This window comes from Rhinoderma darwinii, chromosome 2 (assembly GCF_050947455.1).
Source record: "Rhinoderma darwinii isolate aRhiDar2 chromosome 2, aRhiDar2.hap1, whole genome shotgun sequence".
Lineage (NCBI taxonomy): Eukaryota > Metazoa > Chordata > Amphibia > Anura > Rhinodermatidae > Rhinoderma > Rhinoderma darwinii.
Genome location: NC_134688.1, coordinates 460987840 through 461059928, shown reverse-complemented (window position 1 = coordinate 461059928; position 72089 = coordinate 460987840). Strand labels below are relative to the sequence as shown.

The following is a 72089-nucleotide window of genomic DNA, read 5'->3' as shown; positions in this document are numbered from 1 at the left end:
ACTCTATATAATATTACATATAACCTTATATGTGGCTTTCATTTTCTGAAACCTTTAATTCCTTACACCACCAGAGGGCGCAGTGTAGAGGAGTGCCGCTGTCTCCTCTGGCTGCACTATCCTGTCTCTGCCTTGGGAGGGCGCTCTTCATGCAGTTATCACATGTTTATTGGGGAGGGGGCTGATAATAGAGGACAGAGAAGTCTAGAATCTATTTTCTTTTTGGAAGATGTTTTAGAAAATGTAACCACACGATGATTTCTCGCCTCAGCAGATTTGTGGATATGAAGATCATGAATAGAAAACATCAGACATTCTGTGTGGACACAAATCAAGAGCTCAGAAATGCTTTGGACACCTGGAATTTGGTGGAAGAAGACGTCTTAGGAGCCTGTGTCCCTTATTTCATCCAGGAGAAGGCGGCTGAAGATCTCTTCACTTATACGGATGTGTTTCAGAAAGCCATTCTGAGTAACCTGTTACCATCTGAATACAACGCCGCCATGTGCCGCTTCTTCATCAGAGTCATCCAGTACAGAAGAGACGCGGCACACTACCTGAAGGAATATATGATCAATGTGCTATGTGAGCACTTGAAGGTGGAGTACATGAAGGGACAATACTATTCCTACGCAATGACTAAGAAGGTTATCGTCTGGCTGAGCATCCTCCATCTCGAAGCGGTGGTCGGGGAACTGAGATATAACATCGTTTATGAGGATTTCAATGCTGCCATTGTCGACACTTTGACAGAAGTGACATCTCTATGTGCTGCAGTCATCATGCCACACATCTTGGACATGCTGCCAGTGCTGAGCCGAGTGGTCAAAGACGCTCCTGACCAACTATCTAAGGAGACGTTGTGCTATGCTATAAGGCGTTTATGCGGTAGCATCCAAGAATATTTTGGGAAGGGTGGCAGCTGCAAAGTGCAACTTATGAAGACCATAAGCAACATGAAGGCCAACATTTCCACCTGGTTGCCTGATGTCGATGCTGAGCTTCAAGATTCCACCAAAGTTGCCCTGGAATTCTTTACTGTACCCGAATCATCGGAGAACCAGCCAACTGAGCCAGTTAATGACGAGTTACAGACCCTTCCTCACGCCGAGCTCCTAGAAAAATACAGGGAGCAAGTTGCGGCGGAGAATAAGGAACTGGAAGATACCGAGAAGCAGCGTATTGAGATGAACACGCTTGTGACATCTCTGGTATCTGGCAGGAAAATAACAAAAGATTTTCTCCAGTTTCTACTCAATGCCCTGAAGAATGCGGACCCAAAGGCCAAAATGACAGCAGCTATGTTCTTCAATGAGGCTTTGAAGCATCCAAGACTTATAAAGCAGAAATACCAAGAGTGCGCAATCCAACATCTGCTGAAGATCATAGAAGAGGACGATAACATCTTGTGCAGCATCGCCATGGAGGCACTGGGGAATGCCACCACCGGAGCTACAAGACTGGTGGAGAGCTACAAGAATAAGATCATGGCCCACATGGAGTTTAGACTGTCAAAAACCAGCAACACCAAGATCATCATGGCGGCACTGAGGGCGCTGTCCTCCATTATCAGACGCCTGAAGCTTTCTGTCCTCAGTAGACAATTCATTAAAATATCCCGGGAGCATATGGACTATCCGGACGGAGAAGTCCAGATTGCGGCCATTAATCTGTTAAGAGATCTGACAGAGAGCTGCCGCCTTCCGCTATTTGGATATTTTACAGATAAAGTCAGGAGCTTTATACCAACTTTACTCCTGAAATTACATAGTGACAACCAGGAGATCGTAGCAGCCAGTACTTCATCTCTGCAGAGCTGCCTCTCCTACATAAAAGGAGCCAACTTGATTCAGGGATTTTTCCGGACGGAAATCTCTCCAAACATCAATGACCTGAAATCCATCTACAGCTGTCTGGCTCATAACTATCCAAAATTGATGAAGACCCTGCTCCTCCAGACCCCAAGCTATCTGGTCAACTCAGAGGACAAGGAGGCCGTAGTCAGACGTGTTGAATTTCTTAAAGATGCCATCAACCATAATGTCATGAAAGACCTGGACTTATATAGTCTCAGCCTAGCTCTGGCCACACTGCACTGTGAAGGCTTCTCATGTAATATCAGAAAAGCCACTGAAAGGGTCGTCTCCATCCTAGCCACCAAGTGGTTTTACATCGGCAATGCCAACAAATAAAATGCATTTATCAGGGATGAACCGCTGAGGACAGAGACATCAAGGTTGTAGATCACTTCCTCATGCACTATCCAATGGGTGTGAACATCAATATCAGCGGTCAAGACCTGAACATCAATATTAACATCTAGGGGGCAGAGCTAGCAGTCTGACTTGCGAACGAGTCTCAGGCCTACATCGAGGAGTGTGAACAAGGCGCGGATTCACCGGCCGGTGGAGTCCAGCGATGCCAGTTATTCGTCAACATTAGATGACGGAGACCAAGGACTTAGCTGGCGAGACAAACTATACAGTCAGTGTACGGGCAAGCACGGTGGTGCAGTTTGGGGAATATCCCCGTCATCATATAATAGAGACGGTGTATAATGACAACTCCACATATAATATACAGATGTAATAAAAGTCTACTCTGTTTTATATTGAAATGAATGGAGTGTGCAGCCTGCAAGTGACTGAAGATAATAAAAACTATAGAGCACTCATTATTTTTTATTGTAGACTAGATACTTAAATTTTTTACACTGAAATTCTTATCCTAAAAGGTTTTTAAGCGGATCACAAATGGTACAAAAGGTACACCTTAATATAATTTATCTTTATATTGGGGAATGTCAGGCCTAATAATTCCACTGGCCATCTAAGTATGAACAACAATGAAGAATAATGATGCTGGGATCCTGTTACTGCCGGGTGATGCCTAATAGGCCAGAATTAATGACGGAACTGACTATAATACAACTGAAATGACTTGATAATGATTCTGTTTCTGAACAGAAGAGAGAAGTCAATGCTTGAATGAAAATGATTGAAAACAGGCAATTTCTTTTCTTTCTAATGTGAAAATTCCTAGTGTCGTAGTTCACACACTTCAGTACATTGTAGTGACATGTATTACTGATTTGTGAAAAAAAAAGTGTATAACGATTGTTATGCTTTAAATTGATTTGCTATGAAACTGACCCTATGGTCTAATATCCTTTGGTAGGTTTGGTTTTAAAGAAAGTGAAGTCCTAGGTAGTTTGACATTTTTAGACTGTTTATATAATACCGCCATATACTGGTAAGATAATACTGCCATATACAACCCACATAATACCACCATATAGTGGTCAAATAATAAGCAATATCCAAATAATAGCCCCTAAAGAGCCCACATAATACTGCCATATAGTTCCCAGATAATACTTCAACTCAATTTCCATATAATACCACTAAACAGCGCTTAAAGGGGTATTCCCAACTTAGACATTTATGGAGTATCCACAGAAATGGCCAAAAACTGTATAATAGATGCGGGTCCCAGCTCTGGGACTCGCACCTGTATCAAGAACGGGGGTCACCGGACCCCCGTTTTGCCTGGTCGGGCTGCCGCTGGCTGCAGATACCAGGCTGGGACTAGTGAAGAGGGGGCCGTTGCCCCCTGTCTGCTAGTTTCCGTCTGGAGTCTGTGGTCAGTGGGCGCCTCACCAGTTGGGAATAACTCTTTAGACGGCCATTGAAGAATATGGGTCAGTTTTTGACGGATCCGTTGCCAAGCAACAGCAGGGCGTGCCAAAGTTCCCAGCATTCAACAGACAAGACGGATGTGGAGAAATTGATCAGCCTGGTGCATGACCACCCAGAACTATGGGACACGCGGTCAGGACCGCTATAAAAAGGATGCAGCGGGGGAGGAACTTGGAAAGGAGCTTTTGCAGCACAGTTGGGAGCAGGGAACAAGTTACAGCGTCAGAAAATAAGTAAGTAAATACACACATTGCACTTTGCTGTAATTGGTTATTTATGACCTGTTTTGCTATTATGCCATTAATGTTTGCTTGTTTGTGGTCAAACTTTACGCACACACGAAAATGTATTGTTGAAATGAGCCGCTGTGCATGTGCGACGCTGCGGCCATTTCAATGATTACCGTCTCATTGATGTAGTTGCGGTATACAGTATGCGCAGATCCAAGTGTGTCACAGGGTAAGCAGGAGACCTCGCACAATCGCCACGGCCCCTTCAGCTGATCATACATATGGCCTGCTTTATGTCTAGTGCAATAATAACGTAATTTTTTTTTTTATTTAACCCCTTTAGGACGCAGCCTGATTTGGCCTTGTGGACGCAGCAGATTTTTTCAAATCTGACATGTGTCACTTTATGTGGTAATAACTTGGGAATGCTTTTACCTAACCAAGCGATTCTGAGATTGTTTTCTCGTGATATATTGTACTTTACGTTAGTGGATAAATTTGGTTTATAAATTCAATATTTATTAGTGAAAAACACCCAAATTTTGGGAAAATGTGCAAAAATGTGCAAAAATGTGCATTTTCATGAATGTAAATTTATCTGCTTGTAAAACAGATGGTAATACCACACAAAATAGTCACTAGTTAACATTTCCCATATGTCTACTTTATGTTTGCATCATTTTTTGAACATCCTTTTATTTTTCTAGCACGTTAAAAGGTTTAGAACTTTAGCAGCAATTTCTCACATTTTAAAGAAAATTTCAAAAGGCTATTTTTACAGGTACCAGTTTAGTCCTGAAGTGGTTTTGAGGGCCTTATATATTAGAATCCCCTAATAAATCACCCCTATTTTAAAAACTGCTCCCCTCAAAGTATTCAAAACAGCATTCAGAAAGTTTCTTAACCCTTTAGGCGTTTCACAGGAAATAAAGCAAATTAGAGGGGAAATTTACAAATTCCATTTTTTTTTAGTCTTTATTAAACACAGAAGATTTTACCAGAGAAACGCAATCAATATTTATTGGCCAGATTCTGCAGTTTTTAGAAATATCCCACATGTGGCCCTAGTGTGATAATGGACCGAAACACCGAACTCCGAAGCAAAAGAGCACCTACAGGATTTTGGGGTCTGCTTCTTTTTAGATTATATTTTAGGCACCATGTCAGGTGTGAAGAGGTCTTGTGGTGCCAAAACAGTGAAACCCCCCCAAAATTGACGCCATTTTGGAAACTACACCCCTCAAGGAATTTATCTAGTGGTATAGTTAGCATTTTGACCCCACAGGTATTTTGCTATCTTTATTGGAGTTAGCCTGTGAAAATGGAAATCTTCTTTTTTTTTCTTAAAAAACATAGAAATTTGTCATATTTACAGGAATAAAGAAGAAAATGCAGCCCAACATTTTTAAAGCATCTTCTCCCAATTACGGAAATATCCCATATGTGGTAATAAACTGCTGTTTGGACCCACAGCAGGCCTCAGAAGGGAAGGAGCGTCATTTGGATTTTGGAGCGCAGATTTTGCTGGATTGGTTTCAGTGCCATGTCGTGTTTGCAATGCACTGGAGGTACCAAAACAGTGGAAACACCTTAAAAGTGACCCCATTTGGAAAATTACACCCCTCAAGGAATTTTTCTAGGCGTATAGTTAGCATTTTGACCCCACAGAATTTAGTGGAAATGGACCGTGAAAAATAATATATACATTTTTGTCCACTATAAAGTTGAGTTTTTTCATTTTCACGAGGGATAAAGGAGAGAAAGCCGCCCAACATTTGTAACGCAATCTCTCTTGAGTACGACAATACCCGACATGTGGTAATAGTTTTTTTTTTAATTAGAAATTAATTAACCTTTGCAGAACTGATCTTTTTTACTTTTCAATCTTAGTTTTTCACTCCCGCCTTCCAAACGCCATATCTTTTTTATTTTTCCATCAATAGAGCGGTGTGAGGGCTTATTTTTTGTGGGAGGAGTTGTAGTTTCTATTGACGCTATTTAAAGTACCATATAATGTACTGGAAAACAGAAAATAAAATTCTTTGCGGGGTGAAATTGTGATTCCTCCATTGTTCCTCCGTGCGGTAATAAAGACAACTTAACTTTATTCTGCGGGTCAATACGGTTACGGTGATACCAAATGTGTATAGTTTTTTTTATATTTTACTACTTTTTCAAAGAAAAATCTATTTGTAAAAAAAATAAATAAAATTGTTTTGTATCAACACATTCTGAGAGCCATAACTTTCTTATATTTTTGTCGATTGAGCGGTCTCAGGGCTTATTTTTGTGGGACGAGCTGTAGTTTTTTATTGGTACCATTTTTTTGGTACATTCAGGTTTTTTTTCACTTTTTATTACATTTTATTTAGAGCTAAGGTGACCTAAAAACAGTGATTTTGGCGTTTTAAATTCTTTATTTCTTACTGCGTTCATCACGCGCTATAAATTTAATTTTACTTTATTCTGTGGGTCGGTGTGATTACGGCGATTCCATATGTATATATTTTTTTTATGTTTTGCAGCGTTTGCACAATAAAATGACTTGTTTATAAAATAAGACATTTTTTGTGTCCCCAGATTCTGAGAGCCATAACTTTTTTATTTTTCTGTCAAAAAAGCTGTGTAAGGGCATGACCAGACGTGGCAGAATTGCTCTGGAATTCCGCTGCGGACAGTCCGCTGCGGAAATCCGCAGCGTTCACGTTTCTCCATTGCTTTCCACAGCTTTTTAGTTAGGTTCGTTTACACGTTGCGGAAATCTCCACTGCGGATCATAGGCGGCGGTGCGGAATTTGGTGTCCGCAGCATACACTGGCTGTTGCGGACGTGTAGCGGACTTGTTGCGGACTAATTGCAGTGACAGTGACTTCCGATCACAATATAGATCAACGTGTTAAAAAAATAGAAGTTTCTTCTTACCGAGAACTCCCTGCTTCTTCCTCCAGTCCGGCCTCCAGGGATGACGTTTCAGTCCAAGTGACGGCTGCAGCCAATCACAGGCCAATCACAGGCCAATCACAGACTGCAGCGGTCACATGGACTGCCGCGTCATCCAGGGAGGTCGGGCTGGATGTTGAAAGAGGGACGCGTCACCAAGACAACGGCCGGGTAAGTATGAATTTCTTTTACTTTTACTAGGGAAAGGGCTGCCCCTTCTCTTTATCCTGCACTGATAGAGAGAAGGGAAGCCTTCTTCACCTGAATACGCAACGGCTAGTCCGCATCAAATGAATGCCCATTTTAGGCAAAGCCGCAACAGAATCTGCAAAGCAGATTATGTGCGGCATTGATGCGGACAGTGGCGGAAGAAATACATCACGTCTGGTCATGCCCTAAGGCTTGGTTCACACAGATTTTTTTGCAGGAGGAAAATCAAACCCAAATGGAATTTTGAGGCAGATTTTCCTCTGGCTGTACGCCGATCTTCCATTGTGCGCCGCGGGCATAAAATGCAGCGAAATACGCTTTCTCTGCTCCCATTGATGTCAATGAGAGGTCAGAGGCGTAAACGCCCGAAGATAGGGTATGTCCCTTCTTTTTTCCGCGAGCTGGTTTCTCCGCTCGCGGGAAAAAAACGCCTCCGCCTCTCATTGAAATCAATGGGAGACATTTTCGGCTGTTTTTTGGCGTGTTTTGCGGCGCTGTTTTCACGTAAAAAAACTCGTCAAAAAGCTCAGTGTGAACCCAGCCTAAGGTCTTGTTTTTTGCGGGATGGGTTGTAGCTTTTATTGGTACTATTTTGGGGTACATGCAACTTTTTGATCACAGTTTATTCTATATTTTGAGAGGGGTGGTGACCAAAAACATAGCGATTCTGGCATTGTTTGTCGTTTCGTTTTTTCGGTGTTCACAGTGCGGGAAAATAACATTATAGTTTATAGCTTGGGTCGTTACAAACGCGGTGCTATCAAATATGTGTACTGTTTTTTAAAGTTTAAATTGTTTTTTCCTATAATAAAATTATTATTATAAGGAAAAAAAACAACTTTTATTTTTACACTTTTGTAAAACATTTTTATTAACTTTTTTTACTTTTTACACTTTCTTTTTTACCTGCAGCTCTGATCGCTGCTAGAATACATTATACTACCTAGTAGTGTAATGTATTCCAACTGTCACTGTGACGTCACAGTCACTCTGACTGTAAGTCTACGAGGACCAGCCAAAGGCTGGTCCTTATCGGCTTCCATACATGGCAGACCCGCAGGTCATTGTCTGGCCTCCGGATGCTACCACAACCCCCGCAATCGATTGCCGCATTTAAGGGGTTATTTGCCAATATCAGCGGCAATGAGCCGCTGATCGAAAAAAGCTGAGTGTCAGCTGTCGTGGACAGCTGACCTCCCGGTTCCCGATGCCCATGGTCACCGACAGAGTACATCGGGAACGACACAGTGACTTCCTGTCACTCTGACATGAAGCCTATCAGGAGGCTGGTCCTGATAGCCTTCCATACATGGCAGACACGGAGGCCATTGTTTGGCCTCCAGTCGCCATTCTAGTCATCGGCAAGCCTCGTGATTTCATTGCGAGGTCTGCCGATGTGCTAGAAATCCCTAAAATGCGGCAATTGCATAAGATTTCCACATTTAAAGAGGCTCTGTCACCAGATTCTTAAATCCCTATCTCGTATTGCATGTGATCGGCGCTGCAATGTAGATAACAGTAACGTGTGTTTTTTTGAAAAACTTTCATTTTTGGCCAAGTTATGAGCTATTTTATATATATTCAAATGAGGTTTTAAATGGACAACTGGGCGTGGTTTTTTTTGTATGTCCAACTGGGCGTGTATTGTGTTTTTAACTGGGCGTGTATTGTGTTTTTAACTGGGCGTGTATTGTGTTTTTAACTGGGCGTGTTTACTTGTTTCACTAACTGGGTGTTGTGAATAGAAGTGTATGATGCAGACGAATCAGTGACCAATCAGCATCATGCACTCCTCTCTATTCATTTACACAGCAGCATCACGTTCTTATTAGAACGATGTTCAGCCACATACACAAGTGTCCTGATAATGAATACACATGACCTCCAGCCTGGACGTCATGTGTATTCAGAATCCTGACTCTTCTGAATCTTTTCTGTGAGATTCCAGCAAGCCACGCGTAATCTCACGAGATTACGAGGTAAACGAGATTTCTTTTCCCTTGCTGAAAATCTCACAGAAAAGATTCAGAAGCCTCATTTGCATATATATAAAATAGCTCATAACTTGGCCAAAAATGAACGTTTTAAAAAAAACAAAAAACGTTACTGTTATCTACATTGCAGCGCCGATCACACGCAATAGGAGATAGGGATTTGAGAATCTGGTGACAGAGCCTCTTTAACGGGTTGTTTGCAAAAATCAGCGGCAATGAGCCCCAGATCGGCAACTGTGGAGTGTCAGCTGTCGCGGTTCTAGGAAATTGAATATTCCTAGAACCACAGTTTTGGCTCCTCTAGGTTGCTCTTCTGAACTTAATTTTTGAGAAATCAAATTGTTTCTTTAGGGCATGACCACACGTGGCGGATTTCCTCCGCAACTGTCCGCATAAATGCCGCACAGAATCTGCGTTGCAGATTCTGCTGCGGATCTGCACAAAATGTGCAGTAAATTGATGCGGACGAGCTGCTGCGGACTGCGGTAAAAGTACTTCCCTTCTCCCTATTCAGTGCAGGATAGAGAGAAGGGACAGCACTTTCCCTTGTGAAAGTCAAAGAAATTCATACTTACCGGCCGTTGTCTTGGTGACGCGTCCCTCCTTCGGCATCCAGCCCGATCTCCCTGGATGACGCGGTAGTCCATGTGACCGCTGCAGCCTGTTATTAGCCTGTGATTGGCTGCAGCCGTCACTTACACTGAAACGTCATCCTGGGAGGCCGGACTGGAGACAGAAGCAGGGAGTTCTCGGTAAGTATGAACTTCTTTTTTTTTTACAGATACATGTATATTGGGATCGGTAGTCACTATCCAGGGTGCAGAAACAGTTACTGCCGATCGCTTAACTCTTTCAGCACCCTGGACAGTGACTATTTACTGACGTCTCCTAGCAACGCTCCCGTCATTACGGGAGCCCCATTGACTTCCTCAGTCTGGCTGTAGACCTAGAAATACATAGGTCCAGCCAGAATGAAGAAATGTCAAGTTAAAAAAGCAAGACGCATCCGCAGCACACATAACATGTGCATGACAGCTGCGGACTTCATTGCGGAAATTAGAATCTCCATTGAAGTCAATGGAGAAATTCCGCCATGAGTCCGCCACTGCTCCGCAACAGACAGAGCATGCTGCGGACACCAAATTCCGCTCCGCAGCCTATGCTCCGCAGCGGAATTTTACGCCTCGTCTAAACGAACACTGCTAAATTAAAGTGTAAGTCAATGGACAAACGGCTCCGCTGCGGATTAACGCTGCGGAGTGTCCGCAGCGGAATTTAAGTGAAATTCCGCCACGTGTGAACCCAGCCTAATGTTCTCTTTTAAGCAAAAGTAATAATTGCAAGAAATTGGACGGCTGGTAAATCCCCAATTGTTAAGGATTGGTTGAAGTTGGTTAAGACAATGAAAGAATATGAGGAAATAAGAGCAGACAAGAAAAATTGTATAAAGAAGTGGGAGGAAATATTGGGGATATGGAGTTGATTGGTGTTTTATAGGAAAGCAATTCACTGGAAGGAAGTGGAAATATTATAGAAAACTAAGATGTAACTTTTATTGTATAGATAATAAAATATAGTGGCATCCAAGTGCAATGTGATTACATATAACGTGATTTAAAGCTCAGTGCAATGTATGACTCTAGTTCACACAGTATCTTGATGTATTTGTAACCAAAGGATAATAAATGCAATAATATTGGTCAACCAAGACCCCGCTGTATTGAATTCTACTGCATAAATATAAATAAATCAAGTATTTTTTATTTGCATTCTTTTAACCCCTTCCCGCCGGAGCCCTTTTCTAGATTTTCATTTTCGTTTTTTCCTCCCCACTTTCCAAAAGCCATAACTTTTTTATTTTTCCGTTGATATAGTCCTATGAGGGCTTGATTTTTGCGGGACGAGTTGTAGTTTTTCGTAGCAGCATTTATTGTGCCATATAATGTACTAGGAAACTGAAAAAAATTTATTTGTGGGGAAGAAAATGAAATAAACAGCGATTCCTCCATTGTTTTTTGCGCTTCGTTTTTACTGTTCACTGTGCAATTAAAACAACATGTTAACTTTATTCTGCGGGTCAATACGATTACGGCGATACAAATATACAAATATATATATCGTTTTTTCTATGTTTTACTACTTTTACAAGTAAAAACCAAAGTGTAAAATATAACATTTATTTTGTGTCGCCAAATTCTGAGAGCCATAACTTTTTAATTTTGCCGACAATTAAGTGGTATGAGGACTTATTTTTTGCGGGATAAGCTGTAGTTTTTAATGATACCATTTTAAGGTACATACGATTTTTTTTTACGGCGTACACCATGTGTGTTAAATAATGATATATTGTAATAGTTCAGACTTTTACGGATGCGGCGATACCAATTATGTTTATTTAGTTATTTTTTATACTATGCTGTAGGGGGAAAATGGGTAAAGGGCGGTTTTTTGAACTTTTAATTAAAAAAAACCTTTATTTTACAAATTTTTACTTTTTTTATTAGTCCCCCTAGGGGACTTCAACCAGCTATCGTTAGATTGCTTGCACTATATACTGCAATACTAATGTATTGCAGTATATCGTGATTTTGACAGGCAACTATTAAGCCCTGCCTGAGGCAGGGCTTCATAGGAGCACAAAGATGGCGGACCTGGGGGCCTTCATTAGGCCCCCAGGCAGCCATAGCAACCATCGCCACCCCGCATATATACAGCCGACACCCGCATCGTATAGAGCAGGTTCACTCCGTGAGCCCGTTCCATACTTCCCCTACCCGACTTTGGCGTATGGATACGTCAAATGTCGGGAAGGGGTTAAAGCACTAAGTTATGCTGTGCTAACTGCTAATTTTAACCACAGTGATTATATGAGACCCCCAACTCATTCCTTAGATATTAAATGAGTGTGGGTAGATCAATTGATAACAAGTAGAAGTGAATGATAATGAAGACCTGGCTACAATCCAAGCCCTAAAACCCAAACTGATAATTGCTGGATAATCTCATTCATTTGCTACAATATACACACTGTGGTGCTATTTGTATCGATTTGTAAAGAACTCAACGCGTTTCCCCCTACGCTTCAAGAGCGAGGAATCGTCAGGAGTATTGTGCGATAATAAGATTGTAGCAGTGAAGACTGCTATCGTGATATATTAGCAGGTGAGGAGTTAGAACTGCTGAGCATGAGTCCTGATGGCGGACCTGTGCTCTCAGATTCAGTTAAGCAATGGCTTGCGGCGCCGAGAACACCAGCTATAAGGAGACTAGGCTCCACCCTTCGTGCAACCCACATCATTACATCATCCAATCTTTTGATTGGACAGGAGAGTAGTGGGTGTGTATAACGTGTCATGAGGATGAGGGGGTGTCCGTTGTCATTGCAGCATGACGCTGCTAGGCTGGAAACAAAGATCCCAGCAAAACAATTGGCTTGATGTTGTAGCAGGTATGACAGACAGCTCTATACACTGTCCAAAATGTGCGCACATCTTAAAGAACGGTTATTTATTGCTATTTTTGTTGTTTTACTATTTGAAAGTACAATCCAAGATAGGACAGAGTGGTTATCAGACTTAGAACTGCTCATAGTTCATCATTAACGTTGGCAAACTACAATAAAGATTGCAATGCCCTGTTCAAACGGAGCTTTCTTTTCATATTTCGCCAGGAAAACCTCGGCAAAAACCGCGGAAAAAAACTGACGAAATTGGGTGCGCACCCATTAATTTCAATGGGAGGTGGAGGCGTCCTTCTCCCGCGAGCGGTAAAAAAATGCTTGCGGGAGAAGAAGCGACATGCCCTATCTTAAGGCGTTTTCGTCCCAAATACCCATTGACTTTCTGACGTACCTTACGGCAAAAAACGCTTGCGGTTTTTCTTTGCCTGTTGAGGGATTTGTAAAAAACAAAAAACAAAAAAAACAAACAAAAAGAAACGCCTCTAAAAATACGGCAAAAATCACGGCAAAAAATGCGTCAAAAACAGGCCTGCGTGGGGGCGTGGCTTGGCTGTCGACTTGAATGGCCGCGTGAAGAAAGAGCTCCTACACCGCACAGCAAAATAAAGCGACTACCGCCTCACAAACGGTGCAGCTACTAACCTAGTTTAGCTGCTGGGAAAGAGAGGAGTGTACACCAGACATGACGAGATGTCGGAAGATTACAGCGAGACCAGCAAAGCTCACAGACTTCTTCTCCCCCCGACATGCAGAGGAGACACAAGATGGAGGGGACACGTGCTCTCAGACCGGATCCTTCACATCTGAGCCGCCGCCACACTCCTACTAAAATCGTGGGACATACCAGTTCGCCTGCAACCTCAGAAATCCAATCATGCCCCTCAGCGGATTCGAGATGAATGGCAAAGGGTAGACCACCGAAAACACCGAAAGCACAAAGAAGACAACAGTGGGTCGAGTTCTTCTACTTCCCACATGAGATTCCTGCTTGTCGTAGTCGAAACGGAAGTACCTCCCTCACTAAAGCTATTCTTTCCTGAGGATAAGCTTTTACAGGTGTAGTTGCAGTCATCTTGACCTGATATCAAGCTGACTATTTTTTCCCCCAAGTTCATGGACAGCTGTATTTGTCCATGGTTTGTGATAGATCCATGTGGAATCTATTGTTTTTTGTTTGTACTTTTCTTATATCTTTGTGCTAGCAGTAGATATATTAATTGTGAATATGAACAGGAGAAAGGGTTTGAGATACTTACCTTAGATGCAGCTAATGATTGTGATGTTGTTTATTCCTTGTACATAGGGTCAGTCTCCACAATTTCATGTCCTTTCAATGACAATTAAAATAGCTTCACTCAATGTCAACGGCCTGAACAGCCCACACAAGAGAGCGCACATGTGGCAAGAATCTAAGGATATAGCTTGTGACATCCTATGTGCTCAGGAAACACACATACTGCAGATAGATGCAAACCGAATTAAGCATCATCAATTTCCTTATATATTCCAATCCCACTATACGTCTAAGTCGAGAGGAGTCTTAATAGCGATAAAAAACTCAGTAGCTTTTCAACAACTACAAGTCCATAATGATCCAAACGGCAGATACATTATTTTAATCTGTACGATTAATAACATCACATACACAGTGGTAAATATTTACGCTCCCAGCCGCCACCAAATTCGCTTTTTTCACAATATAATTAGAATAGTTAACAAATTTAGACAGGGAAGGGTAATCATTTGTGGGGACTTTAATGCCATAGTCGATGCATCTTTAGATACTACGCACCCTAGTCGCCAGCCCCAACCCCAGCTTGGTCCTTTAGTGGCGAAACAAGAACTGTATGATGTCTGGAGGGCTCAACATAGTACAGAACGGGATTACTCTTTCTACTCCCCAACTCATAATAGCTATTCCCGCATAGACTTATTTTTGGTGGACAAGGAACTGCTCTTTGCTACTAAAAATTCTTCTATAGAGAATATAAAATGGTCGGATCATGCGGCGATAACTTTGACTCTGGAAGAAAGCAATATATCTAACCCTACGTATCTGTGGAGATGCAACCCTTTTTTATTATCTCATACAGAACACAAACTAACTATTGCCAATGATCTCCGAGAATACTTTCAACAGAATGATAATGCCCAAATAAATGACTTCACCCTTTGGAATGCCCATAAAGCCTTTATCAGAGGCACTCTCATTCGCTTAGGTCATATACTAAAAAAACAGAAGATGGCTTTAATTGCCTCTCTTACGGCAGAAATAGGCTCACTGGAAACTCTGAACAAAATTAAGCAGACGCCACAAAATGCGGAAAAATTGACACTCTACGACAACACCTAAGATGTAGCTTACTCTCAGAATATGGGAAGAATCTTAAAAAAACCAAAGCAAGATATTACTCGCAGAATAATAAGGCGGGAAAAATGTTAGCGAGTAGATTAAAAACACAACATCAGAAATCCAAGATCCCATTTTTACTAGATCCGCATACCTAAACAAAAATAACCCATCCCACAGAAATCGCAAACCAATTTCGTACCTTCTACTCATCCTTATATAATCTGGATCAAGATCCCTTCTCCCCTCATCCATCGAAAAAAGATATACAGGCCTTTTTACAAAAAATAGATTTGCCTCAACTCTCAGAAACCCAATTGATGAATTTAAGTGCACCATTCATAGAAAAAGAGATTTCAATGGCGCTAAAAACACTTCCCAATGGCAAGTCCCCTGGCCCAGATGGACTTACGAATATGTATTATAAATCTCTTCAGGGTATACTAATGCCTTATATGCGCAGATTTTTCCAAAAAGCAATGGATACAGGTTCCATGCCAGCAGAGAATCAAGCCGCTTTAATTGTTACCATCCCAAAACCTGACAAACCTACAGATGCCCCTCAAAACTTTCGACCCATTTCCCTACTAAATGTGGACGTAAAAATATATGCAAAAATTCTGGCCATGAGACTTGCCCCCATGCTACCCACACTAATAGGAGAAGATCAAGTGGGATTTGTGAAGGGTAGACAAGCTTCTGACAACACCCGTAGAGTACTAGGAATTCTGCATAACATAGAACAATTGGAGACACCATCGGTTCTGTTAGCGTTAGACGCGGAAAAGGCGTTTGACCGCATACATTGGGAATATGCTTTTGATACATTGGAAAAGATGGGATTTAAAGGAAATATAATAGAAGCGATAAAGGCACTATACTCAAGCCCCTCAGCTAGGGTGTATACTAATGGTGTACTATCTGACACGGTTCAAATTATAAATGGAACCAGACAAGGGTGCCCGCTATCCCCCCTAGTGTTCATATTATCTATGGAATCCTTAGCTCAAACTCTCAGAACACATACCAATATACAGGGTATAAATATTGACAGTAGACCGCATACAATCTCACTCTATGCGGATGATATTATCCTCTCCTTAGCCTCCCCAGAGGACTCACTAGAAGCGGTACTAGAATGCATTCGGTCTTTTGGGCAGATTTCACTATATAAACTAAATACCCAGAAGTCTCAAATATTGCCGCTAAACATTTCGCCATCTGTGTTACATTTCCTAAAACATAAATATCCATTCGACTGGAAAGAAAAAGGCATCACGTATCTAGGTATCACTTTGACGCAATCTCATAAGGCTTTATACCGAGCTAATTATGAACCTCTCCTACAAACATTACAGATTGAAATGACTAGATTACACAAATTTGAAATATCCTGGATAGGCAGGATTGCTGCATTCAAAATGTTACTGCTACCCAAACTGCTGTATCTGTTTAGAACAGTTCCCATAGTGATACCAAAATCTTTTTTTACAACTATCCAGAGAGAGATAATGAAATTTATTTGGGCCTATCAAAAACCTAGAGCTGCAGCACATATTTTGACTAGGGATAGGAAACTAGGGGGACTGGGTGTACCAGATATATATGGATATTATACTTCTACTCTGGTGGCGCTATATCATCCTGGATGGATGAATAAAATCACAACTCACTGGGTACATATAGAATCATCTTATGTTTACCCGGCAAACCTAAAAGCTCTCATGTTTTTGGACTTCTGGCACATAGCCACGCCACCACAAATATCTCCAATCACAAAAGCAGCCCTAAGAAGTTGGTCACACATACAAGAACATTCCATTGATCTTGTGCCTCTTTCGAATGCACAGATACCAATAGAGGTACTAGAATTAGCTATTCCACACTTAAACTTGAACAGTTGGAAATCAAGGAACCTTACCCTAATGTCTCATTTATACTCTAACAATCAGCTAAACTCCTTTGAGAACTTGAGGTTCGCATATCTTCTTCCCAGGGGCGATTTTTATAAATAGTTACAGGTTAGACGCTACATAGCAACCTTAAAAAATCAGCACCCTCTATGCAACATGAAACTTTTTAACTTAATAGTTAAACCTAACAAAATACTTAAGGGGATATACGACACATTATCAGGACACGCTGATTTCCGAAAACCCATAATATCCTGACATGGGAGCGGATGTTGGGGAAATCTTTTGGAGAAGAAGACTGGAGGGGAGCATATAAACAAATTCATAGGTCCTTGCAATGCAGTTCGCACTTAGAAGCAGCTCTTAAAACCCACTTACAATGGTACTATACCCCAGACAAACTACATAAAATGTTTCCAACAGTGCCAGAAACTTGTTGGAGGGGTTGCGGTACCAAAGGCACGCTGTTACATGTACTATGGGAATGTCAAAAAGTACACGAGTACTGGAGAGAAGTATTCGCACTATTAGAATCCTTGTTTGAAATACGAATTTCTAAATCCCCTCAGTTAGCTCTACTGTTCTTACAGATAGAAGAGATCCCTCCAAAATTCAGAACATTGATGTGCAAAATACTGGCGATGGCAAAACTGGTAGTGACCAGACACTGGAAGAGTGAAACATGTCAGAGTTGAAAAATGAGGCTCTGCCAGGAAGGTCAAAAGTGGCCAAAGAGGGAAGGGGTTAAAGCACTAAGTTATATTGTACTAACTGCTATTAATAAACCACAGTGATTATATGAGACCCCAACTCATCCCATAGATATTAAATGAGGGTCATTGCATTGGTAAACTTGCATTGGTAAACTTATGACAAATACAGTAAGACATATTAGGGCCTGCTCACGCAGGCCTGTTTTTCTGTTCAATGATTTTTATAAAAAAATTTCCATACAAAAATTTTTTCATACAAAGAAAAAGAAAACAATAGATGCACGATATACATGTCGCATTCCAGTGTTAACACAAGTGTTAGTGTCCTAGTTTATATGACTGTTTTATATCTTTACATCTGTAGAACTTGTAAACAAATCATCAAAATAACAACGTAACATCGCTAGCAGTATTACTTTCTTCAAGTATATTTTGTACAAATGTTGCTAATCCTTCCGTTACCAATTTGGCGTAAGGGTATGTAGGAGCTATATGTGTTGACATAGGGGGTTGGTTGACCAGCATTCCCAGATGTGCTATTATTCTTTCATATGCAAAGGATGAATTAATTAAAAGTAGGAGTTCTACTTGAGTTGGTACGTGGTAATAACTTCGGAATGCTTTCACCTTATCCAAGCGATTCTGAGATTGTTTTCTCGTGACACATTGGACTTTATGTTACTTGCAAAATTTGTTCGATATTTTCAGTATTTAATTGTGAAAAATTTAGCGAAAAATTGCAAAAAATAAAATTTTTCTCAATTTAAATGTATCTGCTTGTAAGACAGGCAGTTATAATACACACAATTGTTGCCAACTAACATCCCCCATATGTCTACTTTAGATTGGCATAGTTTATTGAACATCCTTTTATTTTTCTGGGACGTTACAAGACTTTGAACTTTAGCAGCAATTTTTCAAATTTTCAAGAAAATTTCAAAAGGCTATTTTTACAGGGGCCAGTTCAGTTGTGAAGTGGCTTTGAGGGCCTTATATATTAGAAACCCCCAAAAAGTCACCCCATTTTAAAAACTTCACCCCTCAACGTATTCAAAACAGCATTTAGAAAATTTCTTAACCCTTTAGATGTTTCACAGGAATTAAAGCAATGTAGAGGTGAAATTTAGAAATGTCATACTTTTTTTGAAGAAATAAATTTTTAATCCAATTTCTTTTATAACACAGAAAGTTTTAACACAGAAATGCAACTCAGTATTTATTGCCCAGGTTCTGCAGTTTTAGGAAATATCCCACATGTGGCCCTAGGCTGCTACTGGGCTGAAGCACCGGCCTCAGAAGCAAAGGAGCAGCTAGTGGCTTTTGGGGCCTTATTATTAGAATATATTTTAGGCACCATGTCAGGTTCGAAGGGCTCTTGCGGTGCCAAAACAGTGGAAATCCCCCAAAAGTGACCCCATTTGGGAAACTACACACCTCAAGGAAATTATCCAGGGGTATAGTGAGCATTTTGACCCTACAGGTTTATTGCAGAAATTATTGGAATTAGGCCGTGAAAATGACAATATTTTTTTTCTCATTTCCACAAGCACTAAAGGAAGAAAAGCACCGCAAAATTTGTAAAGCAATTTCTTACGAGTAAAACAATACCCCATATGTGGTCATAAACGGCTGTCTGGACACACGGTGGGGCTTAGAACGGAAAGAGTGCTATTTGGCTTTTGGAGCTCAAAATTAGCAGGAATGGTTTGTGGAGGCCATGTCACATTTGCAAAGCCCCTGAGGGGATAAAACAGCGGAAACCCCCCACAAGTGACCACATTTTGGTAACTACACCCATTGAGGAAATTATCTAGGGGTATAGTGAGCGTTTTGACCTTACAGGTTATTTTCAGAAACTATTGGAATTACGCCCTGAAAATGACAATCTAAATTTTCTCAAAGAAAATGTAGGTTTAGGTAATTTTTTCTCATTTCCACAAGGACTGAAGGAGAAAAAGCACTGTAAATTTTGTAAAGCAATTTCTCCCCAGTAAAACAATACCCCACATGTGGTCATAAACAACTGTTTGGACACACGGCAAGGCTTAGAAGGGATGGAGCGCCATTTGGCTTTTGGAGTTCAATTTTAGCAGGAATGGTTTGCGGAGGCCATGTCACATTTACAAAGCCCCTGAGGGGACAAAACAGTGGAAACCCCCCACAAGTGACCCCAATTGGAAACTACACCCATCGAGGAAATTATTTAGGGGTATAGTGAGCGTTTTGACCTCACAGGTTTTTTGCAGAAATTATTGGAAGTAGGCCCTGAAAATAAAAATCGACATTTTTTTCAAAGAAAATGTAGGTTTAGCAAATTTTTTCTCATTTCCACAAGGACCGAAGGCAAAAAAGCACTGCAAAATTTGTAAAGCAATTTCTCTTGAGTAAAACAATACCCTACATGTGGTAATAAACGGCTGTTTGGACACACGACAGGGCTTAGAAGGGAAAGAGCGCTATTTGGCTTTTGGAGATCACATTTAGCAGGAATGATTTGCAAAGGCCATTTCGCATTTGCAAAGCCCCTGAGGGGACAAAACAATGAAAACACCCAAAAAGTGACTCCATTTAGGAAACTACACCCCTTGAGAAAACTCATCTAGGGGTGTAGTAAGCATTTTGACCCCACAGATGTTTCATAGAATTTATTAGAATTGGGCAGTGAAAATAAAAACAATCCTTTTTCTTCAATAAGACGTAGCTTTAGCGCAAAATTTTCAATTTTCTCAACAAATAAAGGAAAAAAAGAACACCAACATTTGTAAAGCAATTACTCCCGAGTATGGCAAAACCCCGTATGTGGTCATAAACTGCTGTTTGAGCACACGGCAGGGCTCAGAAGGGAAGGAGCACCATTTTGGAGTGCAGATTTTGCTGCATTATAATAATAATAATAATCTTTATTTATATAGCGCCAACATATTACGCAGCACTTTACAATGTAGAGGGAACATGAAAACAATATCGGACATTACATAGTGACAAAGTTAATTTACAATTCAAACCTGGGGAGTGAGGACCCTGCTCGCAAGAGCTTACAATCTATGAGGACATAAGGGAGACACAAAGTGTAATAGTGTTTGTTCTGTACAATGGTCCGGCCATTTTTATACACATGCGGTGGTAACATAAAGCTGCATGAGCCGGTCACCCGTCAGTATCCGTGTATGACGGACATGAAGAGAAGGAGTGTGAGGGAATCTTATTCTGATGACTAATCTAAATGGAGGGCCATGAAAAGGAGTCAGATTAGGGAATTTTATAGGCCTGTCTAAATAGATGTGTTTTCAGGGCACGTTTAAAACTGTGGATATTGGGAATTAATCTGATTGTCTGGGGTAGCACATTCCAGAGGACGGGTGCAGCACGAGAGAAATCCTGGAGACGGTAGTGGGAGGTTCGGATTATGGAGGATTTTAATCTAAGGTCGTTGGCAGAACGTAGAGCCCGAGTAGGGTGGTAGACAGAGATGAGGGAGGAGATGTAAGGAGGTGCAGCACTGTGGAGAGCTTTGTGGGTGAGAGTAATAAGTTTGAATTTTATTCGGAAGGGGATGGGCAACCAGTGCAGTGACTGGCACAGATTAGAGGCGTTGGTGTAGCGGTTGGTCATAAAGATGAGCCTGGCTGCTGCATTGAGGATAGATTGGAGAGGGGAGAGTTTAGTGAGGGGAAGACCGACTAGTAATGAGTTACAGTAGTCAAGACGAGAGTGAATCAGAGCAACAATGAGAGTTTTGGCAGTTTCCTCCGTAAGAAAAGAGCGGATTCTGGAGATGTTTTTTAGGTGAAAATGACAGGAGCGTGAAAGTGATTGTATGTGAGGAGTAAAGGAAAGATCTGAGTCAAAAATAACCCCGAGACAGCGGGCGTGCTGCTTAGGAGTTATGGTAGTGCCACACACAGAGATAGAGACATCAGGTTTAGGGAGGTTAGTAGATGGTTGGAACACAAGGAGCTCAGTTTTAGAAAGATTCAGTTTCAGATAGAGAGAGGACATGATGTTAGAGACAGCGGACAGACAATCACTGGTGTTCTGTATTAGAGCAGGGGTGATGTCACGGGAAGAGGTATATAATTGGGTGTCATCAGCGTAGAGATGGTACTGGAAGCCAAATCTGCTGATGGTTTGTCCAATAGGAGCTGTGTAGAGAGAAAAGAGGAGTGGACCTAGGACTGATCCCTGAGGAACCCCGATATCAAGGGGAAGAGGAGAAGAAGTGGAACCAGCAAATGACACACTGAATGAGCGGTCAGAGAGATAGGAGGAAAACCAAGAGAGAGCCGCGTCCTTGAGGCCAATAGAGTGGAGCAGGTTAAGTAGGAGTTTGTGGTCTACAGTGTCAAAGGCTGCAGAGAGATCCAAAAGAATCAGGAGAGAGGATTTACCGTCCGATTTAGCCGCCAAGAGATCATTTGAGACTTTAGTAAGGGCAGTTTCTGTGGAGTGTAGAGTGCGGAAACCAGATTGTAAGGGGTCAAGAATGGAGTTAGCAGAGAGATAGCGGATAAGGCGAGAGTAGACCAAGCGTTCCAGGAGTTTGGAGATGAAGGGCAGATTAGAGACTGGTCGGTAGTTGGCAGCGCTGGATGGGTCAAGTGTTGGTTTTTTCAATAATGGGTTTATAATGGCATGTTTAAAAGCGGAGGGAAAGATACCAGAGGAAAGAGAGAGGTTAAATATTTTAGTGAGGTGACTAGTGACAGCTGGGGAGAGGGACTGGAGGAGGTGTGAGGGGACAGGATCACTAGGGCAGGTAGTAGGACGAGAAGAAGAGAGGAGCCTCGAGACTTCTTCTTCAGTTATTGGGTCAAATGCTGAGAGTGAAGAAGAGGGAGTGTGGGGGGGAAGGGGATCTTCAGTTATTGGGTCAAATGCTGAGAGTGAAGAAGAGGGAGTGTGGGGGGGAAGGGGATCTTCAGTTATTGGGTCAAATGCTGAGAGTGAAGAAGAGGGAGTGCGGGGGGGAAGGGGATCGATGTTACTAGGGGACTGGGAGAGAATATCATGCCGGATGTTGTCAATTTTAACTTTAAAATAATTGGCCAGGTCTTCAGCACTGAGATCTGTGATTGGTGTCTGCACTTTAGGACTAAGGAGGGAGTGAAAAGTATCAAAGAGGCGTTTTGGATTATTAGATAGTGTGGAGATGAGAGAAGTGAAGTAGACTTGTTTGGCGCGGTGAAGGGCAGAGTTGTAAGTTTTGAGCATAAATTTGTAATGGAGGAAATCTGCATCAAAATGCGATTTTCTCCACAGTCGTTCGGCACATCTCAAGCACCGCTGAAGAAAGCGGGATTGAGGCGTGTGCCAGGGTTGTCGTCGTCTTTGTCGGGTGGTTCGGAGTGTAGTGGGGGCTGCTTCATCCAATGCATTTTTGAGAGTGTTGTTATAAAGTTTGGCAGCCAGATTGGGACAGGAGAGGGAAGAGATAGGGGACAATGAGGACTGTAGACTGTCTATGAATTTCACAGTGTTAATGGCATGTAGATTTCTGTATGTCTGATACGTAGGGATGACCTGAGGAGGCAGAGAATATTTGATAGTAAAGCAGAGAAGATTGTGGTCAGAAAGCGGGAGAGGAGAGTTAATAAAGTCAGAAACTGAGCAGAGCCGGAAGAAGACCAGGTCAAGTGAATGCCCGTCTTCATGTGTAGGAGAGTTAGTAAGTTGTGACAGACCGAGGGACGAGGTTAAAGATAGAAACTGGGAGGCAGATGAGGAGATTGGGTTATCAATGGGGATGTTGAAGTCACCCATGATGAGAGTGGGTGTTTCAGAGGATAGAAATTGTGGAAGCCAGGCAGCAAAATGGTCCAGGAATTGGCGGGGGGAGCCCGGTGGGCGGTAGACAACTGCCACTCGGAGGGGAAAAGGGTGAAAGAGTCTGAGGGTGTGGACTTCAAAAGAGGGAAATGTGAGTGAGGGGACCGGGGGAATGACCTGGAAAGTGCAGTGTGGGGAAAGAAGTATACCTACTCCTCCACCCTGCCTGTTCTCAGGTCTGGGGGCATGAGAGAACTGGAGACCACCATAAGATAGAGCAGCAGGGGTAGCAGTGTCAGACAGGTGTAGCCATGTTTCTGTAAGAGCCAGAAGGTTGAGAGAGTTAGAAAGGAATAAGTCATGAATAAAGGTGAGTTTGTTGCACACGGACCGAGAGTTCCAGAGAGCACAGTTAAAAGAGACAGGAGAAGACCTACAAGGAATGGCAAGAAGATTTGCAGGGTTTCTATGTGTGGCAGGTAAGTGGTTGAGCTTGGCAGAAGAAAAGGGGGGCCCAGGGTTGGGAGAGATGTCCCCTGCAGCTAATAGCAGGAGAATGGAGAGTGACAGCAGATGGTTCTGTGATTTATGAGAGCGTTTTTTATGTTGGGCAGTGGGATGAGATGGGTTAAGTTGACTGAGGAAAGTGAATAGTGAATGGGAGCTGTACATGGGTGAGGCCAGGATAGAAGGACTGATGCGGACTGTGTTTGGGCAAGTCTTAAATGGGCGATAGGATTGAAAACCAAGAGCAGCTATAATGATGAGAGCGGTGGCAAACATGTTTGTTTACAGATAGTTAGAAATCTAATATTGAGAGCGTGGGCTAGTTTGTCTGGTTTGGTAATGCAGCTTACCTGTCACTGACCCTGTGCAACTGCCATGTATAACTGCCAGGACACTTTGACAGTATGACACTTAGACAGAGATGACTTCTGCCGTCGTGCCCCCCTGGTTTCTGGGCGCCTGTAGGACCAAAACAATGAAACCCCCCCCAGAAGTGACCCCATTTTGGAAACTACACCCCTCAATGCATTCACCCAGGGGTGTAGTGAGCATGTTAACCCTGCAGGTGTTTTGTAGAAATTAGTGTGCACTCGATGTTGCAGAGTGAAAATGGGATTTTTTCCATAGATATGCCAATATGTGGGGCCCAGCATGTGCCACCATAACAAGACAGCTCTCTAATTTTTATGCGGCGTTTCCCGGTTTTGGGGCATGTTGAAACGTGGCGTATTTCTACAGACACTGTCCGCATCAATGCCGCACATAACCTGCGTTGCAGATTCCATTGCGCCTTTGCCTAAAATGTGAAGTAAATTGCTGCGGATTAGTCGTTGCGGATTCAGGTGAAGAGTACATCCTGCTCTCTTTTAAAAAATGTCATCTCAGTCTGGCTATAGACCTCGAAACACATAGGTCCAGCCAGAATGAAGAAATATCCTGTTTGTGAAAGCAATCCGCAACGCAACGCACATAACGTCTGCGGATTTCATTGCGTAATTTTGCAACTCCATTGAAGTCAATGGAGAAATTCCGCCACAAGTACGCATCAAGTTCGCAACAGCCAGTGTATGCTGCATATACCAAATTCCGCACCGCAGCCTATAGTTCGCAGCGGAGTTGTCCGCAACGTCTGCACGAAGATAACTAAAAAGGTTTGGAAACCAATGGACAGACTGTCTGCTGCGGATTTCCGGTGCGGACAGTCCGGCATTTATTAAGGGGTCTAGTGAGAATTTTCACCCCACAGGTCTTTTCCATAAATGAATGCGCTGCGGATGGGCGCAAATTAAAAATTTATATTTTTCCCTAGATATGCCATTTCATTGGCAAATGTGTCATGCCCAGCTTATGCCACTGGAGACACACACCCCAAAAATTGTTAAAAGGGTTCTCCCGGGTATGACGATGCCATATATGTGGAAGGAAACTGCTGTTTGGGCACACTGTAGGGTTCAGAGCGGAGGGAGCACCATTTGGCTTTTGGAGAGCGGATTTTGCTTGGTAGTAAACTTGTTTGAGTATTGCTGGTGTTTCCGTTTATAATGTGGGGGTACATGTAAGCTGTCAGGTGGTATAATAATGGGGTAAAAAAACAATAAAATAATCCATAGATGTGTGTTACGCTGTAAAGCAATCCTTTCTGCACAGGCTGGTGTCGCACTGATATATGGCCTCCTTTCTTATCCCCCTTTTGGTCCACACTCCGCACCTTTGCAGTTTGGGGAATTTTGCTGGGAGAGTGTTGCCCTGGTATAATACGGGCACCATCGCTTCCAGCGGATAAGTTTGGGCCCTCCCCTTCCTGGGTCCCTAATTTTAGGTCCTTGATAAATCGCCTCTTGAAACAGAAGAAATGTTCCCCTCGGGCCGGCACAACTGCATATTTTTTATTTCCTGACTTATTGGAGCCATAAGTAATTTAATTTTTTCATAGACGTAGTGGTATGAAGGCTTTTTATTTGCGGGACGAGCTGTAGTTATTATCGGTACCATTTTGGGGTACATGCGACTTTTTGATCACCTTTTATCCTATTTTTTGACCGGCCAGGTAACCCAATAAAATGCAATTCTAGCATCGTTTTTTTTAGTTTTTTTTATACAGCGTTCACCATAAACCTATAAATTACATGTTATCTTTATTCTGCGGGTCAGTACGATTCCGGCGATACATATTTTATAGCACTTTTTTATGTTTTACAAATTTTTGCCCAATAAAATTACTTTTCTAAAAAGAATGTATTTTTTCTGTCGCCATGTTGTGAGAACCATAACTTTTTAACTTTTTTGTCGACGGAGCTATATGAGGGCTTGTTTTTTGCGAGACGAGCTATAGTTTTTATAGGTACCATTTTTGGATACGTGCGACTTTTTGATCACTCTTTATTCCAATATTTGTAGGGCAAAGTGACCAAAAAACAGAAACTCTGGTATAGTTTTTTACGGTTTTTTTTACGCTGTTCACCGCGTGCAATAAATAATATAATATTTTGATACCTCAGGTCGTAGCGGTCGCGGTGATACCAAATACGTATGGTTTTATATTTTTTTTCAATAATAAAGGACATGATAAGGGAACAGGACAATTGTGTTTTATTTTATTACTTGAAACTTTTAATATGTTTTCAAACTTTTATTTTTTTCACTTTTTTTTCATTTTTTTCTCAAGTCCCACTAGAGGACTTGAAGGTCGAACTGTATTTTTTTTTTCTAATACACCGTGTTCCAAATTATTATGCACATTGGATTTAAGTGTCATAAAAATGTAATTATTAGTTTTTCAATTAAACTCATGGATGGTATTGTGTCTTAGGGATCTTTGGATCATTGTAATCAATCTCAGACACCTGTGATAATTAGTTTGCCAGGTGTGCCCAATCAAAGGAAAACTACTTAAGAAGGACGTTCCACGTTATTAAGCAGGCCACAGGTTTTAACCAATATGGGAAAGAAAAAGGATCTCTCTGCTGCCGAAAAGCGTGAAATAGTGCAATACCTTGGACAAGGTATGAAAACATTGGATATTTCAAGAAAACTTACGCGTGATCATCGTACTGTGAAAAGATTTGTGGCTGATTCAGAGCACAGACGGGTTCGTTCAGATAGAGGCATAATGAGGAAGGTTTCTGCCAGACAAATTAATAGGATTAGGAGAGCAGCTGCTAAAATGCCATTGCAAAGCAGCAAATAGGTATTTGATTGCCTGCTGGTTCTCCGTTGGACGTATTCTATAAAAATGTGTTGAGAGAAGTGAAATGTTTACAATATCCCACTGTCTCTCCCAATCTATCAAATGAGGAACGTAAAGAGCTGAGATGGCTCTGCTCCAACAATAATATTGCCCTGAAGCCAGCAGACAAGGTGGGCAACATTGTACTCCTGTCCAGCAATTATTATAAAGAGGAGGCCCTTCACCAATTGAACGATCGCACAGTATATGAATTGCTTGATAAGGACCCAACCATGACATACCTGGGATCTTTGAGATCATTATTAAGGCGAGGAGTAGAGGGAGGGTTTTTCTCCGATCGATTCACAGAGAAATTGATTATATCCCTACCACATAAGTCATATTGGTATATGATTCCTAAGATACATAAATCCATGACCCATCCACCAGGTCGTCCTATCGTGGCGGGGAGAGGCTCGGTCACTGAGCCCCTCTCCCGCTACTTAGATTGGTTATTACGTCCCTTGTTGTTGAATATCCCTTCGTATCTGAGGGATACTAAGGAATTTCTGTCTAGCATTACTGATTTCGGGTGGCAACCCCATTTCAAATTGGCCACCATTGACGTTGAGAGCCTGTACACACGCATCCCTCAGAATGCTGGTGTGCAGGCTATCAGTTGTCAATTGGCATATACAAAAGGCGATCCCCTTTTTCCAAATATATCTGTGAAGCGTTACAGTTTGTCCTTAACCATAACTCTTTCCAATTTGATGGACAGTGGTACCATCAGATAGCCGGTACGGCGATGGGGACCCCTGTGGCCCCCACCTTTGCGAACTTTTTTCTTGCAGAATTGGAGCGAGTATTAATTTACAATATATCCAATCCCTTTGTTAAACATTTACAAATCTTTTTGCGCTATATCGATGACATATTCATAGTATGGTCAGGGACACAGAATTAATTTGTCCAGTTCATTGAATATCTCAATAACCACACGATGAACATGAATTTTACTTATAAATTTGGAGATCAAGAGATAGAGTTTATGGATGTACATGTGAGCATAATCGAGGGTCAACTATGTACTAAGGGATATAGAAAACCTACTGCAACTAATTAATTGCTAAGGTTTGATAGCTATCATCCTGGTAATGTTATGAACTCCCTCCCGTATGCACAATTTTTGAGACTAAGGAGACTAAATAATCAAGATGACACATTTTTTGAACAATCTGAGGAACTGAGTCAGAGACTAGCTAGTCGGGGATACCCTACATATCTTATTACAAAATCATTAGCTCGCGTTACTGGCCAAAGTCAACGATCATTGTTAAAATCTAGACGTAGGAATGTGATCTCCAAACAAGACAACAAACGTTTTGTGCTGTCGTTTGCTTTTAGCCCAAAGAGTGAAGTAATACGCTCAATTATTCACAATAATTGGCATCTGGTCGAGAATGATCCTTTACTCACGAACGTCTCGACCAGACGCCCAATTGTTTCTTTCCGTCGCAGTCAGAATCTGAGAGACGTACTTGTTAAGGGGAGGTTTTCTTCCCATTCAGGAGATTGGCTAACAGCATCTTTACCGAAAGGGAATTATAGATGTGGCCAATGTAGGTTTTGTGATCTGCTTTTGCGAACAAGGTACCTAAAATTGGGGGGCTGTTCGTTCTACGTAGATGACATGATTACCTGCAAATCGCAATTATTGGTCTATGTGATTTTCTGTCCGTGCAAAAAATTCTATATAGGCAAGACAATATGCCAGATGCAGAAACGCTTTGGTGAACATGTGAGATCCTTAGACACAGGAAAGGGCTGCCCAAGATTCATGCAGCATATGAACGAGTGCCATGGTAACAATTACAAGACACTGCGTTTCGCAGCATTAACTCAGATTAAATTGTCCCCATCGGGGGGAGACAGGCATGGCACCCTATTAAGAAAAGAGGCTGAATTTATTTTAAAAACGGAGGCACTGGGACCGCTGGGTCTGAATGACCGCAACGATCTTAGTTCCTTTTTAATGTAATCATTGTTTCAATTTGTTGAATACATTTCGTACTACATGCACATCGTTAGATTTTAAGTATCTTGTTACCTATTCTCTGTGCACTCATGTGTTCCTTTTTATGTTTTTCCTTTATTGCACTTGTAAGCTCTCATGGGGCGTGTTATAAAAGGAGCAATGAGGAAGTGACATGTCAGCCTTGACAAAGCGCTCTCAGCGTGAAACGGTCGTTGGCATCCTTCACATCATCATTGACCGAGATCTGTTCAAATAAATCCTTTCTATTGCCACTGCAGTGAGTGCCTCGTACATTCCTCCTGTTCATCATCGGTATTTGAAGCCGCTGGTGCCTCTGGAGTCCCGCGAACCTCAAGGAGTTGGATCCTCCAGAGGTTTACAAGTGTGGTTAAAGCTATTATTTGGCCACCCCTAAACAATGCTCACAAGCAGAAACGGTTGCAGTGGGCTCAGAAATACATGAAGACTAGTTTTTAAACTGTGTTGTTTACTGATGAGTGCCGTGCAACCCTGGATGGTCCAGATTGATGGAGTAGTGGATGGTTGGTGATTGGCCACCATGTCCCAACAAGGCTGCGACGTCAGCAAGGAGGTGGCGGAGTCATGTTTTGGGCTGGAATCATGGGGAGAGAGCTGGTAGGCCCTTTTAGGGTCCCTGACGGTGTGAAAATGACCTCTGCAAAGTACGTAGAGTTTATGACTGACCACTTTCTTCCGTGGTACAAAAAGAAGAACCGTGGCTTCCGAAGAAAAATTATCTTCATGCATGACAATGCACCATCTTATGCTGCAAATAATACCTCTGTGTCATTGGCTGCTATGGGCATAAAAGGAGATAAACTCTTGATGTGGTCCCATGTTCTCCTGACCTCAACCCTATTGAGAACCTTTGGAGCATCCTCAAGCAAAATATCAATGAGGGTGGGAGGCAGTTCACATAAAAAAAGAAGCTCTGGGAGGTTATTCTGACATCCTGCAAAGATATTCAAGCAGAAACTGTCCAAATACTCACAAATTCAATGGATGCAAGAATTGTGAAGGTGATATCAGAGAAGGGGTCCTATGTTAACATGTACTTGGCCTGTTAAGTTTTTTTTGATTGAAAAAGCTTTTGATTTCTGTAAATTCAGCAAATTCGCAACCGCTAAGATTCAGCGATCGATGGGGGCTCACAGGCATATAGCCGCTGAGCCAGGGACTGTTGCGGTGTAGGGGTTAAGTGTGCGGTAGTAGTCTCCCTCCCCTCCCCTGTCCATGGGTGTTGGGTAAGTCAGAGGTTAGGAAAGGGGCGTTAAGGGAGGAAAAGGGGTGGGTTTAGGGTAATGGGTTAGGGTATATAGGGGCCGCATAACTAGTGTGCGGCCTCTTTCCTGTTTTTTCCCTCTCTGAAATGGACCGTCAGGAGATGCTACGGGCGCTGAGCGCCACTATCGCCGAAGAAGGGAGTGACTGGCTGCAGTCCCTGCTGCGGGAGACAGCTGTGTCGGCTCCTTCCTCTGTGGCCGGGCGGCGTCGTTCAGCTCGGGCCTCTCGTCCGCCGGTACGGCTCTCTCCTTCCACTTCTGGTGGGATGCGGCCGGTGGCGAGGGCTGCTGGTGCTGTAAGTGTTCCGGCCCCTCCCCCGTCTGTAGTGCTGCCTCCTCCAGCGTCGGTGCTTCCGGTAACGGCGGTGTCGGCGGCCATTGTGGGGGATGTAGTTCCCCCGACACAGGGGACCAGGGGAGCCACGAGTGTGGTGGGCCTTAGGCCCCGCCCACTGAATGGGAGGGGATCAGTGGGGCAGGCCCTAGCCTCGGCCTCCATTTTAGCAGCGGCGGCTGCTTCGCTTGCTGGGAGCGTTCCACTGCTCCTGGCTTCAGAGGGGAGAGAGGTGGGAGGGTTTGAAGGGGAGGGTGGGCAGTGGCAGGAGGATTCGGGGGTTGAGGGCTCCTACGACGGCTCGGAACTCTTTTTCACGGGCCGGTCTTTTGGGTGGGTGGCCCGTCAGGCGGCGGCCCCTCCCGCTGATGTGCTGCCGTTTCTGCTTGGGCCTTCGGCGGTGGTCACAGGTTCGGCATCGCGGATCGCTTCAGCGTGGCAGTAGCGGTCCCATAACAGGCATGGGGCTAGTAGGTCTGGATCAGGGCGGCGTTATGTGTCCGGTCGCAGTCGGTTGCGGAGACATCAGCAGTGTCATTCTCGGCGGTCTTCGTCTGACTCATTGTCGTCCAACGTCTCCCGGGGTAGTTGGAGGGCGGACCGGAGCAGTAGCAGGAGTTGTCGTGCTGCGTCTGACCGGGGGACTCAAAGTCGCCGTTCATCGGTTGGAGTAGCAGGGGTCGCGGTCCCTACACCAGAGTGGCCACGCCGGCTGAAGTTGTTCCGTCCGTGCCTGGAGGTGCGTCTGCTGCTGGACAGGGTGAGTATGCCTGTCTTCGGGCTTGGAATGCTGATAACATGTCTGCCACTGATTTATTGTCTGCTGTGCAATCTCTGGTAGCGGGGGCCGTCTCTCTGCCCGTGGGACCGTGGTCGCAGGCCGCGGTTGCGAGGTCCACGGTGGAGGTGTCCACTTCTATGGCCACTCCTTCGGTCCCTGCTTTCAGAGATTCTTATTTTTGTAAAGTGTCTCACTTGGGTGCTCATGTGTCTGACGAGGTGCGCGAGAAAATCGGGAAGAATGCTTACATTGAAATTTGGTCTCTTTTGTCGGTTGATTCGTCGACGGTTGATAAGGAGCATAGACTTGAGAGGGGTGTGTTGGGTAAACCTAAGGTCGTGCGGTCGTTTAATAATTGGCTGCAGGCTTTTGCTATTTTGGGGGTTGTTTAGTCAGGCTCGGCCTGAGTGTGCGTAGCAGTTGTTTGTCTATTTGGACACTATTTTTAGTGCATATAAATTGCACGGTGGCACGGCCTGGTGGCGGTACGACGAGGAGCTCCTTAGGCAGCTGCGTCAGAGGCCGGAGGTGGGTTGGGATACGAAAGCGACTGATGTGTGGTTGCGCTTGATGATGGCGCAGAGGCACTTTCAGCCCACCACCCCACCTCTTCCCCTTCCGGTGTGGGTGGGGGTGGCGCGGGAGTTGGGGGTGTCCGTATAGCAGGGGCCTGTTGGATCCTTGATGAGGGACACTGTAGATTTTATGCCTCTTGTGTATTCCGCCACGAGTGCTCCTTGTGTGGAGGCACCCACGCAGCGGTTAGGTGCTCCCGTCGGGTGGCGGCGGTCGCCCGCCCTGCGGGTGTTGGTCTAGGGGAGGACGCCAGTGCGCGTGTCCGTGATGCTCCCATGGGCAAACCGGTATCCCAAGATGGCGGGAGCCGCCCTGCTTATAGTGGGTTTTCGTTTTGGGTTCTTTATTGCGTTTACTGCGCAAGCGGACCTGGTTATGTCACAAAATTTGTAGTCGGCGGAGGAGTTTCCAGCCGCCATTAGGGAGAAAGTGGAAAAGAAAGTGGAGCTTGGCCGGACGGCCAGCCCATTTTCTGCTTTGCCGTTCCCTAATCTTCTGGTGTCACCCCTGGGCGTGGTTCCTAAGAAGGAGCCCGGCAAGTTCCGTCTGATTCACCATCTGTCTGTGAATGACGGGATTGACAGCGAATTGGCGACGGTCTCGTACGTTTCGTTTGATTGGGCAGTCGACTTTGGTGTGATTGGGAGTGTTGGGCGGGGGCAGGCGCCCTTATGGCCAAGTCTGATATTGCTTCCGCTTTTCGTTTGTGGTCCGTTCATGCGGATTGTTTTCATCTGTTGGGATGTGCTTTGGAGGGGTTTTTCTATTATGACATTTGTTTGCCGATGGGCTTGTTCTTATTTTGAGGTGTTCAGCTCATTTGTGGAATGGGCAGTGCGGGATCTCACTGGTTCTGGGTCAGTGACTCATTACCTGGATGATTTTTTGTTTGTAGGGCCCGCTTCCTCGGGGCAGTGTCAGTTTTTGTTGAGGTCCTTTCAATTTCTTGCTTAGCGGTTCGGGGTCCCCCTTTCTGAAGAAAAGACGGAGGGACCGGTGACAGTGTTGTGTTTTCTGGGCATTGAAATCGATTCGGTTGCTATGGTCTTTCGCCTCCCAGCTGAGAAGGAGGTGAAATTGCGTACCGCATTGGATATGGCCTTGGCTGCGCGTAAGTTGGAGTTGCGGCAGATTCAATCTTTGTTGGGTTTCTTGGTCTTTGTGAGTCGTATTATGCCCATGGGGCGGGTGTTTGCCATGCGGTTGTCCTTAGCTACAGTGTGTGTTTCGGTGCCGTCTCATCATGTGCGGATTTCTATTTCTGTTAAGGCGGACTTGCGCGTCTGGCGCACTTTCTTGGAGGATTACAATGGGCATACATGTTGGAGGGCACCTTCAATTTCCAGTGTAGACTTGGTGTTGTTTACGGACGTGGCTGGTGCGGTGGGATTTGGGGCGCTGCTGGGTTCGGCGTGGTGCGCCGAAGCTTGGCCTGATTCCTGGCGGGACAAGGGTTGGTGTGCAAATTTGATGTTGTTGGAACTTTGTCCCATAGTTGTCGCCGTTGAATTGTGGGGGGCGCACCTTTCCAACAGATCTGTGGTGTTTTGGTCGGATAATATGAGTGTTGTTTTTGCTGTTAACCAACTTACTTCTTCCTCAGGTCCGGTTTTGGCTTTGCTCCGTCATTTGGTGTTGCGTTGCTTGCAGTGTAACATCCGTTTTTGAGCTCGCCATATTACAGGTGTTCACAATGTTGTCGCTGATACCTTATCTCATTTTCGTTGGCAGGTTTTTCGGTCTCTTTGCCCGCAGGCGGAGCTGGAGGGGGCCAGCTGCCTGGAGTTCTTGTGGAGGCTGCTGGATCGGAGTTAGCGCCGTTGGTGAGGTCGTCCCTTGCGCCCTCTACGTGGGCTACTTACGGTAATGCGTGGAAGGAATGGTTGAGCACTGCGGGGTGGGAAGGAGTTGGCCTCCAGGAGGGAGTCACGTCGTCCTGTGTCCTTTTCTTTATTGTAGGAACTTATAGCGGCGCTGCCGGTGGTTTGTTCTTCCCCTTATGAATCCGTTTTATTTTCAGTGGCTTTTTCGTTGTGTTTTTTCAGGGCTCTGTGGATTTCGGAGCTAGTTCCGATGGGGGCGGCTCGTCTGGGGGGTCTGCTGTTTAAGGATGTAGTTGTTTTTTCGGTGGGGGTTCGTTTGCGTATTCGTCGCTCTAAGACGGATGTGTTTGGTCGGGGTTTTTGGGTTTCGCTTTGGCCAGTCCCAGGTTTGGCTTGTTCCGGTGGCGGCGGTGGCGGCTTTCTTGAGGGTGCGTAGTTCGGGGGTGCAATCTTTGTTGCATTCGGATGGTCGGCCGCTTAATACGTTCCAGTTTTCCGCTATTTTCCGTAAGGCTCTTGTTCGGTTCGGTAAGCCTCCAAGGGTGGACAATATTCATTCTTTCCATATTGGGGCGGCCACTATGGCCAGTGAATTGGGGTTATCCGATGCGGCAGTGCGGTGCATCGGTAGATTGAAGTCGGCTTGTTTTCTTTTTTCCCCCGGTTAGTGTTAGTCTGGTCAGAGATTGTTCCTCGGTTGGTGTGGCATGGCGCTCGGGATGTGAATGCCATTGAGGTGGGGGGGGGGGCGCCTCTCAAATACCAGGGTGTCTCTGTTCGTCCGGGCTAGAGGTGGTGTGGTGGTCTGTCGTCGGGAGTTGGAAGGTGACAACAGGGGATTGTTGCTACCAGATGGGGTGCACCTGACAGACATTGGGTTGGATATTTGCTTGTCGGGTTTGCAGGATGGGTTGAGCAGGCTCTGTTTTTGTGAGTGGTCGGTGAGCCGTGTAGTTAAGGAGTACACGGTTACCTTATGGCGGTAGTAGAAGGGGATTTACCTACATGTCTCTGGGATAGGCAGGCATACAGGTTGTTTTATTGACCTTTGTTAAGGTCATTTAGTGTTTATATATTTTGTCAATATGTTATTTACATTTTATTGTATTAATAAAGCTATGGCCGACCCTCGGGTCAACCCCACTTTAAAAGAGAATTACGTGTCGGTTGTTATATTACTTTAGATAACGGGGGAGACTAATAGGGGTTATATATGTTGCTATATACATACAGTCCTGCATCGAATGCGTTAATGGCAGGGATCGGAGCTAGCTCCGTTTCCTGCCGTTACAGGTGGATGTCAGCTGTAACATACAGCTGACTTCCACCGATGATGACGCCGGATCAGCTTCTGAGCCGGCGCCATCTTGCCAGCGGTTACGGAAGCCGATCAGGCTCCATAGCCGGGCGGATCTTGACCGACTTCTGTGCTAGGCAGACCGAGAGGCCAGTATTAGGCCTCAGTTTTCCATTGCAGCCACCGGAACCCCGGCAATCTCAGTGCTGGGGTTCCGATGAGCTGCAAACACCTTAAATGTAGCAATCGCGTTTGAACGCTGCATTGAAGGGTTAATTGTGAGGATCGAAGCTAATTTCAGTCCCCGCCATTACAGCCGGATGTCAGCTGTAAAACGCGCGTTGGGGCTTTTGTGCTGGAGCATTTATCGGACTGCAACTACAATATATTATGGGTGAGCTACTGTCTATGTATCTTTGTATTAACACCTGACTAAGATGGTCTGAATCCTGTTTCATTGTTCCAGACTCAACATAGAGTTTATACAACTTTTTCACTTTCCATATAGGAAGTTTTTGAACATATGACAGGATGTGATCTGTGATAGTATAGCTAACCCAGTTTGTACACCAGTAATGCTGATAATCGCTCCCTAACCTTTTTACTAGGGTCTTGTCCTTGTATTGTATTATATATATACATTGTTTTTTACAAAACTGTCTGTCTATATATGTTAATAAAATTTCTACTTTTTATATATATATTCCTGGCTATAAGCTCTTCTCTTTCTCTGTGTTTTGATACATTTAAATGGAGCTGCCTATTCGATTATATATGTGGGGTTGGTTTTTGAACCACACCTAGCCCGCAGTACTAATGCTATTTGGAGTGCATATATTGATTACTGATGTAAATTATGCAGATAAATTGTTGAGCATTATGATATTTATAATCACTGGATATTGAAATGTTGTAATGTTTTTATTACTGAAATTCAATAAAGATATGTGAAGAAAAAAAAAAAAGCATTTCATGTGTGTTAGAATGTAAGGTAAGTGTGAGGTCATCAGTGATGTCATAATTCACCTTCCCTATAAAAGCTGCAGATCAGTCACATTCCGTTGAGCCGCTATAGACCAATAGTTTCTTGCTTTTTGGTACGTCGCTCTCACTTGACTTTTTTTTGAGTCCTGTGACTTCTAGAAATCTTGCTTTATCCAGAAGCTTCAGATCCACGATTCAGAGGTAAGAGGAGAACTTGTAGAATGTTTCTTGTGAAGTATTGCAGCGAGTTCCATGCGCTGCCCCTGTAAGAATGTTTCTTTTTCACCCTCTTACTGGGTTAGATTCTAAGGTCAGGCGCAATAAATGACATACAAGATTGAGTGTATGAAAATGTATATTGTATAAAGAGTGAAATGACTGTTACTTATTCTGAGACTTCTATGGAGATTTGTACATAGCGACAGCCATAAACAATGAACTTTACAGAGACACTTTTTCCTTATCATCAATAATTACATGGCAGGTTATAGTTACCATCCATGGTCTCCCCACACTCCAGGAAGTCTCCTTTCCAGTATGTCCCTCCTCAAGTGGCCCCCAAGTGGCTCCCCTCATGTCATGCTTGGGTCTTTCATACCCCTTTGTCTGCCCCTCTTAGAGACAAATAGTGTGACCTTCCTGATAAAAAGAACTTCCCCCTCATGTAACATGCGGATATAGAATACTGGTGCCACTTATCAACCACCTTTACCATTTATGACATCCTGAGTTTGTCCATGGGTAAGGCTGGGTTCACACAACTGGTTAGCACCTGTAAGAGATACCTGTGAACGTCCGGGTCATTTATTGTGAGAATCAGGGTAAACTATAGGAATCTTGCAAACTGATGAGACACATTTCATTAAGACATGCAACTACTATACCCATGATCCTCCATCTTTGATTTATCCAAATAAAATACTCTATATATTATTACATATAACCTTATATGTGGCTTTCATTTTCTGAAACCTTTAATTCCTTACACCACAAGAGGGCGCAGTGTAGAGGAGTGCCGCTGTCTCCTCTGGCTGCACTATCCTGTCTCTGCCTTGGGAGGGCGCTCTTCATGCAGTTATCACATGTTTATTGGGGAGGGGGCTGATAATAGAGGACAGAGAAGTCTAGAATCTATTTTCTTTTTGGAAGATGATTTAGAAACAAGTAACCACACGATGATTTCTCGCCTCAGCAGATTTGTGGATATGAAGATCATGAATAGAAAACATCAGACATTCTGTGTGGACACAAATCAAGAGCTCAGAAATGCTTTGGACACCTGGAATTTGGTGGAAGAAGACGTCTTAGGAGCCTGTGTCCCTTATTTCATCCAGGAGAAGGCGGCTGAAGATCTCTTCACTTATACGGATGTGTTTCAGAAAGCCATTCTGAGTAACCTGTTACCATCTCAATACAACGCCGCCATGTGCCGCTTCTTCATCAGAGTCATTCAGTACAGAAGAGACGCGGCACACTACCTGAAGGAATATATGATCAATGTGCTATGTGAGCACTTGAAGGTGGAGTACATGAAGGGACAATACTATTCCTACGCCATGACTAAGAAGCTTATCGTCTGGCTGAGCATCCTCCATCTCGAAGTGGTGGTCGGGGAACTGAGATACAACATCGTTTATGAGGATTTCAATGCTGCCATTGTCGACACTTTGACTGAAGTGACATCTCTATGTGCTACAGTCATCATGCCACACATCTTGGACATGCTGCCAGTGCTGAGCCGAGTGGTCAAAAACGCTCCTGACCAACTATCTAAGGAGACGTTGTGCTATGCTATAAGGCGTTTATGCGGCAGCATCCAAGAATATATTGGGAAGGGTGGCAGCTGCAAAGTGCAACTTATGAAGGCCATAAGCAACATGAAGGCCAACATTTCCACCTGGATGCCTGATGTCCATGCTGAGCTTCAAGACTCCACCAAAGTTGCCCTGGAATTCTTTACTGTACCCGAATCATCGGAGAACCAGCCGACTGAGCCAGTTAATGACGAGTTACAGACCCTTCCTCACGCCGAGCTCCTAGAAAAATACAGGGAGCAAGTTGCGGCGGAGAATAAGGAAATGGAAGATACAGAGAAGCAGCGTATTGAGATGAACACGCTTGTGACATCTCTGGTATCTGGCAGGAAAATAACAAAAGATTTTCTCCAGTTTCTACTCAATGCCCTGAAGAATGCGGACCCAAAGGCCAAAATGACAGCAGCTATGTTCTTCAATGAGGCTTTGAAGCATCCAAGACTTATAAAGCAGAAATACCAAGAGTGCGCAATCCAATATCTGCTGAAGATCATAGAAGAGGACGATAACATCTTGTGCAGCATCGCCATGGAGGCACTGGGGAATGCCACCACCGGAGCTACAAGACTGGTGGAGAGCTACAAGAATAAGATCATTGCCCACATGGAGTTTAGACTGTCAAAAACCAGCAACACCAAGATCATCATGGCGGCACTGAGGGGGCTGTCCTCCATTATCAGACGCCTGAAGCTTTCTGTCCTCAGTAGACAATTCATTAAAATATCCCGGGAGCATATGGACTATCCGGATGGAGAAGTCCAGATTGCGGCCATTAATCTGTTAAGAGATCTGACAGAGAGCTGCCGCCTTCCGCTATTTGGATATTTTACAGATAAAGTCAGGAGCTTTATACCAACTTTACTCCTGAAATTACATAGTGACAACCAGGAGATCGTAGCAGCCAGTACTTCATCTCTGCAGAGCTGCCTCTCCTACATAAAAGGAGCCAACATTCAGGGATTTTTCCGGACGGAAATCTCTCCAAACATCAATGACCTGAAATCCATCTACAGCTGTCTGGCTCATAACTATCCAAAATTGATGAAGACCCTGCTCCTCCAGACCCCAAGCTATCTGGTCAACTCAGAGGACAAGGAGGCCGTAGTCAGACATGTTGAATTTCTTAAAGATGCCATCAACCATAATGTCATGAAAGACCTGGACTTATATTGTCTCAGCCTAGCTCTGGCCACACTGCACTGCGAAGGCTTCTCATGTAATATCAGAAAAGCCACTGAAAGGGTCGTCTCCATCCTGGCCACCAAGTGGTTTTACATCGGCAATGCCAACAAATAAAATACATTTATCAGGGATGAACCGCTGAGGACAGAGACATCAAGGTTGTAGATCACTTCCCCATGCACTATCCAATGGGTGTGAACATCAATATCAGCGGTCAAGACCTGAACATCAATATTAACATCTAGGGGGCAGAGCTAGCAGTCTGACTTGCGAACGAGCCTCAGGCCTACATCGAGGAGTGTGAACAAGGCGCGGATTCACCGGCCGGTGGAGTCCAGCGATGCCAGTTATTCGTCAACATTAGATGACGGAGACCAAGGACTTAGCTGGCGAGACAGACTATACAGTCAGTGTACGGGCAAGCACGGTGGTGCAGTTTGGGGAATATCCCCGTCATCATATAATAGAGACGGTGTAAAATGACAACTCCACATATAATATACAGATGTAATAAAAGTATACTCTGTTTTATATTGAAATGAATGGAGTGTGCAGCCTGCAAGTGACTGAAGCTAATAAAAAGTATAGAGCACTCATTGTTTTTTATTGTAGACTAGATACTTAAAATTTTTACACTGAAATTCATATCCTAAAAGGTTTTTAAGCGGATCACAAATGGTACAAAAGGTACACCTTAATATAATTTATCTTTATATTGGGGAATGTCAGGCCTAATAATTCCACTGGCCATCTAAGTATGAACAACAATGAAGAATAATGATGCTGGGATCCTGTTACTGCCGGGTGATGCCTAATAGGCCAGAATTAATGACGGAACTGACTATAATACAACTGAAATGACTTGATAATGATTCTGTTTCTGAACAGAAGAGAGAAGTCAATGCTTGAATGAAAATTATTGAAAACAGGCAATTTCTTTTCTTTCTAATGTGAAAATTCTTAATGCCGTAGCTCACACACTTCAGTACATTGTAGTGACATGTATTACTGATTTGTGAAAAAAAAGTGTATAACGATTGTTATGCTTTAAATTGATTTGCTATGAAACTGACCCTATGGTCCAATATCCTTTGGTAGTGTAAAGGATCTGCCAGGCACAGCTTCGGGGTTAACTCCCAGAACTAATCAGTCAGCACCTGAGAATACATCCCTGAGACTGACTCCTGCTTCCACCATTCAGGCTGGCAGGCTTAGGAGTGGGAGAACCTATCGTAACCTGGCCAGACTCAGCTAGCTCCCGCCCTCGGTCTATTTAAGCCTGCACTTCCTGTCCCTCGTTGCTTGTGATTCTTTCCTTGTGGTTTCCTGGCCCAGCTACAGCTCCTGCTATTTTTGATCCTGCTCCATACAGACCCTGGCTTACTGACTACTCTTCTGCTTTTCGTTTTGTACCTCGCACACTCCTGGCTTGACTCGGCTCATTCACCACTCTGGTTGCTCACGGTGTTGCCGTGGGCAACGGCCCCTTTTTCTTGCTTGTGTTCCTTTGTATGTTTGTCGTGTTTGTCGTGCACTTACTGAGCGCAGGGACCGCCGCCCAGTTGTACCCCGTCGCCTAGGGCGGGTCGTTGCAAGTAGGCAGGGACAGAGTGGCGGGTAGATTAGGGCTCACTTGTCCGTCTCCCTACCCCCTGCCATTACATAATCACAAGCCCATACCTAGTCTACCCCTGGTCCCTGACACCACTATGGATCCCCGTGAGACCCTGGCTCAGCAAATGCAGGGTCTCTCCCTACAGGTCCAGGCCCTGGCTCAGAGGGTCAACCAGCCTGATGCTACCCTGGTAGTTCCCCTCACCGCACCTCTTGAACCCCACCTCAAGTTGCCCGACCGGTTCTCAGGGGACCGGAGGGCTTTTCTCTCCTTTCGGGAGAGTTGTAGGCTTTACTTTCGTTTAAAGCCTCATTCCTCAGGGCCTTCTCCTTGGCTCCTGACGCCCCTGAACTTTTCTTTTCTGCTCTCGGACTTATTTATGACGAGACTGACAGGACTGCCTTTGCCGAGAGTCAGCTGGTGACCTTACGTCAGGGTAAGAGACCTGTTGCGGAGTATTGCTCTGACTTTCGGAAGTGGCGCGTAGCTTCTCGGTGGAATGACCCTGCCTTAAGGTGCCAGTTTAGGTTGGGTCTGTCGAATGCCCTGAAAGACCTGCTAGTTAGCTGTCCCTCTTCTGACTCCCTAGACCAGGTTATGGCTTTAGCGGTACGACTTGACCGACGTCTCAGGGAACGACAACGTGAACGTTTATGTGTTTTCTCCTCCGACTCCCCCATGATGCCTCCCGAAGCTCCGTTGCTTCGTTCCTCCCCGAAAGATTCAGAGATACCTATGCAACTCGGGGCCTCCGTGTCCCCCCAACAACGTAGAGAATTCCGCAGGAAGAATGGTCTCTGCTTCTACTGTGGGGACGACAAGCATCAAGTGAACAACTGTCCTAAGCGTAAGATTGCAGCCAGAGAACTTCCGCGTCTAAGTGATCATCGGGGAGGTCACTTGGGCGCACAGGTATTTCCCGTAAATATGAAACGTACTAAGATCTTGCTTCCCTTTCAGGTCTCTTTTGGTGGTAGGTCTGCTACCGGCAGTGCCTTCGTGGATTCAGGGTCCTCTACTAATATCATGTCTGTGGAATTTGCTATGTCCCTTGCTATGCCTCTGATTGATTTGCCTAAACCTGTCCCGGTAGTGGGTATCGACTCCACTCCTCTTGCTAATGGTTATTTTACACAGCATACCCCTGTTTTTGAACTCCTTGTTGGCTCCATGCATTTGGAGCAATGCTCTGTACTGTTGATGCAGGGATTATCGTACGATTTGGTTCTAGGTCTTCCCTGGTTGCAGTTGCATAATCCCACGTTTGACTGGAATACTGGGGAGCTAACCAAATGGGGTAATGAATGTTGTACGTCATGTTTTTCTGTTAATTCTATTTCTCCCCCTAAGGAGGCGAATACGCTACCCGAGTTTTTTCAGGACTTCGCTGATGTTTTCTCTAGGGAGGCCTCCGAAGTGTTACCTCCTCATAGAGAATACGATTGCGCTATCGAATTGGTACCAGGAGCTAAGCTTCCTAAGGGTAGGATATTTAATCTTTCTTGTCCCGAACGTGAAGCTATGAGAGTGTATATCCAGGAATCCCTGGCCAAGGGTTACATTCGTCCCTCTTCTTCTCCGGTAGGTGCTGGCTTCTTCTTCGTGGGGAAGAAGGATGGTGGTCTTAGGCCATGCATTGACTACCGTAGCCTGAATAAGGTCACGGTAAGGAACCAGTATCCCCTTCCTTTGATTCCTGATCTCTTTAATCAGGTTCAGGGGGCCCAATGGTTTTCTAAATTGGATCTACGGGGGGCATATAACCTTATTCACATCAAAGAGTGGGATGAGTGGAAGACTGCGTTTAACACGCCCGAAGGCCATTTCGAATACCTCGTCATGCCCTTTGGGTTGTGTAATGCCCCTGCGGTCTTACAGAATTTCATAAATGAGATTTTGAGAAATTACCTGGGGGTTTTTCTGGTAGTGTACCTTGATGACATACTGGTGTTTTCCAAGGACTGGTCCTCCCACATTGAGCATGTCAGGAAGGTGCTCCAGGTCCTTCAGGAAAACAAACTGTTTGCCAAAACCGAAAAATGTGTGTTTGGGGTACAGGAGATTCCATTTTTGGGTCAAATCCTCACTCCTCATGAATTCCGCATGGACCCCGCCAAGGTTCAGGCTGTGGCGGAATGGGTCCAACCTTCCTCCCTGAAGGCGTTACAGTGTTTTTTGGGGTTCGCTAATTATTACAGGAGATTTATTGCTAACTTCTCGGTCATCGCTAAGCCCCTTACGGACCTCACTCGCAAAGGTGCTGATCTCCTCCACTGGCCTCCTGAGGCTGTCCAGGCTTTTGAGGTCCTTAAGAAGTGCTTTGTCTCGGCCCCGGTGCTGGTTCAGCCCAACCAAATGGAGCCATTTATCGTGGAAGTTGACGCATCTGAGGTGGGAGTGGGGGCTGTCTTGTCCCAGGGTACAAGGTCCCTCACCCATCTCCGCCCCTGTGCCTACTTCTCCAGGAAGTTTTCGCCAACTGAAAGTAACTATGATATTGGCAACCGCGAACTCTTAGCCATTAAATGGGCATTTGAAGAGTGGCGCCACTTCCTGGAGGGGGCTAGGCACCAGGTAACGGTCCTTACCGACCACAAGAATCTGGTTTTCCTAGAATCTGCCCGGAGGCTAAACCCGAGACAAGCTCGATGGGCGTTATTTTTTACCAGATTAAATTTTTTGGTTACCTATAGGGCTGGGTCTAAAAATATTAAGGCTGATGCACTGTCGCGTAGCTTCATGGCCAGTCCTCCTTTGGAGGAAGATCCTGCTTGTATTTTGCCTCCAGGTATAATCATTTCCTCGATCGATTCTGATTTAGTCTCTGATATTGCTGCTGATCAAGGTGCAGCTCCCGGGAACCTTCCTGAGAACAAGCTGTTTGTTCCCCTGCAATTCCGGCTAAGGGTACTTAGGGAAAATCATGACTCCGCACTATCTGGCCATCCAGGCATCCTGGGTACCAAACACCTCATTACCAGAAATTATTGGTGGCCTGGGTTGCCTAAAGACGTTAAGGCCTACGTCGCCGCTTGTGAGGTTTGTGCTAGGTCCAAGACTCCCAGGTCCCGACCAGCGGGCTTACTGCGTTCGTTGCCCATTCCCCAGAGACCTTGGACACATATCTCCATGGATTTTATCACCGATTTGCCTCCATCCCAAGGCAAGTCGGTGGTGTGGGTGGTGGTGGACCGCTTCAGTAAGATGTGCCACTTTGTGCCCCTCAAGAAACTACCCAACGCCAAAACGTTGGCTACCTTGTTTGTCAAACACATCCTGCGTCTCCATGGGGTCCCTGTCAATATTGTTTCGGACAGAGGGGTACAATTTGTTTCATTGTTTTGGAGAGCCTTCTGTATGAAGTTGGGGATTGATCTGTCCTTCTCCTCTGCCTTCCATCCTGAAACCAATGGCCAAACGGAGAGGACTAATCAATCTCTAGAACAATACTTAACTGGTTAAGGACTAGGCTGTTTTACAGCTAAATGACCAGAGCAAATTTCACAATTTTGCTATGCGCTTCTTTAGATGACTATAACTCAGCAGGTGAATAAAGTTCATCTTTGAATTTTACACTCTTTTTAAAGGACAGATAGGGCTTTGTTTTAGTGGCATTTGTCAGTATATATCATTTTTTTTTTTTTCTCTAAAGTGGGCAAAATTGGAAAAAAATGCAAGAATTTAGCAATTGCGCCAGTTTATGCTAGCATTTTTCACACACGGTATGGACCACGGACAAAATTAATCTCCTTTCACATTCTTCCACTTCTCCCGTGCATGGGGATACCAAATATGTGTGCCTTATTCACTGTGCGGGCATGTGCCAGGGCTTGGCATAAAAGGAGGCTTTTCGGCCTTTTCGGTCCAGGAATTTTGAATTTGATTTTATAGCCGCATACTGTTTTCTGGGGGGCGTAATGCTGCTGAAACATTAGAATCACCCCATAAATGACTTCATTCGCACAAGTAGACCCCACAAGGTTTCCTTCAAGGGGTTTATCATATTTTTAGCAAGTCCAGTTTTCTTCTGAAAGTTTCTTGAATAAGATGGAACAAAAAAAAATCAGCTATTTTTTAGCAAATGCGTCAGTTTAGGCTAGTATTTTTCACACACGGTATAGACCACGGACAAAATTCATCTCCTTTCACATTCTTCCACATCTCCCGTGCATGGGGATACCAAATATGTGTGCCTTATTCACTGTGCGGGCATGTGCCAGGGCTTGGCATAAAAGGAGGCTTTTTGGCCTTTTCGGTCCAGGAATTTTGCATTTGATTTTATAGCCGCATACTGTTTTCTGGGGGGCGTAATGCTGCTGAAACATTAGAATCACCCCATAAATGACTTCATTCACACAAGTAGACCCCACAAGGTTTCCTTCAAGGGGTTTATCATATTTTTAGCAAGTCCAGTTTTCTTCTGAAAGTTTCTTGAATAAGATGGAACAAAAAAAAATCACCTATTTTTTAGCAAATGCGTCAGTTTAGGCTAGTATTTTTCACACACGGTATAGACCACGGACAAAATTCATCTCCTTTCACATTCTTCCACTTCTCCCGTGCATGGGGATACCAAATATGTGTGCCTTATTCACTGTGCGGGCATGTGCCAGGGCTTGGCATAAAAGGAGGCTTTTTGGTCCAGGAATTTAGCATTTGATTTTATAGCAGCATACTGTTTTCTGGGGGGCCTAATGCTGCTGAAACATTAGAATCACCCCATAAATGACTTCATTCACACAAGTAGACCCCACAAGGTTTCGTTCAAGGGGTTTATTATATTTTTAGACAGTCCAGTTTTCTTCTGAAAGTTTCTTGAATAAGATGGAACAAAATAAAATTACCTTTTTTTTTAACAAATGCGTCAGTTTATGCTAGCTTTTTCACACACAAAATGGACCACGGACAAAATTCATCGCATTTCACATTCTTCCACTTCTCCTGTGCATGGGGATACCAAATATGTGTGTTTTATTCACTGTGCGGGCATGTGCCAGGGCTTGGCATAAAAGGAGGCTTTTTGGCCTTTTCGGTCCAGGAATTCTGCACTTGATTTTATAGCCGGATACTGTTTTCTGGGGGGCCTAATGCTGCTGAAAGATTAGAATTACCCCATAAATTACTTCATTCACGCAAGTAGACCCCACAAGGTTTTCTTCAAGGGGTTTATCATATTTTTAGACAGTCCAGTTTTCTTCTGAAAGTTTCTTGAATAAGATGGATCAAAATAAAATGAGCAATTTTTTAGCAAATGCGTCAGTTTATACCAGCATTTTTCACACACGGTATAGACCACGGTCAAAATTAATCTCCTTTCACATTCTTCCACTTCTCCTGAGCATGGGGATACCAAATATGTGTGTCTTATTTATCACATAGAGAAGTAGGAGGGCGGACGATAGAAGAAGCTTATTTCACAAATCGCTTTTTTTCAAAGCTGGTTTTACAAAACTCAACAGAGTTTCTATAACACTTCCAAAATATCTGCTCTTGAAGCAGAAATCCCAAAATATTCATCTAGGGGTATAATGGGAATTTATTTTTTGGGGTTTTCTAAAATAAGAAATTGCAGGTTTATGCAAATGGAGCTCTCCAGCAGATGAACTTTAGAGAATATGCAAACATGACATCCACCCCCCACCCATTCCCTCCCTCACCCTTGGAGTAAAATCAGGGGAAAAATAAAAACGTAATGTAGGGCAAATATATTTTCAACGAATTAACTAAAATCTAATAATTCAGAACAGTGTGGTATTTTTTAAAACATGGCTCAATGCACAGGCCTGGTTGTGAGGGACATGAGGGACAGAAATATCGGGAATCTTTGCGGTGCCCGTCTTTTCTGCAGACGCGGCACTTTTTCTGAGGGTTGCTTCTGGTTGGTGTTGGGGGAATCCGACTGATGAAGTGTCTTTCAGTCAGTCGCGTGACATCCTCAGACTCGGGGCATTCTCTGGTGTCCTGAACATCAAAAATGAGGCCTTCAATAATTTTTTCCTGGAAATCCAGGTATGTGTCTCTGCCTCTGTTTTTTTTGTAGAGCACAAATGAGTTGTGGATGGCCACCTGTAACAAATAAATGGCCACTTTTTTGTACCAGGTTTTAGTTTTGCGTTTTACTAAATAGGGCTGTAAAACCTGGTCGCTTAAATCCACCCCCCCCCATGTACTTGTTATATTCGGACACGCTCACTGGTTTGTGCTTGTCCGATGTTGCCCCCCTTTCCCTCACTGCCACTGTTCCTGCGGTATGAATCGTGCTTAGCACATACACATATTTGCGATCCCTGAACTTGACCGCCAGCAATTCTTCAGATGCATAAGCACAGGAGTCCCCCTTTACCATGCGCTTCCCCACTAATTGCTGTGGAAAACCAATTCTGTTTTTGTGCATGGTACCACATGCCCCAGTCCTTGCAGCATGCAAATGCCTAAACAGGGGCACACTGGAATAAAAATTATCACAGTACAGGTGGTACCCCTTGTGAAGCAGAGGCTGCATTATCTCCCACATGATCTTACTGCTGGTGGAAAGATCAGGGGGGCATCCAGGAACATTTATTGTGCGGTCCCGCCCTTCATAAATCCTGAAGGCGGTGGTATATCCTGACCCGCTTTCACACAATTTGTAGAGCTTAACGCCATATCTTGCCCTTTTTGAAGGTAGATATTGGCGAAAGCTAAGTCTGCCATGAAAGTTGAGGAGGGATTCGTCCACACTTACATTCTGCTCAGGGGTGTAGAATTGCAGAAATAAATTATTCAGGGAATTTATTAGCGGTCTTATTTTGAACAACCAATCCCGGTTTGCATCGGTACTTGGGGGGGCCTGTGCGTTGTCATTGAAGGTCAGGAACCTCATTATTGTCTCATAACGAGACCTGGGCATTACTGCAGAATATACTGGGGTGGCTTGGGCGGGTCTTGTTGACCAGTAAGACCTAATGGAGGGCTTTTTGACAATACCCATATTTAGGGTGAGCCCCAAAAAATTTTTTAATTCCAGCAAATTGGTGGGCGTCCAATCTCTGGCATGGGTGGATGAAGGTTTCTGCCTTATATATTGAGTGGCATATAAATTTGTTTCGTGGACAATCTGATTTAGGATGTCGTCCGTTATAAATAAATGGAAATAATCCATTTGGACAAAATTTGTATTGTCCACGATTATGCCAGGAGTGGCGGTAAATCCGTGGATTCTAGGCCCAAAAGATGGGGCAGGTGCCTATACAAGAGCCTGGACTGAAGGGACCAGGCTGTCCCGTGCTACAGCGCTACTTGGCCCTGCGCTTTCAAGTTCTGCAGTTTCAACTGCATCAGGGACAACGTCCCCTGAAGATGAACCTGAAGTGACGCTGTCATCGTCACTATCTAAAACAGGTTCCATCTCGGACGCCATCTCTGATGCGGTCTCCGACTCAGACCACAGCATGGCGTATGCCTCCTCGGCGCTAAACAACTTCCTCGCCATAACGTAACTAACACTAACACTAACTAAACAAATTGTTTTTTTTTTTGTTTTTTTTTATATAAAACACACAAACTAACTGCTATATATATCTACACTACCGCTAACAAAAAAATAAACCGCTATTGCTATATATATTATATATATATGTGGATATATATATAATTATATACTCCCTACCTGCCTATTCTAATAGAATAAAAGATAGAAAGGTAGATATATAGAAAAAAAGATAGATGGATAGATAGATTGTATAGATAGATAGAAATCTATCTATACAGAGAATGTTTTAGAGTGTAACTGTATTTTTTCACTGTATTCTTCTGGCAGCAATTCTCCCGAGTCTCTTCTTCTCCTCAAACTGAAACAATGTTTGAGGAGAAGAAAAGAGGCAGGAGATTTACTGCCAGAAAAGTCAAAATAAAACAAATGTGGTCGCTGTGATAGGTTTTCACAGCGACCACATGTTCAGGGACCATCAGATTGGTCCCTGATACTCTGCCCAGTGCCCAGAGCTGTTGGTAACAGCGTGGGCACAGGGCTGTGTGCACGCGATCGCGTGCACACTGTTTTCTATGCAGAAATGCATGTGATCGCTGTGATTGGTTGTCACAGCGATCACATGTTCAGGGGCCAAAAGATTGACCCCTGACATTCTGCCCAGTGCCCATGGCTGTTAGCAACAGCCAGGGCACAGAGCTGTGTGAACGCGATCGCGCCTGCACAGTCTCTGAAGTGCCGCCGTAAATAGTCTATACGGCGGACTTTAGAGACCCTGACCGCTGGCCGTATATTTACGGCCAGCGGTCGGGAACCTGATAAGGTGTTTTGTCTCTGACTGTCAATATGATTGGGTCTCTTTCATTCCCCTCGCCGAATTTTCCCTTAATAACCGGGTCAGTAACTCGTCAGGGGTCTCTCCTTTTTTTGTAATTTTGGGTTTAATCCACGGTTCTCCTCCGTTTCACCTGGTAGTTCCAACAATCCCGAGGTAGAGGTCGTTCATCGGGAACTGTGCACAGTCTGGGCCCAGGTTCAGAAAAACCTAGAGGTGTCCCAGAGCGTACAAAAAACTCAGGCTGATAAAAAACGTTCTGCTAACCCCCTGTTTATGGTCAGGGATCTGGTGTGGTTGTCGTCTAGGAACTTGCGTCTCAAGGTTCCGTCCAAGAAGTTTGCTCCCTGGTTTATTGGGCCGTATAAGGTCATTGAGGTCCTCAATCCTGTCTCCTTCCGGCTGGAGTTACCCCCGTCTTTTCGGATACACGACGTGTTTCATGCCTCCCTCCTCAAACGCTGCTCCCCGTCCTTGGCTCCCTCGAGGAGACCTCATGTTCCCATCCTCACCCCTGAGGGGGTGGAATTCGAGGTGGCCAGGATTGTGGACAGCAAGATGGTCCAAGGCTCCCTCCAGTACCTGGTCCATTGGAGAGGATACGGGCCCGAGGAGAGGACTTGGGTACCCGCCCGGGAAGTTCACGCTGGGGTATTGGTCAGGATGTTCCACCTGCGTTTCCCCAGTAAGCCAGGTCCACTTAGAAAGGGTCCGGTGGCCCCTCATAAAAGGGGGGGTACTGTAAAGGATCTGCCAGGCACAGCTTCGGGGTTAACTCCCAGAACTAATCAGTCAGCACCTGAGAATACATCCCTGAGACTGACTCCTGCTTCCACCATTCAGGCTGGCAGGCTTAGGAGTGGGAGAACCTATCGTAACCTGGCCAGACTCAGCTAGCTCCCGCCCTCGGTCTATTTAAGCCTGCACTTCCTGTCCCTCGGTGCTTGTGATTCTTTCCTTGTGGTTTCCTGGCCCAGCTACAGCTCCTGCTATTTTTGATCCTGCTCCATACAGACCCTGGCTTACCGACTACTCTTCTGCTTTTCGTTTTGTACCTCGCACACTCCTGGCTTGACTCGGCTCGTTCACCACTCTGGTTGCTCACGGTGTTGCCGTGGGCAACGGCCCCTTTTTCTTGCTTGTGTTCCTTTGTATGTTTGTCGTGTTTGTCGTGCACTTACTGAGCGCAGGGACCGCCGCCCAGTTGTACCCCGTCGCCTAGGGCGGGGTCGTTGCAAGTAGGCACGGACAGAGTGGCGGGTAGATTAGGGCTCACTTGTCCGTCTCCCTACCCCCTGCCATTACAGGTAGGTTTGGTTTTAAAGAAAGTGAAGTCCTAGGCAGTTTGACATTTTTAGATTGTTTATATAATACCGCCATATACTGCCAAGATAATACTGCCATATACAACCCACATAATACCACCATATAGTGGTCAAATATTAAGCAATATCCAAATAATAGCCCCTAAAGAGCCCACATAATACTGCCATATAGTTTCCAGATAATACTTCAACTCAATTTCCATATAATACCACTAAACAGCGCTTAAAGGGGTATTCCCAACTTAGACATTTATGGAGTATCCACAGAAATGGCCAAAAACTGTATAATAGATGCGGGTCCCAGTTCTGGGACTCGCACCTGTATCAAGAACGGGGGTCACCGGACCCCCGTTTTGCCTGGTCGGGCTGCCGCTGGCTGCAGATACCAGGCTGGGACTAGTGAAGAGGGGGCCTTTGCCCCCTGTCTGCTAGTTTCCGTCTGGAGTCTGTGGTCAGTGGGCGCCTCACCAGTTGGGAATAACTCTTTAGACGGCCATTGAAGCCTATGGGTCAGTTTTTGACGGATCCGTTGCCAAGCAACAGCAGGGCGTGCCAAAGTTCCCAGCATTCAACAGACAAGGCGGATGTGGAGAAATTGATCCGCCTGGTGCATGACCCCCCAGAACTATGGGACACGCGGTCAGGACCGCTATAAAAAGGATGCAGCGGGGGAGGAACCTGGAAAGGAGCTTTTGCAGCACAGGTGGGAGCAGGGAACAAGTTACAGCGTCAGAAAATAAGTAAGTAAATACACACATTGCACTTTGCTGTAATTGGTTATTTATGACCTGTTTTGCTATTATGCCATTAATGTTTGCTTGTTTGTGGTCAAACTTTACGCACACACGAAAATGTTTTGTTGAAATGAGCCGCTGTGCATGTGCGACACTGCGGCCATTTCAATGATTACCATCTCATTGATGTAGTTGCGGTATACAGTATGCGCAGATCCAAGTGTGTCACAGGGTAAGCAGGAGACCTCGCACAATCGCCACGGCCCCTTCAGCTGATCATACATATGGCCTGTTTTATGTCTAGTGCAATAACAACGTAATTTTTATTTTTATTTAACCCCTTTAGGACGCAGCCTGATTTGGCCTTGTGGACGCAGCAGATTTTTTCAAATCTGACATGTGTCACTTTATGTGGTAATAACTTGGGAATGCTTTTACCTAACCAAGCGATTCTGAGATTGTTTTCTCGTGATATATTGTACTTTACGTTAGTGGATAAATTTGGTTTATAAATTCAATATTTATTAGTGAAAAACACCCAAATTTTGGGAAAATTTGCAAAAATGTGCATTTTCTTGAATGTAAATTTATCTGCTTGTAAAACAGATGGTAATACCACACAAAATAGTCACTAGTTAACATTTCCCATATGTCTACTTTATGTTTGCATCATTTTTTGAACATCCTTTTATTTTTCTAGCACGTTAAAAGGTTTAGAACTTTAGCAGCAATTTCTCACATTTTCAAGAAAATTTCAAAAGGCTATTTTTACAGGTACCAGTTTAGTCCTGAAGTGGTTTTGAGGGCCTTATATATTAGAATCCCCTAATAAATCACCCCCATTTTAAAAACTGCTCCCCTCAAAGTATTCAAATCAGCATTCAGAAAGTTTCTTAACCCTTTAGGCGTTTCACAGGAAATAAAGCAAATTAGAGGGGAAATTTACAAATTCCATTTTTTTTTTGTCTAAATTAAACACAGAAGATTTTACCAGAGAAACACAATCAATATTTATTGGCCAGATTTTGCAGTTTTTAGAAATATCCCACATGTGGCCCTAGTGTCCTAATGGACCGAAATACCGAACTCCGAAACAAAAGAGCACCTACAGGATTTTGGGGTCTGCTTCTTTTTAGATTATATTTTAGGCACCATGTCAGGTGTGAAGAGGTCTTGTGGTGCAAAACAGTGAAAACCCCCCCAAAATTGACGCCATTTTGGAAACTACACCCCTCAAGGAGTTAGCATTTTGACCCCACAGGTATTTTGCTATCTTTATTGGAGTTAGCCTGTGAAAATGGAAATCTTTTTTTTTCTGAAAAAACATAGAAATTTGTCATATTTACAGGAATAAAGAAGAAAATGCAGCCCAACATTTTTAAAGCATCTTCTTCCAATTACGGAAATATCCCATATGTGGTAATAAACTGATGTTTGGACCCACAGCAGGCCTCAGAAGGGAAGGAGCGTCATTTGGATTTTGGAGCGCAGATTTTGCTGGATTGGTTTCAGTGCCATGTCGTGTCTGCAATGCACTGGAGGTACCAAAACAGTGGAAACACCTTAAAAGTGACCCCATTTGGAAAATTACACCCCTCAAGGAATTTTTCTAGGCGTATAGTTAGCATTTTGACCCCACAGAATTTAGTGGAAATGGGCCGTGAAAAATAATATATACATTTTTGTCCACTATAAAGTTGAGTTTTTTCATTTTCACAAGGGATAAAGGAGAGAAAGCCGCCCAACATTTGTAACGCAATCTCTCCCGAGTACGACAATACCCGACATGTGGTAATAGTTTTTTTTTTATTAGAAATTAATTAACCTTTGCAGGACTGATCTTTTTTACTTTTCAATCTTAGTTTTTCACTCCCGCCTTCCAAACGCCATATCTTTTTTATTTTTCCATCACTAGAGCGGTGTGAGGGCTTATTTTTTGTGGGAGGAGTTGTAGTTTCTATTGACGCTATTTAAAGTACCATATAATGTACTGGAAAACAGAAAATAAAATTCTTTGCGGGGTGAAATTGTGATTCCTCCATTGTTCCTCCGGGCGGTAATAAAGACAACTTAACTTTATTCTGCGGGTCAATACGGTTACGGTGATACCAAATGTGTATAGTTTTTTTTATATTTTACTACTTTTTCAAAGAAAAAACTATTTGTAAAAAAAATAAATAAAATTGTTTTGTATCAACACATTCTGAGAGCCATAACTTTCTTATATTTTGGTCGATTGAGCGGTCTGAGGGCTTATTTTTGTGGGACGAGCTGTAGTTTTTTATTGGTACCATTTTTTTGGTACATTCAGGTTTTTTATCACTTTTTATTACATTTTATTTAGAGCTAAGGTGACCTAAAAACAGTGATTTTGGCGTTTTAAATTCTTTATTTCTTACTGCGTTCATCACGCGCTATAAATTAAATTTTACTTTATTCTGCGGGTCGGTGTGATTACGGCGATTCCATATGTATATATTTTTTTTATGTTTTGCAGCGTTTGCACAATAAAATGACTTGTTTATAAAATAAGACATTTTTTGTGTCCCCAGATTCTGAGAGCCATAACTTTTTTATTTTTCTGTCAAAAAAGCTGTGTAAGGGCATGACCAGACGATTGCTCTGGAATTCCGCTGCGGACAGTCCGCTGCAGAAATCCGCAGCGTACACGTTTCTCCATTGCTTTCCACAGCTTTTTAGTTAGGTTCGTTTACACGTTGCGGAAATCTCCGTTGCAGATCATAGGCTGCGGTGCAGAATTTGGTGTCCGCAGCATACACTGGCTGTTGCGGACGTGTAGCGGACTTGTTGCGGACTCATTGCAGTGACAGTGACTTCCGATCACAATATAGATCAACGTGTTAAAAAAATAGAAGTTCCTTCTTACCGAGAACTCCCTGCTTCTTCCTCCAGTCCGGCCTCCAGGGATGACGTTTCAGTCCAAGTGACGGCTGCAGCCAATCACAGGCAAATCACAGGCCAATCACAGACTGCAGCGGTCACATGGACTGCCGCGTCATCCAGGGAGGTCGGGCTGGATGTTGAAAGAGGGACGCGTCACCAAGACAACGGCCGGGTAAGTATGAATTTCTTTTACTTTTACTAGGGAAAGGGCTGTCCCTTCTCTTTATCCTGCACTGATAGAGAGAAGGGAAGCACTCTTCACCTGAATACGCAACGGCTAGTCCGCATCAAATTAATGGCCATTTTAGGCAAAGCCGCAACAGAATCTGCAAAGCAGATTATGTGCGGCATTGATGCGGCGGACAGTGGCGGAAGAAATACGTCACGTCTGGTCATGCCCTAAGGCTTGGTTCACACAGATTTTTTTGCAGGAAAATCAAACCCAAATGGAATTTTGAGGCAGATTTTCCTCTGGCTGTACGCCGATCTTCCATTGTGCGCCGCGGGCATAAAATGCAGCGAAATACGCTTTCTCTGCTCCCATTGATGTCAATGAGAGGTCAGAGGCGTAAAAGCCCGAAGATAGGGTATGTCCCTTCTTTTTTCCGCGAGCTGGTTTCTCCGCTCGCGGGAAAAAAACGCCTCCGCCTCTCATTGAAATCACGGGAAAATAACATTATAGTTTATAGCTTGGGTCGTTACGAACGCGGTGCTACCAAATATGTGTACTGTTTTTTAAAGTTTAAATTGTTATTTCCTATAATATAATTATTATTATAGGGAAAAAAACAACTTTTATTTTTACACTTTTGTAAAACATTTTTATTAACTTTTTTTACTTTTTACACTTTCTTTTTTACCTGCAGCTCTGATCGCTGCTAGAATACATTATACTACCTAGTAATGTAATGTATTTCAACTGTCACTGTGACGTCACAGTCACTCTGACTGTAAGTCTACGAGGACCAGGCAAAGGCAGACCAGCAGGTCATTGTCTGGCCTCCGGATGCTACCACAACCCCCGCAATCGATTGCCGCATTTAAGGGGTTATTTGCCAATATCAGCGGCAATGAGCCGCTGATCGAAAAAAGCTGAGTGTCAGCTGTCGTGGACAGCTGACCTCCCGGTTCCCGATGCACATGGTCACCGACAGAGTACATCGGGAACGACACAGTGACTTCCTGTCACTCTGACATGAAGCCTATCAGGAGGCTGGTCCTGATAGCCTTCCATACATGACAGACACGGAGGCCAGTCGCCATTCTAGTCATCGGCAAGCCTCGTGATTTCATTGCGAGGTCTGCCGATGTGCTAGAAATCCCTAAAATGCGGCGATTGCATAAGATTTCCACATTTAAAGAGGCTCTGTCACCAGATTCTTAAATCCCTATCTCCTATTGCATGTGATCGGCGCTGCAATGTAGATAACAGTAACGTGTGTTTTTTTGAAAAACTTTCATTTTTGGCCAAGTTATGAGCTATTTTATATATATTCAAATGAGGTTTTAAATGGACAATTGGGCGTGGGTTTTTTTGTATGTCCAACTGGGCGTGTATTGTGTTTTTAACTGGGCGTGTATTGTGTTTTTAACTGGGCGTGTTTACTTGTTTCACTAACTGGGCGTTGTGAATAGAAGTGTATGATGCTGACGAATCAGTGACCAATCAGCATCATGCACTCCTCTCCATTCATTTACACAGCAGCATCGTTCTTACTAGAACGATGTTCAGCCAAATACACAAGTGTCCTGATAATGAATACACATGACCTCCAGCCTGGACGTCATGTGTATTCAGAATCCTGACTCTTCTGAATCTTTTCTGTGAGATTCCAGCAAGCCACGCGTAATCTCACGAGATTACGAGGTAAACGAGATTTCGTTTCCCTTGCTGAAAATCTCACAGAAAAGATTCAGAAGTGTCAGGATTCTGAATACACATGACGTCCAGGCTGGAGGTCATGTGTATTCATTATCAGGACACTTGTGTATGTGGCTGAACATCGTTCTAATAAGAACGTGATGCTGCTGTGTAAATGAATGGAGAGGAGTGCATGATGCTGATTGGTCACTGATTCGTCAGCATCATACACTTCTATTCACAATGCCCAGTTAGTGAAACAAGTAAACACGCCCAGTTAAAAACACAATACACGCCCAGTTAAAAACACAATACACGCCCAGTTGGACATACGAAAAAAAACACGCCCAGTTGTCCATTTAAAACCTCATTTGCATATATATAAAATAGCTCATAACTTGGCCAAAAATGAACGTTTAAAAAAAAACAAAAACGTTACTGTTATCTACATTGCAGCGCCGATCACATGCAATAGGAGATAGGGATTTGAGAATCTGGTGAATATTCCTAGAACCACAGTTTTGGCTCCTCTAGGTTGCTCTTCTGAACTTAATTTTTGAGAAATCAAATTGTTTCTTAATGTTCTCTTTTAAGCAAAAGTAATAATTGCAAGAAATTGGATGGCTGGTAAATCCCCAATTGTTAAGGATTGGTTGAAGTTGGTTAAGACAATTAAAGAATATGAGGAAATAAGAGCAGACAAGAAAAATTGTATAAAGAAGTGGCAGGAAATATTGGGGATATGGAGTTGATTGGTGTTTTATAGGAAAGTAATTCACTGGAAGGAAGTGGAAATATTATAGAAAATTAAGATGTAACTTTTATTGTATAGATAATAAAATATAGTGGCATCCAAGTGCAATGTGATTACATATAACTTGATTTAAAGCTCAGAGCAATGTATGACTCTAGTTCACACAGTATCTTGATGTATTTGTAACCAAAGAATAATAAATGCAATAATATTGGTCAACCAAGACCCCGCAGTATTGAATTCTACTGCATAAATATAAATAAATCAAGTATTTTTTTATTTGCACCCTTTTAACCCCTTCCCGCCGGAGCCCTTTTCCAGATTTTCATTTTCGTTTTTTCCTCCCCACTTTCCAAAAGCCATAACTTTTTTATTTTTCCGTCGATATAGTCCTATGAGGGCTTGATTTTTGCAGGACGAGTTGTAGTTTTTCGTAGCAGCATTTATTGTGCCATATAATGTACTAGGAAAGTGAAAAAAAATTATTTGTGGGGTAGAAAATGAAAAAAACAGCGATTCCTCCATTGTTTTTTGCGCTTCGTTTTTACTGTTCACTGTGCAATTAAAACAACATGTTAACTTTATTCTGCGGGTCAATATGATTACGGCGATACAAATATACAAATATATATATATAGTTTTTTCTATGTTTTACTACTTTTACAAGTAAAAACCAAAGTGTAAAATATAACATTTATTTTGTGTCGCCAAATTCTGAGAGCCATAACTTTTTAATTTTGCCGACAATTAAGTGGTATGAGGACTTATTCTTTGCGGGATAAGCTGTAGTTTTTAATGATACCATTTTAAGGTACATACGATTTTTTTTACGGCGTACACCATGCGTGTTAAATAATGATATATTGTAATAGTTCAGACTTTTACGGATGCGGCGATATCAATTATGTTTATTTAGTTATTTTTTTTTTACTATGCTGTAGGGGGGAAATGGGTAAAGGGGGGTTTTTTGAACTTTTAATTTAATTTTTTTTTTCATAAAAAATACCTTTATTTTACAAATTTTTACTTTTTTTTATTAGTCCCCCTAGGGGACTTCAAGCAGCTATCGTTAGATTGCCGGCACTATATACTGCAATACTAATGTATTGCAGTATATCGTGATTCTGACAGGCAACTATTAAGCCCTGCCTGAGGCAGGGCTTCATAGGAGCACAAAGATGGCGGACCTGGGGGCCTTCATTAGGCCCCCAGGCAGCCATAGCAACCATCGCCACCCCGCATATATACAGCCGACACCCGCATCGTATAGAGCAGGTTCACTCCGTGAGCCCGTTCCATACTTCCCCTACCCGACTTTGGCGTATGGATACGTCAAATGTCGGGAAGGGGTTAAAGCACTAAGTTATGCTGTGCTAACTGCTAATAATTAACCACAGTGATTATATGAGACCCCCAACTCATTCCTTACATATTAAATGAGTGTGGGTAGATCAATTGATAACAAGTAGAAGTGAATGATAATGAAGACCTGGCTACAATCCAAGCCCTAAAACCCAAACTGATAATTGCTGGATAATCTCATTCATTTGCTACAATATACACACTGTGGTGCTATTTGTATCGATTTGTAAAGAACTCAACGCGTTTCCCCCTACGCTTCAAGAGCGAGGAATCGTCAGGAGTATTGTGCGATAATAAGATTGTAGCAGTGAAGACTGTTATTGTTAGGGATCTGCCAGGTACTTCATCTAGCTATACTCCTGGGATTAATCAATCCACACCTGAGGCCAGACCTGCTCGACTGACACCATCTCCCACCAACCAGGGTGGCAGGCTCAGGAGTGGGAGAGCCTATCGCGGCCTGGTCTCTCGGAGTTAGCTCCGCCCCCTGCCCTTTATTACCTGCCCTGTGCTCTCCCTCAGTGCTTGTAATTCTTTTGGATTCCTGGCCTCTGCTGCTTGCTCCAGCCTGCTTCTGCCGTGCTTCTGCCTTGCTGCAGTTCTGCTTGACCTGCTTGCTTGCCCTGGCTTGCTTCTGTCTCTGTGCCTGCTCGGGTGTACTCACTTCGTCCTGGTCCTGACTGTTCGTTCGCCGCCCCGTTTCCTCGTGGCGTTCCGTGGCTACTGCCCCTTCCCTTGCGTGTTCCCTGTTTGTCTTCCTGTGCACTTAGCCAGCGTAGGGACCGCCGCCCAGTTGTACCTCGTCGCCTAGGGCGGGTCGTTGCAAGTAGGCAGGGACAGGGCGGTGGGTAGATTAGGGCTCACTTTCCCTTCACCTCCTTCCTGCCATTACATAATTACAAGCCCCGCCCTAGTCTACCATTTCTCCTACGCTGACGCTATCATGGACCCCCTTGAGACCCTGACCCAGCAGATGCAGGGCCTCTCCCTACAGGTCCAGGCCCTGGCCCAAAGGGTCAATCAGGGTGACGCTGCTTTAGTAGTACCCCTCACCTCACCTCTAGAACCCGACCTCAAGTTACCTGACCGGTTTTCAGGGGACCGTAAGACGTTTCTCTCCTTCCGGGAGAGTTGCAGACTGTATTTCCGCCTAAAGCCCCACTCCTCAGGTTCCGAGAACCAGCGGGTGGGTATCATCATATCCCGACTCCAGGAAGGGCCCCAAGAGTGGGCCTTCTCCTTGGCTCCTGACGCCCCTGAACTTTCCTCTGTTGATCGTTTTTTCTCTGCCCTCGGACTCATTTACGACGAGACTGACAGGACTGCTTTAGCCGAGAGTCAGCTGGTGACCTTACGTCAGGGTAGGAGACCGGTTGAGGAATACTGTTCTGATTTTAGGAAGTGGTGCGTAGCTTCTCAGTGGAACGATCCGGCCCTAAGGTGCCAGTTTAGGTTAGGATTATCTGACGCCCTGAAGGATCTGCTGGTTAGCTACCCCTCGCCTGACTCCCTTGACCAGGTTATGGCCCTAGCAGTACGACTTGACCGACGTCTCAGGGAACGTCAGCTAGAACGCTTCAGTGTGCTCCCCTCTGACTTTTCTGTGATTCCCCCCGAGGTCCCGTCTCCTCACCCCTCCACGGAGGACTCGGAGGTACCTATGCAACTCGGGGCCTCCATGTCCCCTCGACAACATAGAGAGTTTCGCAGAATGAATGGTCTCTGCTTCTACTGTGGGGACGACAAGCATCTACTGAACACCTGCCCCAGGCGCAAGAATAAGAAGCCGGAAAACTTCCGCGCCTAAGTGATCATCGGGGAGGTCACTTGGGCGCACAGGTATTTCCCGTTAATGTGAAACGCAATAAAATTTTGCTTCCCTTTCAGGTCTCGTTTGCTGGCCGGTCTGCCACGGGCAGTGCTTTCGTGGATTCTGGCTCATCTGCTAATATCATGTCTGTGGATTTTGCTATGTCTCTAAAGATGCCTTGTATTGATTTACCTTATCCCATCCCTGTAGTAGGAATCGACTCAACCCCCCTTGCTAATGGTTATTTTACTCAGCATACTCCTGTTTTTGAACTCCTGGTTGGCTCCATGCATTTGGAGCAGTGCTCTGTACTGGTGATGCAGGGATTATCGTCTGATCTGGTATTAGGTCTTCCCTGGTTGCAGTTGCATAATCCCACATTTGATTGGAATACTGGGGATCTCACCAAATGGGGTAATGAATGTCTTATGTCATGTCTTTCTGTTAACACTATTTCTCCCCGGGAGGAGGTAAACACGCTTCCTGAGTTTGTTCAGGACTTCGCCGATGTGTTTTCTAAGGAGGCCTCCGAGGTGTTGCCCCCCCATAGAGATTACGATTGCGCTATCGATTTGGTGCCTGGTGCCAAGCTTCCTAAGGGTAGGATATTTAATCTTTCATGTCCTGAACGTGAAGCGATGAGGGTGTATATCCAAGAATGCCTGGCCAAGGGTTTCATTCGCCCCTCGACTTCTCCTGTAGGTGCTGGCTTCTTCTTCGTGGGGAAGAAGGATGGTGGTCTTAGGCCGTGCATTGATTATCGTAACCTGAATAAGGTCACCGTAAGGAACCAGTACCCACTTCCTTTGATTCCGGATCTTTTTAATCAGGTTCAGGGAGCCCAATGGTTTTCTAAGTTCGATCTACGGGGGGCATATAACCTTATCCGCATCAAAGAGGGGGATGAGTGGAAAACTGCGTTCAACACACCCGAGGGTCATTTCGAATACCTGGTCATGCCCTTTGGGTTGTGTAATGCCCCTGCTGTCTTCCAGAATTTTATTAATGAAATCCTGAGAGAGTACCTGGGTAATTTTCTTGTTGTGTACCTTGATGACATACTGGTGTTTTCCAAGGACTGGTCCTCCCACGTGGAGCATGTCAGGAAGGTGCTCCAGGTCCTTCGGGAGAATAATCTGTTTGCTAAGACTGAAAAATGTGTCTTTGGGGTACAGGAGATACCATTTTTAGGGCAAATCCTCACTCCTCATGAATTCCGCATGGACCCTGCCAAGGTTCAAGCTGTGGCGGAATGGGTCCAACCTGCCTCCCTTAAGGCGTTACAGTGTTTTTTAGGGTTCGCCAACTATTACAGGAGATTTATTGCCAACTTCTCGGTCGTCGCTAAGCCTCTTACGGACCTTACCCGCAAGGGTGCCGATGTCCTCCATTGGCCCCCTGAGGCCGTCCAGGCCTTTGAGACTCTCAAGAAGTGCTTTATCTCGGCCCCCGTGCTGATTCAGCCCAACCAAGAGGAGCCATTTATTGTGGAGGTTGACGCTTCCGAGGTGGGAGTAGGGGCCGTCTTGTCCCAGGGTACTAGCTCCCTCACCCATCTCCGCCCCTGTGCTTACTTCTCTAGGAAGTTTTCGCCCACGGAGAGTAACTATGATATTGGTAACCGCGAACTTCTAGCCATTAAATGGGCTTTTGAGGAGTGGCGGCACTTCCTGGAGGGGGCCAGACACCAGGTAACGGTCCTTACGGATCACAAGAATCTGGTTTTCCTAGAATCGGCCCGGAGGCTTAATCCTAGACAAGCTCGGTGGGCACTATTCTTTACCAGATTTAATTTCTTGGTTACCTATAGGGCTGGGTCCAAGAATATTAAGGCTGACGCTCTGTCACGTAGTTTCATGGCCAATCCTCCTTCCGAGAAGGATCCCGCTTGTATTTTACCCCCTGGTATAATCGTCTCTGCCACGGATTCTGATTTAGCTTCTGATATCGCGGCTGATCAGGGTGCAGCTCCCGGGAACGCCCCTGGGGACAAACTGTTTGTTCCCCTGCAATACCGGCTGAGGGTACTCAGGGAAAACCATGACTCCGCTCTATCTGGTCATCCTGGCATCTTGGGCACCAAACACCTCATTACCAGAAACTATTGGTGGCCTGGGTTGCCTAAAGATGTTAGGGCTTACGTCGCCGCTTGTGAGGTTTGCGCTAGGTCCAAAACCCCTAGGTCCCGACCTGCGGGCCTACTACGTTCCTTGCCCATTCCCCAGAGACCTTGGACCCATATCTCCATGGATTTTATCACCGATTTGCCTCCATCTCAGGGCAAGTCGGTGGTGTGGGTGGTAGTCGACCGCTTCAGCAAGATGTGCCACTTTGTGCCCCTTAAGAAGCTACCTAACGCCAAGACGTTAGCTTCTTTGTTTGTGAAACACATCCTGCGTCTCCATGGGGCCCCAGTCAATATCGTTTCTGACAGAGGGGTACAATTTGTTTCCTTATTTTGGAGAGCTTTTTGTAAAAAGTTGGAGATTGATCTGTCCTTCTCCTCCGCCTTCCATCCCGAAACTAATGGCCAAACGGAAAGGACCAACCAATCCCTGGAACAATATTTAAGGTGTTTCATCTCTGACTGTCAATTCGATTGGGTCTCATTCCTTCCCCTTGCTGAATTTTCCCTGAATAACCGGGTCAGTAACTCGTCAGGTGTCTCCCCGTTTTTTTGTAATTTCGGGTTTAACCCAAGGTTCTCCTCCGTCTCCCCTGGTTGTTCCAATAATCCTGAGGTAGAGGAGGTTCATCGGGAACTGTGCACTGTCTGGGCCCAGGTTCAGAAGAACCTAGAGGCGTCCCAGAGCGCACAAAAGATTCAGGCGGATAGTAGACGTTCTGCTAACCCCCGGTTTGTCGTCGGGGATTTGGTCTGGTTGTCGTCCAGGAACTTGCGCCTTAAGGTCCCGTCCAGGAAGTTTGCTCCCCGATTTATTGGACCTTATAAGATCATTGAAGTCCTCAACCCTGTATCCTTCCGTCTGGAGCTCCCCCCATCCTTTCGCATACATGACGTCTTCCATGCCTCCCTCCTTAAAAGCTGCTCCCCGTCCTGGTCCCCCTTGAGGATACCTCCTGTTCCCGTTCTCACCCCTGAGGGGGTGGAATTCGAGGTGGCCAAGATTATGGACAGTAGGATGGTCCAGGGCTCCCTCCAGTACCTGGTCCATTGGAGAGGATACGGGCCGGAGGAGAGGACTTGGGTACCTGCCCGTGATGTTCATGCTGGGGTATTGATCAGGAGGTTCCATATCCTCTTCCCCACTAAACCGGGTCCCCGTAGTAAGGGTCCGGTGGCCCCTCATAAAAGGGGGAGTACTGTTAGGGATCTGCCAGGTACTTCATCTAGCTATACTCCTGGGATTAATCAATCCACACCTGAGGCCAGACCTGCTCGACTGACACCATCTCCCACCAACCAGGGTGACAGGCTCAGGAGTGGGAGAGCCTATCGCGGCCTGGTCTCTCGGAGTTAGCTCCGCCCCCTGCCCTTTATTACCTGCCCTGTGCTCTCCCTCAGTGCTTGTAATTCTTTTGGATTCCTGGCCTCTGCTGCTTGCTCCAGCCTGCTTCTGCCGTGCTTCTGCCTTGCTGCAGTTCTGCTTGACCTGCTTGCTTGCCCTGGCTTGCTTCTGTCTCTGTGCCTGCTCGGGTGTACTCACTTCGTCCTGGTCCTGACTGTTCGTTCGCCGCCCCGTTTCCTCGTGGCGTTCCGTGGCTACTGCCCCTTCCCTTGCGTGTTCCCTGTTTGTCTTCCTGTGCACTTAGCCAGCGTAGGGACCGCCGCCCAGTTGTACCTCGTCGCCTAGGGCGGGTCGTTGCAAGTAGGCAGGGACAGGGCGGTGGGTAGATTAGGGCTCACTTTCCCTTCACCTCCTTCCTGCCATTACAGTTATCGTGATATATTAGCAGGTGAGGAGTTAGAACTGCTGAGCATGAGTCCTGATGGCGGACCTGTGCTCTCAGATTCAGTTAAGCAATGGCTTGCGGCGCCGAGAACACCAGCTATAAGGAGACTAGGCTCCACCCTTCGTACCTCCCACATCATTACATCATCCCATCTTTTGATTGGACAGGAGAGTAGTGGGTGTGTATAACGTGTCATGAGGACGAGGGGGTGTCCGTTGTCATGGCAGCATGACGCTGCTAGGCTGGAAACAAAGATCCCAGCAAAACAATTGGCTTGATGTTGTAGCAGGTATGACAGACAGCTCTATACACTGTCCAAAATGTGCGCACATCTTAAAGAACGGTTATTTATTGCTATTTTTGTTGTTTTACTATTTGAAAGTACAATCCAAGATAGGACAGAGTGGTTATCAGACTTAGAACTGCTCATAGTTCATCATTAACGTTGGCAAACTACAATAAAGATTGCAATGCCCTGTTCACACGGAGCTTTCTTTTCATATTTCGGCAGGAAAACCTCGGCAAAAACCGCGGAAAAAAACTGACGAAATTGGCACCCATTCATTTCAATGGGAGGTGGAGGCGTCCTTCTCCCGCGAGCGGTAAAAAAATGCTTGCGGGAAGAAGAAGCGACATGCCCTATCTTAAGGCGTTTTCGTCCCAAATACCCATTGACGTTCTGACGTACCTTACGGCAAAAAACGCTTGCGGTTTTTCTTTGCCTGTTGAGGGATTTCTAAAAAAAAAAAGCAAAAAAACAAAAAGAAACGCCTCTAAAAATACGGCAAAAATCGCGGCAAAAAATGCGTCAAAAACAGGCCTGCGTAAGCAGGCCCTAATATAACTTACTGTATTTGTCATAAGTTTACCAATGCAATGACCCTCATTTAATATCTATGGGATGAGTTGGGGTCTCATATAATCACTGTGGTTTATTAATAGCAGTTAGCACACTATAACTTAGTGCTTTAACCCCTTCCCTCTTTGGCCACTTTTGACCTTCCTGGCAGAGCCTCATTTTTCAACTCTGACATGTTTCACTTTATGTGGTAATAACTTCGGAATGCTTTCACCTTATCCAAGCGATTCTGAGATTGTTTTCTCATGACACATTGGACTTTATGTTACTTGCAAAATTTGTTTGATATGTTCAGTATTTAACAGGTTCCCGACCGCTGGCCGTAAATATACGGCCAGCGGTCAGGGTCTCTAAAGTCCGCCGTATAGACTATTTACGGCGGCACTTCAGAGACTGTGCACGCGCGATCGCGTGCACACAGCTCTGTGCCCTGGCTGTTGCTAACAGCCATGGGCACTGGGCAGAATGTCAGGGGTCAATCTTTTGGCCCCTGAACATGTGATCGCTGTGACAACCAATCACAGCGATCACATGCATTTCTGCATAGAAAACAGTGTGCACGCGATCGCGTGCACTCAGCCCTGTGCCCACGCTGTTACCAACAGCTCTGGGCACTGGGCAGAGTATCAGGGACCAATCTGATGGTCCCTGAACATGTGGTCGCTGTGAAAACCTATCACAGCGACCACATTTGTTTTATTTAGACTTTTCTGGCAGTAAATCTCCTGCCTCTTTTCTTCTCCTCAAACATTGTTTCAGTTTGAGGAGAAGAAGAGACTCGGGAGAATTGCTGCCAGAAGATTACAGTTACAGTTTTACACAAAAAATACAGTTACACTCTAAAACATTCTCTGTATAGATAGATTTCTATCTATCTATACAATCTATCTATCCATCTATCTTTTTTTCTATATATCTACCTTTCTATCTTTTATTCTATTAGAATAGGCAGGTAGGGAGTATATAATTATATATATATCCACATATATATAATATATATAGCAATAGCGGTTTATTTTTTTGTTAGCGGTAGTGTAGATATATATAGCAGTTAGTTTGTGTGTTTTATATAAAAAAACAAAACAAAAAAAAAACAATTTGTTTAGTTAGTGTTAGTGTTAGTTACGTTATGGCGAGGAAGTTGTTTAGCGCCGAGGAGGCATACGCCATGCTGTGGTCTGAGTCGGAGACCGCATCAGAGATGGCGTCCGAGATGGAACCTGTTTTAGGTAGTGACGATGACAGCGTCACTTCAGGTTCATCTTCAGGGGACGTTGTCCCTGATGCAGTTGGGGCCAAGTAGCGCTGTAGCACGGGACAGCCTGGTCCCTTCAGTCCAGGCTCTTGTATGGGCACCTGCCCCATCTTTTGGGCCTAGAATCCACGGATTTACTGCCACTCCTGGCATAACCGTGGACAATACAAATTTTGTCCAAATGGATTACTTCCATTTATTTATAACGGACGACATCCTAAATCAGATTGTCCACGAAACAAATTTATATGCCACTCAATATATAAGGCAGAAACCTTCATCCACCCATGCCAGAGATTGGACGCCCACCAATTTGCTGGAATTAAAAAAAAAATTGGGGCTCACCCTAAATATGGGTATTGTCAAAAAGCCCTCCATTAGGTCTTACTGGTCAACAAGACCCGCCCAAGCCACCCCAGTATATTCTGCAGTAATGCCCAGGTCTCGTTATGAGACAATAATGAGGTTCCTCCACTTCAATGACAACGCACAGGCCCCCCCAAGTACCAATGCAAACCGGGATCGGTTGTTCAAAATAAGACCGCTAATAAATTCCCTGAATAATTTATTTCTGCAACTCTACACCCCTGAGCAGAATGTAAGTGTGGACGAATCCCTCCTCAACTTTCATGGCAGACTTAGCTTTCGCCAATATCTACCTTCAAAAAGGGCAAGATATGGCGTTAAGCTCTACAAATTGAGTGAAAGCGGGTCAGGATATACCACCGCCTTCAGAATTTATGAAGGGCGGGACCGCACAATAAATGTTCCTGGATGCCCCCCTGATCTTTCCACCAGCAGTAAGATCGTGTGGGAGATCATGCAGCCTCTGCTTCACAAGGGGTACCACCTGTACTGTGATAATTTTTATTCGAGTGTGCCCCTGTTTAGGCATTTGCATGCTGCAAGGACTGGGGCATGTGGTACCATGCGCAAAAACCGAATTGGTTTTCCACAGCAATTAGTGGGGAAGCGCATGGTAAAGGGGGACTCCTGTGCTTATGCATCTGAAGAATTGCTGGCGGTCAAGTTCAGGGATCGCAAAGATGTGTATGTGCTAAGCACGATTCATACCGCAGGAACAGTGGCAGTGAGGGAAAGGGGGGCAACATCGGACAAGCACAAACCAGTGAGCGTGTCCGAATATAACAAGTACATGGGGGGGGGGGGTGGATTTAAGCGACCAGGTTTTACAGCCTTATTTAGTAAAACGCAAAACTAAAACCTGGTACAAAAAAGTGCCCATTTATTTGTTACAGGTGGCCATCCACAACTCATTTGTGCTCTACAAAAAAAACAGAGGCAGAGACACATACCTGGATTTCCAGGAAAAAATTATTGAAGGCCTCATTTTTGATGTTCAGGACACCCGAGAATGCCCCCAGTCTGAGGATGTCACGCGACTGACTGAAAGACACTTCATCAGTCGGATTCCCCCAACACCAACCAGAAGGAACCCCCAGAAAAAGTGCCGCGTCTGCAGAAAAGACGGGCACCGCAAAGATTCCCGATATTTCTGTCCTTCATGTCCCTCACAACCAGGCCTGTGCATTGAGCCATGTTTTAAAAAATACCACACTGTTCTGAATTATTAGATTTTAGTTAATTCGTTGAAAATATATTTGCCCTACATTACGTTTTTATTTTTCCCCTGATTTTACTCCAAGGGTGAGGGAGGGAATGGGTGGGGGGTGGATGTCATGTTTGCATTTTCTCTAAAGTTCATCTGCTGGAGAGCTCCATTTGCATAAACCTGCAATTTCTTATTTTAGAAAACCCCAAAAAATAAATTCCCATTATACCCCTAGATGAATATTTTGGGATTTCTGCTTCAAGAGCAGATATTTTGGAAGTGTTATAGAAACTCTGTTGAGTTTTGTAAAACCAGCTTTGAAAAAAAGAGATTTGTGAAATAAGCTTCTTCTATCGTCCGCCCTCCTACTTCTCTATGTGATAAATAAGGCACACATATTTGGTATCCCCATGCACAGGAGAAGTGGCAGAATGTGAACGGAGATGAATTTTGGCCGTGGTCTATGCCGTGTGTGAAAAATGCTGGTATAAACTGACGCATTTGCTAAAAAATTGCAAATTTTATTTTGATCCATCTTATTCAAGAAACTTTCAGAAGAAAACTGGACTGTCTAAAAATATGATAAACCCCTTGAAGAAAACCTTGTGGGGTCTATTTGCGTGAATGAAGTAATTTATGGGGTGATTCTAATCTTTCAGCAGCATTAGGCCCCCCAGAAAACAGTATCCGGCTATAAAATCAAGTGCAGAATTCCTGGACCGAAAAGGCCAAAAAGCCTCCTTTTATGCCAAGCCCTGGCACATGCCCGTGAATAAAACACACATATTTGGTATCCCCATGCACAGGAGAAGTGGAAGAATGTGAAATGCGATGAATTTTGTCCGTGGTCCATTTTGTGTGTGAAAAAGCTAGCATAAACTGACGCATTTGTTAAAAAAAAAGGTAATTTTATTTTGTTCCATCTTATTCAAGAAACTTTCAGAAGAAAACTGGACTGTCTAAAAATATGATAAACCCCTTGAAGGAAACCTTGTGGGGTCTACTTGTGTGAATGAAGTCATTTATGGGGTAATTCTAATGTTTCAGCAGCATTACGCCCACCAGAAAACAGTATGCGGCTATAAAATCAAATGCAAAATTCCTGGACCGAAAAGCCTCCTTTTATGCCAAGCCCTGGCACATGCCCGCACAGTGAATAAGGCACACATATTTGGTATCCCCATGCACGGGAGAAGTGGAAGAATGTGAAAGGAGATGAATTTTGTCCGTGGTCTATACTGTGTGTGAAAAAGACTAGCCTAAACTGACGCATTTGCTAAAAAATAGCTGATTTTTTTTTGTTCCATCTTATTCAAGAAACTTTCAGAAGAAAACTGGACTGTCTAAAAATATGATAAACCCCTTGAAGGAAACCTTGTGGGGTCTACTTGTGCGAATGAAGTCATTTATGGGGTGATTCTAATGTTTCAGCAGCATTACACCCCCCAGAAAACAGTATGCGGCTATAAAATCAAATGCAAAATTCCTGGACCGAAAAGGCCGAAAAGCCTCCTTTTATGCCAAGCCCTGGCACATGCCCGCACAGTGAATAAGGCACACATATTTGGTATCCCCATGCACGGGAGAAGTGGAAGAATGTGAAAGGATATTAATTTTGTCCGTGGTCCATACCGTGTGTGAAAAATGCTAGCATAAACTGGCGCAATTGCTAAATTCTTGCATTTTTTTCCAATTTTGCCCACTTTAGAGAAAAAAATAAAAATGATATATACTGACAAATGCCACTAAAACAAAGCCCTATCTGTCCTTTAAAAAGAGTGTCAAATTCAAAGATGAACTTTATTCACCTGCTGAGTTATAGTCATCTAAATAAGCGCATAGCAAAATTGTGAAATTTGCTTTGGTCATTTAGCTGTAAAACAGCCTAGTCCTTAACCGGTTAATTGTGAAAAATGTAGCGAAAAATTGCAAAAAATAAAATTTTTATCAATTTAAATGTATCTGCTTGTAAGACAGGCAGTTATAACACACACAATTGTTGCCAACTAACATCCCCCATATGTCTACTTTAGATTGGCATAGTTTATTGAACATCCTTTTATTTTTCTGGGACGTTACAAGGCTTTGAACTTTAGCAGCAATTTTTCACATTTTCAAGAAAATTTCAAAAGGCTATTTTTACAGGGGCCAGTTCAGTTGTGAAGTGGCTTTGAGGGCCTTATATATTAGAAACCCCCAAAAAGTCACCCCATTTTAAAAACTTCACCCCTCAACGTATTCAAAACAGCATTTAGAAAATTTCTTAACCCTTTAGATGTTTCACAGGAATTAAAGCAATGTAGAGGTGAAATTTAGAAATGTCATACTTTTTTTGAAGAAATACATTTTTAATCCAATTTCTTTTATAACACAGAAAGTTTTAACACAGAAATGCAACTCAGTATTTATTGCCCAGGTTCTGCAGTTTTAGGAAATATCCCACATGTGGCCCTAGGCTGCTACTGGACTGAAGCACCGGCCTCAGAAGCAAAGGAGCAACTAGTGGCTTTTGGGGCCTTATTTTTAGAATATATTTTAGGCACCATGTCAGGTTCGAAGGGCTCTTGCGGTGCCAAAACAGTGGAAATCCCCCAAAAGTGACCCCATTTGGGAAACTACACACCTCAAGGAAATTATCCAGGGGTATAGTGAGTATTTTGACCCTACAGGTTTATTGCAGAAATTATTGGAAGTAGGCCGTGAAAATTAAAATCTTTTTTTTTTCTCATTTCCACAAGAACTAAAGGAAGAAAAGCACCGCAAAATTTATAAAGCAATTTCTTCCGAGTAAAACAATACCCCATATGTGGTCATAAACGGCTGTCTGGACACACGGTGGGGCTTAGAACGGAAAGAGTGCTATTTGGCTTTTGGAGCTCAAATTTAGCAGGAATGGTTTGCGGAGGCCATGTCACATTTGCAAAGCCCCTGAGGGGATAAAACAGTGGAAACCCCCCACAAGTGACCACATTTTGGTAACTACACCCATTGAGGAAATTATCTAGGGTATAGTGAGCGTTTTGACCTCACAGGTTATTTTCAGAAACTATTGGAATTACGCCCTGAAAATAAAAATCTAAATTTTTTCAAGAAAATGTAGGTTTAGGTAATTTTTTCTCATTTCCACAAGGACTGAAGGAGAAAAAGCACTGCAAAATTTGTAAAGCAATTTCTCTCGAGTAAAACAATACCCCACATGTGGTCATAAATGACTGTTTGGACACAGGGCAGGGCTTAGAAGGGATGGAGCGCCATTTGGCTTTTGGAGTTCAATTTTAGCAGGAATGGTTTGCAGAGGCCATGTCACATTTACAAAGCCCCTGAGGGGACAAAACAGTGGAAACCCCCCACAAGTGACCCCAATTGGAAACTACACCCATCGAGGAAATTATTTAGGGGTATAGTGAGCGTTTTGACCTCACAGGTTTTTTGCAGAAATTATTGGAAGTAGGCCCTGAAAATAAAAATCTAAATTTTTTTCAAAGAAAATGTAGGTTTAGCAAATTTTTTCTCATTTCCACAAGGACCGAAGGCAAACAAGCACTGCAAAATTTGTAAAGCAATTTCTCTCGAGTAAAACAATACCCTACATGTGGTAATAAACGGCTGTTTGGACACACGACAGGGCTTAGAAGGGAAAGAGCGCTATTTGGCTTTTGGAGATCACATTTAGCAGGAATGATTTGCAAAGGCCATTTCGCATTTGCAAAGCCCCTGAGGGGACAAAACAATGAAAACACCCAAAAAGTGACTCCATCTAGGAAACTACACCCCTTGAGAAAACTAATCTAGGGGTGTAGTAAGCATTTTGACCCCACAGATGTTTCATAGAATTTATTAGAATTGGGCAGTGAAAATAAAAACATTCCTTTTTCTTCAATAAGACGTAGCTTTAGCGCAAAATTTTCCATTTTCTCAACAAATAAAGGAAAAAAATAACCCCAACATTTGTAAAACAATTACTCCCGAGTATGGCAAAACCCCATATGTGGTCATAAACTGCTGTTTGAGCACACGGCAGGGCTCAGAAGGGAAGGAGCACCATTTTGGAGTGCAGATTTTGCTGCATTGGTTTCTGGGCGCCTGTGGGACCAAAACAAATGAAACCCCCCCCCAGAAGTGACCCCATTTTGGAAACTACACCCCTCAATGCATTCACCCAGGGGTGTAGTGAGCATGTTAACCCTGCAGGTGTTTTGTAGAAATTAGTGTGCACTCGATGTTGCAGAGTGAAAATGGGATTTTTTCCATAGATATGCCAATATGTGGGGCCCAGCATGTGCCACCATAACAAGACAGCTCTCTAATTTTTATGCGGCGTTTCCCGGTTTTGGGGCATGTTCAAACGTGGCGTATTTCTACAGACACTGTCCGCATCAATGCCGCACATAACCTGCGTTGCAGATTCCGTTGCGCCTTTGCCTAAAATGTGAAGTAAATTGCTGCGGATTAGTCGTTGTGGATTCAGGTGAAGAGTACATCCTGCTCTCTTTTAAAAAATTTCATCTCAGTCTGGCTATAGACCTCGAAATACATAGGTCCAGCCAGAATGAAGAAATATCCTGTTCGTGAAAGCAATCCGCAACGCAACGCACATAACGTCTGCGGATTTCATTGCGTAATTTTGCAACTCCATTGAAGTCAATGGAGAAATTCCGCCACCAGTACGCATCAAGTTCGCAACAGCCAGAGTATGCTGCAGATACCAAATTCCGCACCGCAGCCTATAGTCCGCAGCG

At 44.1% G+C, this 72089-nt stretch overlaps 1 protein-coding gene across 1 annotated transcript; it reads left to right on the top strand.

Moving 5' to 3' along the window:
* The first annotated feature begins 36180 nt into the window (after positions 1–36180).
* On the top strand, positions 36181–39645 carry LOC142741615 (uncharacterized). Its single transcript, XM_075850979.1, has 2 exons — positions 36181–36285; positions 37280–39645. The coding sequence occupies exon 2, from the start codon at positions 37290–37292 to the stop codon at positions 39192–39194; it is 1905 nt and encodes a 634-aa protein (XP_075707094.1). The 5' UTR covers positions 36181–36285; positions 37280–37289; the 3' UTR covers positions 39195–39645.
* Positions 39646–72089: the final 32444 nt, after the last annotated feature.

Excerpts from the sequence above, each read along its gene's own strand:
- LOC142741615 (XM_075850979.1), top strand. The coding sequence starts at position 37,290 with ATGAAGATCATGAATAGAAAACATCAGACATTCTGTGTGGACACAAAT.